Raw genomic sequence first — 60787 nt, 5'->3', positions numbered from 1 at the left:
AAATAAAAATAAAAATGTAGAAGAAAATAGAAAGTTATTTTCGATTAATCAAATAAAATCAATTACTATCATATTTGGTGTTTTTTGGTGAATATAATTTTTTTATATTTTTAGGTGAATATAATTAATTCTACAATGGAATGAAAATAAGGTTAGATTTATTTTTAGTTTTAATGCGGTTTATTTCAATTAATTAGGCGGTTAAAATAGTTACCTTTGTCAATTAGATTTTTACTTAAATTTATTTTGCTGGGTTAACACATGATAGAAAAAATATGTATTATTAAAGAATTCTTGACATAAACAGGAGGTGCTTTTTTATCATTTAATGTTAAGGGTATAAACAAAATTATTATTATACAAATATGATGAAATGTGAAATAATGATGACATAAATTGTCTTTTTTTTTTTTTACACATAATAATTTTATTGAGTTTTATTGAAAGTTTCTCGTCCCTTTGAAAATTATAAAAATATCCTCAACCGATGGATTTCTATACGATGTACCCAGTCTGAAGACAGGTACAAAACTACGCCGTTCTGAAGGCTAATAATTTAAAACATTAACGTATGATCGAAGCGTTAGGTTTTTTTTTTTTTTTTAGATTGTAAAGAATGAAACATTTAACGAATATTTTGCGAATAATTTTATTTATATTTATTTTATAAATAATTATTACAAATATTATTTAATAAATAAATAAATAATATATCGATATTATAATGAGCCTCTTTCGTAAATGAATCGGAAAAAATATAATCAGATAGTACATAGTCAGATTTTAGATGGAGAACCCAATTAACAACTGCCACGTATGTCTTTCATCATCGGATGGATTCGGCTAACATACAATGGAGCATGAACCCGTTCCCTTTATTTATTTTTATTCATTTAGTTATTTATTATTGTCGGCGAATAATAGGCTATTTTGAAATTTTTGCAACCTAGGTATCTCAAAAGTAAATTAGCCATTTTCTAGCACTTTTTTTTTTTTTATATCGAAAGGAAAAAAAAAGTGTGAAGTGTGAATACCAATTATCAACTATCAAGTTGTCGTTGGATGTAACTCTTTTTGGTGCAATCAAGGGTGTTGGTTTTGGTTATAAACTAGCTATCATACTATTGAGGGCATGCTATTTCTTCCACATTATTATGTATTATTACATACACAATTTGATATTACCATTATGCTTTTAAATTAAGGAGGATTTTGTCATTATATATTATCATTTGTCAGCATTTGATTAAATGATAAAATATATATACTTTTCTGTTCAAAATGTTGAATTTCAATCCCCTATCATTAAAAAATGACAAAGAATCAATATGAGAAAGAGAGGAACTAACAAAGAAGAGAAAACAAACTTTACATGCACATTTTTTCTGTCCGAGGAGAGAGTGTTGTCATTTTTTTTTCTCTGTTCAGTTTAGATTGGGGCATAGATGTTGTCATCTTGTTGATAAATGAGGTCATTGTTGAATTAGGAAATTAAGACAAAACAACGACGACGACAATAATAATAATAATAATAATAACTTTATTTTTTTTATATACTTATCAAATTTTTTCGAGTTTTTATCATCTATTATTTTATAAAACTAACAATAATTGAATGTATGAAAGTTGTTTTGCTTTATCGTTCAAATTTTAATATTTATAATTTTTTTATTTTAAATTATGAATTTTATTTTATAAAAATAAATAAATAAAGGGTCGACAGCTTAAAACTAGATGATGATGAGGTTAACAACAAAACAGGCCCTAAGAAATTTTACAAACTAAAAGGAAAAAGGGTAGTGCTTCACTTTTCTCTAATCCTTATCTAGCTTGAATCTCCAAGGAAAGAATATTGTCTTCAATTAAAAGTAAACACTTTAAGTAATGAGATAACAAAACATGAACAGAGAGTTACAACTAAGCCAACCTGGGTACTGCTTATTAGGTCAGAATATTGTCTTCAATATATATTATGCTTGAGAGTCTGCTCCTGCCGGTTTTGCATTAAGAAGAGGCTGAAGAGCTTTGACAACAATTGTCATGTTTGGCCGGAAATCTGCCTCATACTGTACACAAAGTGCTGCAACTGCTGCTAGCTGAGATCCCCAAATATATATATTACAAAACAATCGAGAAAAGTCTTACGAAAATAATGTAGCAGAAGAGACAACAACCTTGGCAATTGCCTTTGGTGGGTATTCATTGTTTAGCTTGGGATCCACACATTGCTTAACCTTGTCTTCACTTAACCTTGGAGTTGCCTTCATCATTGAAACCGAGTTAGAGACGCATACTAAATGGCAGTGAATAGGAAAAGGAATAGGAAAAGAAACACACCCAAGTAACAAGACTCTGTTGTCCTTTGGGCATTGTATGGTCTACTGGTTTTCTCCCTGTCAAGAGCTCAAGAAGAACAACTCCAAAACTGTATACATCACTTTTCTGCGTTATATGCCCTGTCATAGCATACCTACACAGAAAGAAAGTTTAAGCAAAATGTTCCCTTTCTAGTGGTAATATCCCGAATTATTTTATAGGTTCGGAACCATAACAGGCCCTTTTAGTACTTAATAATCATAAACAAAGCAAAAATGCTAAGAACCGAAGCATAGTTTAGTTGCTTCATTCAGTCATCTTTAAAAAGTGATATCTAATGAGTCTAGAGTTTGAATCCTAATACCTGAAACCCTTTTCCTTATCCCCGCTACGCCTCCTAAGTACCAAAAATGCTAAATTACAAGACTTACTCAGGGGCATGATAACCAAATGTACCCAAGACTCTAGTCGAATGCAGTCGAGCTGCGGTGTCAGAAGATTGATTTGCTAAGCTGAAATCGGCAATTTTGGCCAAGAAGTCATCAAAAAGAAGGACATTGCTTGATCTGACGTCGCGATGAACTATCGAAGGCTGAACTTTCTCATGCAAATATTCAAGACCTTTTGCAGCACCACAGGCAATTTTAGCTCTTTGGTTCCAGCTGAGAACTGGACCTGGTTCAGCTCTTTGTACACCTTTCCTCCCTGAACAAAAACCAAAACACTGAAAATGAATAAATATTCTAAAATGCAAAACAAAATAAAATCTCAAACCTAAAAGATGGAATTGAGCATACCATGTAAGACATCATGTAAAGAACCCATTGTAGCGTGCTCATATACCAAGATTCTGTTATTTGCCTCCAAACAATACCCTAACAACTCCACAAAATGTTCGTTTTTAAGTCTTGAAACTACTGATAACTGCAAAATCATTGTAGCAATAACATGGGATCAAACTTAAATTCTAGACAGATCACTTTAATAGGGGAAACAAAAAGGTTATCTAAGTCTCACCTGTGCTTCAAAGTCAGAATCTGGTTCTGGTGAAGAAGCGGTATCCAGCTTCTTTATTGCTGCAGGCTGACCATTACTTAACTTCCCATAGAAAACTCGGCCATAAGAACCTTCTCCGATCAAAGCTTTTGTACCAAAGTTATCAGTCATCCTGTTTAACTCATCTAATGGAATAGATGGAATTTCAATAGGTAGAACTTTTTGAGGAGCCCCACTTTTAACCACATTGGAAGTCCTTGGCTCTCCTCTTCCACTGCCTGTTTAGAACATGATGAGTACACATTGCATTTTAAGGATTCGAAAATCAATGTCATGACTATTGAGGCCTAAGAAGAAGGAAAAATAGAACAAATAAAGCTCAAAAGTTAAAGATAAGGGAAAAAGAAGAAAAAGAAAACAATTACCAGCGCCACCGAATTGATTCCCTCCTATTGGTGGGGCTGTATATTGGTTTGGAGGTGGACCGTCGGGCTCCTCCTCCACACCGCCGCAGCATAACATAGCTTAGGACGTTAATGTCTCAAAGACTCTCTTATCAATTCAATGCAAAATCAAACCTTTTCCTGCATGGGAAAAAAAATGAAACAATTTCATATTCAGGCAGCGGCGTCCAAGGTTCCAATCACCATCCCCTGGAAATTTTCCTCAAATGTAGTAAAAACTACTAAGACTTTAAAAGCAACTTGGGATTTTATTAAAATGATTGATCTTGAAAGAATCAATGTGATTAGAATGTATAGCAGCAACATCGTAAATACAAGTAAAAATCATAATCAATTGTCAATGCACATATGATTTGCAAGGTCACATGAGCCAATATCTCAAATGAAAAAGGGAAACAAAATAAGAAAATCATTAGAAACATACCTTAAAGCCTGTGATTTGATCAACTCAAAGTAGGGAAAAAAACAAGGAAAAAAGTTGTGAAAAGCTGGATTGACACAGAGAGAGGGGAAAGTTGATAACAGAGAAAATTGCGGGAAAAGAAACAAAATCTTTATAGGAAACAGAAAAGTGGAAGTTCTTTGTCTTCTTCTTTGCTGTTTGTTCCTCCTTGCTCTGTAATGGCTCTGCATTGGAACAGACAATTCCCCTGTTTTGCGAGAAAATCGGGTCTCTCTTATAGTTTAACCGTTAAAATTAACCTACTTCTAAGTGCATTCACGCTTGCACCCCTCTAAACTAAACCCATATTTTCTATTTTCTATTAATGTATTTCTTTTTCTTTTTCATGATAATCTAATGATAGGTTTGATATTTGACATGCTTGTCAATAAAGAAATCTTACTCCTACTGATAATTTTGATTTTTTAAAAATTAATCCATGCTATTGAACTGCAATATTTTTTTACATTATTAAACTCTTTTTTTTTTATAAAAGATTACATCATAATTAATTTTATATTTAAATTTATTAAATATTATTTTTAAAAATAATTATATGAATTACCCTTGTGCAGCTTGAAATTCAAAACCAGTTTTTATTTGCATGCATAATTTTTTATTTGCTCTTTTCAGTACTGAAAGCTTGTACTTATCATCATTGTACTTTGATTCAGAAAATTTTAGAATAGGGTCTCAGTTCTTTTCTCATAAAATTTTCAGGATCACAATCACCCCACGTCTAGTACGAAAAAAAGAATACAAAAGGCAAGGCGAAAAACAGAGCACATGATCAAAATAAAACTTGAAATATTGGAGAAGCGGTTTAATACAGGAAGCCAACAGCAATCACAGCCAAAAGATCGTTCCATACATGTTGCCGGAATAAACTTTGAGCAACCAAGTTGACTCGTACAAATCATCATTTCCTCCACTAAAGATTCAGCAGAAGGCGGCCGTCAGCAAAGGGATTAGACTGTAGAGGACATATCCCATGTAAATACAAAAAAAAGCCCTGATCGTAAAAATGAAAGCTTCAACTGTTTGTCGATTGAGACTCTGGAAATTTTCGAAACTGTACAAAACAAACTCAATTCTCCATGGTTTCCTATCTCATTCTTCCTCCCAGATACGGCCAGTTACCCTCAACTTCAGCTCTTGCCTATCGCCACCAGAAAAGTATAGAGCTAAGTTCCTTTGGATAATAAGTCCATCCTGACTGTCACGAACTTTCCGATGACTGTCCCGGATGCTCCTGGGAATCCCCTGCCATATTAGTTTACGGCCATTGCAACCAACTTCCAAACTATAACTAAACTTTTTTGCTTCATTATTGTCACCCATAAAACATAAAAAGGCCATATAGACAGGTGCCATGCCAACCTGGAAAGCCTCAAAATGCAAGCAGAACTGTCTTCCAAAACAATTGAACAGCTGCACAGGATGTTAGAGTTCAGAAGGTAGGTTAGGGCTTCATATCAAGACAATATTTATTTGACCAGAGGAGCAGCAGATGAAAACATTATGATAGATCGCATAGAAAGTTAAAAGTAAGTCTAGGACAAATTATTTAAGAAAACAGCAGTAGCTCATTATGCAATAATTTTGGATAACTTGTTGAAGGAGTCCTTTCAGAAGCATAAGATTTGCAGTTTAAAACCTATAACTTTAACAGTCCGAACAGAAACCACATAATCTCCTTCGTAACTGTAAATTACTCAAGTGACTTACATGGTTTTCAACTTCTTTTGACAAATATAGAAGAAATAACTATGAGCAAAACTTAACAACAACAATGTTTTATCACAATCCACAAATAACTATTATCAGAGAAGCATAGTAACACTAGAGTTGTCATGTAATGTAGCATAAACCAACTTACAGTAAGCATCCATGTGGCATTTTCAACTTCGTGTGGATTTGATTTGACATATCGGTGGTTGAAGGTACATCCATCATGCATGTCAACCTTATGATCGTCCGTGAGATGTGCAACAAGAGTTGGGATGTCACCTGTGATGGAGCACTCTGAACCAACATAAGGGCAATTGTAAGGACGAAACCAACAGCATTGCTCATGCTTAAGCTTGCTGTAATAGGGGAAGATATCATGGCACCCTAGGTTCTGGTATTTACAAGGGATTTCCAAGGATTCTGCAACTTTCTCCAAAGCTAAACACCTTATATTTCCAAGATCATAGCGGCACGTTGGGCAACAGTTGTGCACTCGAGTCTTGCAGTTTGAACACAAAGTGTGTCCATTTGGGCACTGTAATAGAAGATAGGATACAACATGTAAAAATTTTAGTAACTGAGTAATGTTTATAAATCTGAATAATAAAGAGGTTAAAAACAAATTTTCCATACCATAGTCAAAATCCCCATACAACCTAATTAGTAAAGGAAGCAGTAACCATACAACACCAAAAGCCAAAAAAGCCTATGTCTAGACAAAAATTTCCAAATCCCTTTCAAATCGCTTTCCAATCACAATGATGATTTTTCCATCTCCCTTCACGAGAATAACTCTCTTTGCAGGCTGCAGCAACCAAACTCCAAGATGATAAGTTATCCCATTTTATAGACAAAAATAGCCTTTTTCCCCTGTAACACTATGTCCATAGCCCTTCGTGCCTTGTGCCTGATTCCTTACACTTCACAAGGTACATAACAAAAAACCCAACTAAATAGGGCATCATAACCAGTTCTTCACCACCATTTTACCCCAGCATACAGATATCATCACTTAGTCCCATACAAGCATATGAAGGAACACATATAGCCTTCACAATGAAGTAATTAAGAAAATTCAGTAATAGGAAAAACAATGAAAAAGGGTAAAAAACAAAATACTACAACAAAACTATATTTTTATGGAAGAGCCAAAACAATTATACACAGGTGAACAAACCTGGTGAATTGGTGGGTACATCAAATTTGTGCATACAGGACACTTAAGGAGCTCATAAACACCATTGTCTGAATGAATTAAATGTTTTCCAACAAAACTAACAGCACTTTTCATCGTTGTAGTATTACTCTCGGACTTTGTTGTAGCAATGTCAGTATCTGCAACAGCAGAATGAGATTCAACAACTTCTTTGCACTCACTGCCTGCAGGAGCCATTGCTACTCCAAGTCTGGCAAAATCTCTGATCAACTACTTAAATTATTTATATTTATCCGCTTTTGAGAGGCTTCACTCTCTATTTCCCTATAATACAGGATAAAAATTAGATGTCATCAGAAAGAAAGATATTTTAAACAAAACATCCTGAAAGCAAATTACACAATCATAAGCAGTTGAACGTCCAGAAGAAAATGTGAACTATTTGAAGGAAATTGAACAGAATTGTTCTCATCCACAACATTAAATTTTGGCAGGAGATGGCAACCATGGCAGCCCACGGTATCTATGGTAACTAGATCAAACAAGATTAAACCCAAATTCTCATTTAAGCGGCTGAACTTAATGAAGAGTATCAATTTGCTAACACTATTCATCATATTGCAACAAAAACCAAATAATTCTGAGGTAGCATTTTCAGATGTATTCAACCTGTTGAAAGAAAAATCTAGCTACAGCAAACTTAAGATACATCATTATTATGTTCCAACAGGGCATTCAAATATCCATGGCTATTATTGTATATAAAAGTTCCACCTAGGACATCTTATAGTTCATATAAGAAGACTTCTTCCTTCTTAATTCTTTTTTTTCAAATTTCCAAAAGATGAAAAGAAAGTTTAAAGTGTAAGCACAAAACTTCTCCCATACACTTTGTGGTCAGTGAAACTAACATGCAAAACGCAAGAACCTATGAAACAGTGTTGAGTACTTTAAAAAGCAACATCCTAATGCGGAATAATGGTTTCCAATCTTTCCAAGAGAAAGATAAGCAATTCTAACAGCGGGAAGTTTGTTCTACAAAAATGAGATTAGCTGTTTCCACGTTGGAAATATTTACCAAGCAGAAAAACGCGAAGAAAGCAAAAGCATATTAAAAGGGGTCATTCTTCCACCTATCAAAAAAATTCTCCAGATTGCTATGCACAACAACAAGAGACGCTTTCAAGCTTCATGTCTAATTCCTTCCAAGAAAACTCATAACAAAATTTGCTACATCTTTAAGCAATTAAAAGGAAGGATTACCAATCGAATAGAACCCAGGTTTGCTCAAACTATCTTTCCTAATAACACGATCACGTGAGAAAGCAACCAACATTCCCAGATATTTAATGAAAATACTGTCAATTTCAATCAAATATAATGCTGAATAATGCAGAAAAGAACCATCCTTATCGTTGATGCAAAATAACCATAAAAAAAAAAAAAAAGCAGCCAAAATATGAGACAAGAACAGCATAAAAGCAAAACTTCCTCCCAAATTACAATCAAATCCACCATTTTTCTGTTTGATTTTACCCACCAAAAACATCAAAATCTTCAATTTTTTAAGCTTCTTACAAAACAACCAGACAATGAGAGAGAGAAAAGTGAAAGAAAACAACGGCCTCCCCACACCCAATGTCCAAATTCCAACAAAGTTCTCTTTTTCGATGCAATATCAAACTAAGTTTGTCCAAAACCAACTTCCCAATTTGGATTAATTAAAACAGAAAAAAAAAACAAAAGCACTTGTTTTTCAAGTTTCAAACCTTACCAATCAAAAGAAAAACAAAACAAAACAAAAAAAAAAAAAAAAAAAAACAAATCCAAAGAGGAAAAAAAACAAATGCCCAGTTGAGATTTCCAAGTTTGTGTCTTTACACACCATTAAAATCCACAAACAAAATTCTGCGTTGTTCTCCAAACATTAAAAAAAAAAAAAAAAAGGACAGAGTGCCAAAGGTGCAGCGAAACTTACGAGTTTTAAACCGAACACATGGGAAAATGAAGGAAAAACTTGTTTGGCATCAATCAAATGATGGCCATGCTTTTCTTTGCAAATGCAAACGCGTCTCTCTTTCTTCTTTTAAAAATATATATTTTCGATAATTTTGGTTTTTTTTTTAAATTTTTTTTTTAGTAAAATATTTTGGTTTTCTGTATGTCGTTTCCAGCAGTGATTTCTTGTTGTTCCCTCCTTCGGTGGACCGATGCCTCTGAGTCGCAACTCGCATGCAACGTTAGAAAATTCGATTGAATTATTTTTTAGCACTCCTAAATACGCCATAATTTTTTTCTCTTATACTCATTTTTTTAAATATTTTTTGTAAGTTATATAAATATTCTTTTCACAAGTGTTGTTCGAAAATCAATTTCCCAAAGTTTTAGAAATAAAAATTTATAAAAATTTTTATGAATTAATGTAATAAAATAATTATTATTAAAAATTTATGAAGTTTAAAATTAATAAAAAATTACTTTTATTATTTTGATATTAAAAAAATAAAATCCTATAAAACTCTAATTAAATTAAAAATAAAATAATAAATATAATTTTTTTATAATTATTTGAGTCCTTTGATAACAATGTTCTAAGTATCATAATGCAATGATTAATTCATGTCCTAAGCATGAAATCAATATATTCCCAACTTTCAACAAGAATATGAATGATCATACAACTTATCTTTTTCCTCATATAAAATGGCATTGGACAATACTGTAGTGTTTTTTTTTTTTTAAATCAATCCCATTTCATGCCAAAAATATATGTATTTTTATATAGATATTTTTAATAAAAATATTAATAAAACATTTATCATTAAATAAGTATCGATAAAATTTGAATTATAAATAATTTTTTTAATAATTTTTTTACACATTATTAATTTTCACATTTAATTTTATCAATCTATTGGTTTGAATTTTTTTTAAAATTTTTATTAAATTATTTAAAAAAAAAAACTTTTCAAATTTTACCTAAAAAATTTAATGTAAGGTTTTTCCCCTTTTCAATGACTTAAAACTTTAAATTCAAGATTTAATTTTTTTAAGAAAAAAGTGGAATCAGTCACAAAAGTCATTAACTTTTAAGGTTATTATTATTTTTTAAAAACAATTAAGAATATTTTTAAATTTTTTCTAAATTTGATTTGTTGATGATTTTAAATATATATTTTTTTACATCGATTTTATGTATTCAAAATTTTATTTTTAAAATACTTTTCACAAAATTTGAATTAAAAATACTAAGAAAATGAAACTCCTCTTTTATCAACCGAATTAATTTTTAAGGATACTTATGTATATTTTAAAGCTCATGACAAAGTTATTAAAAAAAAATCTCCAATTAATATGGTGGTTTTTGACCATCTCCACAAAGATGTTTGAGCTTTTATTTATGTACTCAAAAGATATCATGTGCATTTATTTGAACAATTGGAGGCACCTTGCCATTGTAACCCTCTCACTAAGGTGATATCAGAACATATCAATTTGGATATTTAATTTTTTTTTATTCAATCTATTCGGATATTTTATTTTTTGATTCGTATTTAATTCGCACAACAAAAATATTTGGATAAAATCAATCCATAAAAATTTAAATCGGTTCAAATCGGATATTTGAATCTACATATATTGAAGTTAACCTACAAAAAAACTAAAGATCAAATAACGGGGAGCCAAAATTCAAGGTAAAACAGATTAATATTGATATAAAAATCAACTAGTTTAGAAAATATTTTGAATTTCAATAAAACAAATATTACCCATTAATTTGCTATTAATATGCTACAACCACAAGCATATAAGCCCTTTCAATGCAATTCCAAAAGTATTGAGATCACTGAAATACTGAATGGCATGTCTACTCGGACAGCAACAGTATTTCCATCTCCGCTCTCGTATAATCTGCAAGCTCCATTTAACAAATGATTAATGACTATTACAGTACACAGCACATCCCCAAATCAAAGTGAGCAAAATGATTATTAAATGTAATCATTAGGTTCACCTAATATGTACCGCACATTATGATCAGTTGATTATGATGTTATAAAGAACACAATCAAGCGCATTTCCTGCTAAATCGGTTTCTATGTCAGGATAGATAACGCTGATAATATTAACAAATGATTTCAAAATATGACTATTACCATCTTAACTTATATCAGACTGAACATTTACAAGGAATGGACTAGATGAGATAATCTAGTCCATTGCTTATAAAAGTTCCATTTTTAACTAAAACAAGTTTAAATAATTACACTAATCAGCACCAACATGCAATCTGAACAAAGTTATCAAGCAGAAACTTAATTAGAATCAAGGAAAGATGCTCTGCCACTGGGTGGCTTTCAAACACAACTCCTTATCCAGAGATAAATTTCAAGTTCCTAGTCCCTACTGGTATCCTGAGTATTTCTTAAGGAAGATTGCACCATTTAGACTAGACATATTGTGGTCCTCAATTTCAAATCTGACAACATATAAAAATAGGAGATATCTAGAGACAACTTTGTAATTTCTGCTCTTTTGTCTGTCATTTCATATACAGAATAATGCAAGTCCACAAGCTTGTTCAAAGAATCTCAAGTATGAATGGAAACAGGCATAACGTGCATGGCCACATTGAACGTTATATGGAATTCATTAACCATGTGAGGCTTCCAATGACACTAGTTGAAGCGGCAAGAAACTCGAACAATTAGGTGTATATAATTTAATCTTACCTTCTCAATGCCACCACAAGATGTTATGGTTCGTTTACAATAATACTGAAACTGGTCATGCAAATTCATTCATTTCACAACAACATATCTTTGCAGTATTAAAGACTGCATTCCTGTAAGCAGGAAGGATGGTGATGGACCAATGAGGCAAGTTATAGTGCATGTTATTAAATAACACTCTTGCAGCGGATTTGGTATCATAGTTCGATCGGAAAGCTGCACAATCTCCTGATTCTGATGTGTATATATGAGCCTGGAAAATGCCAAACATTGACTAGAGTCAGTAAACAACTAAAGATCCTACATCTGCTGGAAGCAGGGGACTTTGAGAATACAAGCAGAAACCTGTTGGAAGCTTCCAACCAAGGATTGTTCCAACAATAAGTTAGGTGCCAACAACGTATTTAGATATTTTATATACTTTAATGTGAACAATTTTTGTATATACTTTTATGTGAACAATTTTTGTATATACTTTTATGTGAACAATGTTTTGTATCTTTTATTTTATATACTCCAGCAGGATTGCATGCTTTAACCTTCAATAACTTTTACAAGAGTCCTGCAACACATATTAATGTCTAAACTAGACTGCCAGAAACAATTTAGAATATATATGTATATTGTGGCTCAAAATATATATATATATATATATATAAATATATATCTCTGTGTGTGTGTCTGCATTCAATGTTATACTTGGAAGGATTCATTACTTACCCAAATGCCAAATGGCCTTTGTTTGATTGCTAGTAGCTCAACATCCAACTGCAAGTTAAAGAAGAAACAGAAACGAAGGGAGGATAATGTAGGAAATTATTCATGAGATTAAACAAAGATTATGGCAAGGGACAGAAATATGGCAAATAAAGATCTAGAATGGCTAGGAAAGCTTTCAAATGATCAACATACAACATCTACGTAAATTTTAGATGCATGATGATGGATACATTAACTCAGTTGTTGCATTTGGAGGAATTTCCTGGACTCCTTTTTTTTCCATATGCTAGCTCAGGTGGAACTATCAGCAGCCGCAAAAAATAAAACCATTGGTTACAAAACATTTTCGCTTTTCAAATTAAGGGCAAAGACGTTCAACCAAGTTCATAATCACAAATTATACATGAAAACAAAAGTAATTAGGCATCAACTCAAGTTGGCTCTACTTAAATGGAGGAAAAAGAACTTTTATGCCCATAAAGAACCTGAAATCTCAAAAGGTATAAATGTGAAGAAATTGTAATTTTCTTATATAATTTGTTTGTTTTACACTATTTCAGTTGATCAAAATAAAACTACAGAATTTTGAAAGCAAATAGATTATCTTTCTAAGTTCTAAGTTATGCTGTCTATAGTTTTTACACGAAACAGCAAGGAAATAGTATGCTGCAAACTGATCTCACCTGGCCTCATACACGCATTCCTTCAACACCAAGATCCAACCCCGTAAGCACATTTCCCCTTTCGGATTGGCCAATATCGAATCCATAAGGCTGCACCAATTGAAACATATCCACATTGCCTAAGTCTGAATCTCTATTTGATATCACCTGATTAGAAATGTTCAGTATATGAAATGCCAAGAGCTAATGGACAGTATAAAATCAACAGAATGGAGACCATAGAGCAGCCAGAGCAATTGAAGATAGCATTAATGTCATTGCTAAACAAATTTGTTCTGAATGATATCTGTGAAAACATGGAGAATCAGAATGAAGTTCATGTGATACAGAGTTTATGCTAGATGAAAATCTTAACCTCATTCAAACCAAGTATCTCTTAATATCAAGAAGTTTAATCTCAAACTCTTAGTGGATTTATAAATCTGAATGTCCAATTCATGCTTTTGGCTACCAATAAAAACATTTGGCTCATGCTGATTTAGCAGCCTACAAGTCTCTGATAGCCTACAAGGCTTTTACAGCTATGGACTATGGTGGTTACTAAAGGCATGAAAAGGACTATGGAATGTCTCTTTCTTTCCCTTTTGTTTCTGAATGAAGAATCAGTTCACAATGAATAGTTGCTTAAAAAGTGAGGGATAGAATATAAGTGTAGTGTTACCAGTAGATTTATAAGGTGTCAAAATAGTTTTGCTGTTCTTATTTCTAGAATATTAGATTATCCCTTTTCGTTTAAACAAAACACATAATCATTCAGTCTTACTGTCCCCCTCCAACACCAAGTCCTTGTCTACTCATCATAAACGTGATGCCTCTCCATTTGGTAACATAGTGAACCTACAGAAAAGGAACCATATTGCATTAGTTGTATTTGAATTTATGGGATGAACAAACAAAACAATACAACATTTTGGGATTTATCAGGGGTGAAAAAAAAACCAACTTCAAATGAGTATGGTCCTGATACTATGAATGGGGAACAGGCACAGTCTTTGATAAATGAAAGATCACTTACATTGTTACATTAAATTTCGGTTACTATCTTGTTTTTTCATGTTTAGGCTAGATTTTCAAATTTTTTTCTAACTGGGAAACATAAAGTTTTACTATTTATGTTGATTTTATTCAGCATGAAGTCCCAAATTAGACACATAAATGAAATAAGTGAACTGAATGACATTGCAGTTCATCATTTACCAGATTTTAATGAGCATTTCTCAATTCGGGAAATATGATTAGCTCCTAAGCCTCTCTCATAAAAACTACTCTATATGCAGGTTGGTAGAAAGTAAGATAAAACATGTCATAAAAGTATATAGCATAGAAATTTTTTATGAAATCTAATTCGGTCACCACCGTACTGCAACCTGAGATCCCTTAACAGCCTTAAGTCCACTGCCGACCTTCAAATCATAGTACCTGGAGAATATTGTGAGTGTTAAAATCTGTATAAGCAATTGCATATTAGAACAGACGCAGAAGAAATACAGCATGTTTTTTTTCAGTTTTTCTTCTAAGCCAAAGAAAATAGATGACATCCGACACCTAAATGTAAGATACAATAGGAGCAATAAGCTGCAGCCTGTTCATCATCAATCTGACCCGAAACTCTGAAAATCATGCATTCTCAGAATAGATTCTAATACACTACACATAATATAATAGCTTGAATATAACATTGTTTTCCAAGTTTAAGATAAAATAAAAAATACAAAAAATTGTTCACATAAAAGTATATAGAATTAATGAAGGATAGTGAAATTTTACTAACTTATTAGTGGGGGGAATCCTCTGGCTTTCTGAATGATTTCCATTGTCTTGATTGAACAGAAGTTTGAGTGCCACATTTACCTTTACTGAGATATTTTTCTCTTCTTCAGCCATGTCCTATAAGACATAAAACAGCATCGACCTAAGTAATTAGAATCGGATATCTCAAGGAAAAAAAAAAAAAAGAAATGACAACTTTTAGTACTGAAGAAGTCACATTTTGCAGTAGTGCCAGTTTTTCACTAAAGGTATTGAAACCTTCCTTCTTCTCAATAGATTCCTTAATCTGTGAAAAAGACACATACTCTATCAGTTTTCAACAGCTGACAAGCTCAAATATGACATCTTGATCTTGTATGCTTTTAAAGATTAAAAACATGGTAATGAAACAAGTTTCATTGTTCCAACACATGTAAACTTAAAAACTAACCTCTATAAGAAACCTGCTATACAGAAATGATTAATACCTTAACTGGTGTAACTTATAACAATTGGAGATGTTTGCATTGGAGAACTACCTGCACTGCCCCCAACTACTTGCACCTTATAGCATTCAAGAGTTGTTCTCCAACCAATAATATATTTTATTAAATATGCCATTATATACAAATAATGTAAGAAGCAATCCAACAATAAAAATCAACATCACAATAAACATTTAATCATCCACAATAAATATAAATTAAAAAGTTCCTAAATAAGATAGCAAAACACAATGTAATAGCCTACAAGTACTAACAATTACACTAGGTCACCAAATACACTCCATTCCACTTGAGTCAAACTATATCAACCTACTAGGATACTAGAAAGCAAATTTAAAATAAAATAACTATCCGAAAAATATAACTACAACATTCCATGTTCAGTAGAGTTGTTAAATCCCTTCCATCTTCAATTTCTTGAAAATAAAATAACAAAAATATCCATAATAAAATAGAAAAAAAATTAACTTATAATGAAATGAACTAAAAATGAAAATCAAAAGATTACCTTCCACTTTAAAGTCAATCATCAATGACCATCTTTATTTTATTAAGGATGAAGTCCTTAAAATCTATGAAAAAGTATATATAAAATTCATTAAATCACTAAAGAAATGAAAGATGATAAGCAAACAACATAAATATATCTAATTAAGTTATGAATAGTTAAATACTTACCAAGTTCATTATCTTCCCAAACATTTAATTTATCCTCATTTTCAACTAGCACAAGTGCAGATTTAGCCAATTATGTGTGCATATAACGGCCTCAACCATTTTTTGAGTTAAGGAACTATGAAATGGATCAAGAACATGCCTTCCAGTGCTAAAAGCAGATTCAGAGGCTATAGTAGACATAGGAATGGCTAATACATCTCACGCCATTGCAACAAGTATTGGATATTTGTAACCATTTACCTTCCACCAAAGTAAATGTCAAAATTCTTGTCATCTTACTCATATATATCCTCTAGGTACCTTTCCAATTCTGATTTCCCTTCTTTGCATTGTGACTCTGTCCTTCACCTTTTGTATTTTGACAAGGCATACGCCTCTACATCATCACCATCAATATTCTCTTTTAACTGCATTGGTGTTTGGGAACCAAAACTTGCTCCTCCATTATAGCCACCAATAATTGAAGCATAATGCTCCAAAAATGTATTTAAAGTGACCTCACCCAATTACCCAACTCTGCAGCCTTGTTTTCATCATAAACCTCATCAATGACAAACATTGCATAATCCATCTTGCATCTAGGATCTAAAATGACAATAATGAATAACAAAGGATTGAGGTTCTTTACATTTTCCCAATATTTCTCAAACTTTTGTTTCATTCGCAAAGCCATCAACTGAATATTTGGATTTGGATCATGCAATTTGTCATTAATTAGCATTCCAACACCAAACATCACATGAAAGTAATTATTACTAGTGACATACAAAGAACTAGAGACACGCAAAGCGAAATCATAAAAGCTTTTCAAAAAAAGCAATAATCCACGAACATAATTCCAATCATCTTTAGTAGGCAAGCACCTATTTTTTTCTACCTTAAGGTCAACTCTATATTTGTCATCTTGTTCCTCTAGCCTATCAAAAGCTTTCTAAAACTTCAAAACAGCTTTTAACATAAAAAAAATTGAACTCCACCTAATCTTAACATCTAAACAAACAAGACTTTTACTTGTTATTTTCTCTTGCTCCACACAAATTTTGAATCTTTGCAACCTTTCAGGGGATGACCTCACATGCCTCACAGTGAAGCGGATTTGAAAGATTGAGTTATCCAAATCCTTCAAACCTTATTTCATTGTAAGACTAAAAATTTGTGCACAACACCTCATATGCAAATACTCACTTTTTAAAATGCTTCTCTTCCAATTATTAAGTCTTCTTTTTACATATTGGATGCCAATACCATTAACACTTGCATTATCTATTGTGATAGTGAGAACTTTATCTATTCCCCATTCAAGCAAATGCTTATCAATGCATTTTCCAATAACATCACCGAAATGATTAGGAATTGGAATGAAACTGAAGATTCGTTTATGTAATTTTCACTCTTGATCAATGGAATGAATTGTAAGACACATGTAACTAAGATTTTGCCTAAAAGTCCAAATGTTAGTAGTAAGACAAACTCTTAGTTTTGATTCTTTTAAATACATCAAAAGCTTCTCTTTCTCATTTAAGAAAAAGTCATAGCAATCTTTTGTCATAATGAACCTTGAAGGAACTTGAAATCGAGGTTGCATAACATTGTAAAACTTACGAAATCCATCATGCTTAACAATTCTAAAAGGCAACTCATCTAAAATAATCATCCTAGCACAATATTTTTTACATGATCAAATTTTTATGTAACACGTGATAAACCACTATTATTCCCCTAGTCATCCCTAAAAAGATTTTTAATCATAAGGGTCTTTTAGTTCTCATCAAGTTTATTCAGAGGGTTTTCTAAGGCACCTATTTATGTGGTTATGCAAGACAGTAGTTTCATTTGCACTAGGACACTTGATGATTTTATCACAATAGTTGCAAAAGGCTTTTTGATTAGCTCTATCATTACCAGACAACTTGATAAAATATTCCTATACCTTGGACGTTAAGCATCCCAATTTACCACTATGTGATTTTTTAGCATTTGTTGGAACAAGGGTAGTGATATCTTTTAGAACATTTTTCGTTGTTGTTTCTCCAATAAGATGAGCTTTAAGCCCCAATGGCATGTTTTGAGTAACAAATGATTTACTTTGACTTAAAGTGTTATTAGGATTGCTTAATGTTGTCAAATCCATCCATGTATCTATACGGTATAAAATAAAATAAAAAATTAGAATCATGAAAAAAAAAAGAATTAAAAATCAAAACATCCAAGAAACACCGGAATCTCTACCAAATTCCCACAAACTAACATGAAAAAACATCACACAAAAATTCAATTTTTCACTTTCTTTTGATATATTACTACTAAAAATTACAATTTTTTTAAAACATCTTAAGTAAACTTGGACAAGTTGAACTTATCTTGAAGATCCGTGATGTTTTTTAAAACAAGACTATAAAAGTAAAAGATATCGTAACTTTGTGTGAGGCAAGAGGTAAGGCTGAAAGAGAGTGAGACCAAAAAAGATTGAAGGTGATGATATGCCCTGTGGCTGTATGGGAGCCTAGGAATGGAGCACCTAGGAGAAGATCATCAATTGTTGAGACTTGGAAGCGACCCCATTAACTGCTTTTAAATTGAATGGAGTTTTTTGGCCATTATTTACTTTTAAATTTTAAATTTTTAAGTTTTATTCAAATTAATCCAAAATTTTTAAAATTTAAATAAAAAATTTAAATCGATATGAATTTTTGATAATTTAATTATGTCATTTATTTAAATTCAAATTAAAATATTTAAAATTCAAATTGTTCTAATTCAAATATTCAAACTCGAATCGATCTTTTTGATATTTTTAATTTTTTCTCAACCCTACCTCTCACGCCAATAATGTAAGGTGAAAATTGACTCCTTTATTTTACCACAAATCTGAAACACTATTTTTCTATTCAGGACCACCCAATTTTTCACCAATTTATTATTTATCTCTTCGACAACGTTTTAAATAACTAAACAATAAATAACAAAAAACACTAGATAATAAATTAAAAAATGGTGGTTAAAAAAATATTACAATAAACTAGCATTTAAATAGTATTAGTTAGAAGTTATAATGATAATTAAATATTATATTTGTATAATAAATTATCAAATTAAATTATACAAACAAACCGATTAGCAAATTAACATATAATTAGACAAAATTTTATTAAGTATTTTGATATGTTATTGTTGATGTAATTCATAATTTGATTGAAGTAGTATTTACCACTTCTTCAATTTTTCTTTTGCTATTTTATCCTATTCCTTATCTGCTATTCGTGTCATAAATTTTTTTATATTTTAAGAAAATTTTAAGATAAATAATTTATTATGTATTTTAAATTAAACAAAATGTATGTAACAATGTAAAATAAATGATCTAAAGTTATATATTATAAATGATTTTAACAAATAATCATCAACTAAATTTATATTCAAAATCTTTATGTTAAAAAAATAATTTTTTATTAATTAAGTCACCCCTTGATTATTGGTGTCATAGATTTTGTCTTGACTAGGTATGGCAACCAAGCGGCAATCAATGTCTCACTTCCAAATTTCAAATGGCAGATAGTAGTAATTAATGACACGTTTGTTTTTGTATTTTGATATTTTTTAATATTTTTTTATTTTCAAATTACACTTTTTTATATAAAAAAAATTATAAAAACACAAGTAGGATACCATATTGGAGCATTCGATTTATATGTTTCAATTTGGAGTAAATGTTAATTTTTTTTTTTTTTTTTTTTGGGTTTCAAGAGAGATAAAGCTCTATAACAAGAGAATAGAAGGGAGATTAAGATCAAGCTTTAATTTTATGTTTTCTTAAGACGTTTTTATCATTAGATTAAGACGTTGAAGACATGTTATCGATATTTATGTTTTGATACATATAAAAATTTGTTGAATCTTGGATTTCATAAAATGAGATAATATTTTACCTTTATATCCCATGAAGCTTTTGTCTCTTGTATTAAAATCCAATTCGAATATGTTAAGTTGAGTTAAAGTTTCCGATCTTAAATTTTCAATAAGTTTGATTTGAGTTTATTTTATATTTTATTTATAATCAAGGTAAGGTATATTTTATTTTTTTATATTTAAAGTTATCAAAACTTTAAATTGGAAATTAAATTTAATTAATTAATTTAATTATTTTTAAAAATAATATTTAATAAATTTATTATTTACATTATGACTCCTACCATTTTTCTTAATTTTCAAAATATTATATTTTTTTATAAAAAAACCAAAATTTTTATTGTTAAAACTAAAATTTCATTACTCATATGATAACTGTTAGTAAGATAAACTTCATCGATATTAAATGAGAATTTAGATTTTATCATATTTTTTAATACAATATAATTGAATTTATTACACCATTAATTGAATTTAAATGCTAATTCATGATAAATTTATTTAATATAAATTTTTTTATTTCAATCACAATTACAATAATTTTTATTACTATTTTAAATTTTATAAAAATCAATTTTACTGTTCTTTCAAATTGACCCAAATTTGGATTATTGAAAAAGTTGTGAGAGTGAGCTTGAAAACACTACCCATTGGATATCAAAGAAAGGCCGGCACTCCTTTTGCTCCTCCGAAAGGCCCATTATAGAAAAAATAAATGGGCTTTATCACAAACAAAAAACCATTGAAATAATGCTTTTTACAAAAATTGAAGAAAGCTTTTATTATTATTATTATGTTTTTTAATTTGCCGCCCGTATATTAAATCAAACAAAACTCAAAAACCTTTTACGAAATTTCTCACTCTCAATTTCTCTATTTAAAAAAAAAAAAACCTCCCTTTCCCTTTCTCTCTTAGAAATGGAAGAAGAAGATCAACGCAAAGTCACAGATCTAGTAGTCGACCTAGTTCGTCGCTTACTACCCCAACAAAACCCTAACTCTCCTCATTTCTCCCAATCTCTTCGTTACGCTCTCCGCATTCTCTCCAGTTGTTTGAACCCTTCCATTTCCCCCGATGCCGACGCCATCGCCGAATCCATCAAGCGCCGTCTTGCCACTCTTGGTAACTCCTCTGATGCCCTTACTTTCGCTGATCTCTACACCAAATTCGCTTCCAAAAATGGCCCCGGTAGCGTTAATAACAAATGGGCCGTTCTTTATTTGCTTAAAATTATATCCGAGGATAGAAAAACCGCCAAAAACGGGATGGATTTTTCGTTTCTCTTGCCTAATTTAGGGTTAAATGATGATGAAATGGGAAATAATGTAAGGGTTTTGAATGGTAAAGATAACAGAGAAAAGGGTTGGAAAAATGGGGTTTTATTGGTTTCAAAAGACCCTGAAAATTTACGTGAAATTTCGTTTAGGGAGTTTGGGAATTTGGTTAAAGAAGAGAATGAGGTGACTGAAGAGGTTTTGGTTAGAGATGTACTGTATGCTTGTCAAGGGATTGATGGCAAGTATGTGAAATTTGATAGTAACTTGGGTGGTTATGCCTTATTGGATTCGGTTAAGGTACCTAGAGCAACTCGAATTATTGTTAGGAAGCTTTGTGAATTAGGGTGGTTGTTTAGGAAAGTTAAAGGATATATTTCCGAGAGTATGGATCGCTTTCCTGCTGAAGATGTGGGGGCTGTGGGGCAGGCATTTTGTGCTGCTTTGCTGGATGAGTTGTCAGAGTATTATAAGTTATTGGCTGTGCTAGAGGCTCAGTCGATGAATCCGATTCCATTAGTTTCGGAGAATGCAAGTTCCGGGAATTATTTGTCCTTGAGGAGATTGTCAGTTTGGCTTGCTGAGCCAATGGTGAAAATGAGATTAATGGCTGTTTTAGTTGATAAGTGTAAAGTTTTGAGGGGTGGTGCAATGGCTAGCTCTATTCATTTGCATGCACAGCATGGTGACCCTCTTGTTCATGACTTCATGAGGCAATTGCTTAGGAGGGTTTGTTCTCCTCTTTTCGAAATGGTGAGGAGTTGGGTTTTGGAAGGGGAATTGGAGGATATTTTTGCTGAGTTCTTTATTGTGGGGCAACCAGTGAAAGCTGAATCCCTTTGGAGAGAAGGTTACCGTCTGCATGCTGGAATGTTGCCTTCGTTCATTTCACAGTCTCTTGCTCAATGTATTCTGAGGACTGGAAAGTCTATTAATTTTCTTCGTGTCTGTTGTGATGACCGAGGTTGGGCTGCTGCTGCAACAGAGGCTGCAGCTGCTGCTGGAACTACAACCAGAAGAGGGGGTCTTGGATATGGAGAGACTGATGCACTTGAATCTCTGGTCATGGAAGCAGCTAAGAGAATTGATAAGCATTTGTTGGATGTTATATACAAGAGGTATAAGTTTAAAGAACACTGTCTTGCAATCAAGCGATATTTGCTGCTTGGACAGGGTGATTTTGTGCAGTACCTGATGGATATTGTTGGACCAGAGCTTTCTGAGCCTGCTAATACTATTAGTTCCTTCAAGCTAGCTGGATTACTGGAAAGTGCAATTCGGTCATCTAATGCTCAGTATGATGATCCTGACATACTAGATCGGTTGAGGGTTAAGATGATGCCTCATGGTTCTGGAGACCGTGGCTGGGATGTGTTCTCATTGGAATATGATGCTAGGGTTCCGCTAGATACAGTGTTTACTGAATCTGTCATGATGAGGTATTTAAGAATTTTTAATTTTCTATGGAAGCTTAGACGGGTAGAGCATGCACTCATTGGTGCTTGGAAGACAATGAAACCCAATTGTATTACTTCTCATGCATTCACAAAGCTGCAACGTGCAGTGAAATTGCAATTGCTATCAACATTGAGGCGATGCCAGGTTCTTTGGGATGAGATGAATCATTTTGTTACAAACTTGCAATACTATATCATGTTTGAAGTCTTGGAAGTGTCATGGTCCAATTTTTCCAATGAAATGGAAGTAGCCAAAGATCTTGATGATCTACTTGCAGCACATGAAAAGTACCTCCACTCAATTGTAGAAAAATCACTCCTAGGTGAACGATCACAAACCCTTTACAAGTCACTGTTTGTCCTGTTTGACCTTATACTACAATTTAGATACCATGCAGATCGATTATATGAAGGAATTCATGAGTTGCAAGCAAGGTATGTACTAATATTATATTAGTTGCACATATTTAGATATCTTAAGTCAACTGTCCTGTTTAGATGTTCCCTCACACTTGCTTTTTACTTTTTTTAGAACTGTGGAATCCTCTTTAAACTCTCGAGACAAAAACAAATCAAGGAAGCAAGAAAAGGATAAATCTTCAGAGCCAGGGTCTTGGATTAGTGAAGGCAGGAAAGCCCTAACACAACGTGCTAGTGAATTCCTTCAAAATATGGGACAAGATCTAGAAGCATTAGCTACAGAGTATACATCATTGCTTGAGAGTTTCTTAGCTCAGTTGCCTGTTCAGCAGCATATAGATTTGAAATTCCTCCTCTTTCGGTTAGATTTCACTGAATTTTATAGTCAGCAGCATCCTACAGTATAAAAGCTGTCAATACATATGGGTTTGAGGCTGACATTTTGAGACATGAATATAGTCTTTAATTCACTAACGTGATTTCTGCCATGTCACCACGCAATTGAACGATCAACCGATCACCTGGCGACCATATAGACTGACCAATTTGTATGACATTGCTTGATTTTAGGTATGACAGCTTGAGCTTCTCTTCATTTAAATCTTGTTCTGTATGTCTTTTCCAGGTATCTGACATTGTATCTTGCATATCAGATGGTGTGCTTTCTGAAGGCTTGTTTGGAACTTAGCAGTTGAGTTGAAGGTATTTTTTATACGACTTTGTTTGTGGTGTTCAATGTAGTAGTGTACACGTTTTTGGATCTGATAGTCCAATGATTCATTGGTGTTTTGTTAGAGTTCTTACAACTTGTATATCTGTACCATATTTCTCTATTTGTTAATTGATGAGCAATTCATGCTATGTGCTTGATTTTTATATCTCTTTTATTTATATGCTTGATTTTTATATCTCTCTTATTTAACTTAAACCATTTCTTTTGGCATACCCTTGGGTATTTTATTTTGGCATTAACTTGTGGTTTTTATCCTTTGTTTTGTTGCAATGCCTGGTTTTTGGTATTGCTGGTAAGTTTGGCCCTATGGATGTGCACTAGGGAGATTGATTATTTTTTATTAATTTCTACCATAAGGGATTGGTTTGTAATATAACATCTCCTGTTGCCGTATTGAGAGTGATTGGTTTGTAATTTTGACATCGAGTAGAGATTAGTAAGGGCTAGAATTTTTAAGTTTGAAGTATGACTAACTCTGTGTTCTGTTACTGCTTTGGAGCGTACTCCTTTGGCCTTCATGTCAGGTGTAGACTTTTTTATGTTTTTAATATTTTTCAAAAATATTGTCCAAAATTATTAGTATTTAAATGTTGCAGGCTACCTGATTTTATTATGGAATGCAGATGTTATCGACTTGACAGAGATGATATTATTTTGTTGTAGGAGTCAATCAGATCTCTTATGTTTCCAGTAAAGTTTTAGTTTATTCATCCAATGCTAATGCACACCTAATTCTAACCCATATTCTTAATTTTGGGTTTTTCATTTTTATGTTTTCCTTCTTTAGCATTCCACAGCAGTCATTGTATCTGTTATGTCTACAGTGAAGGTTGCTATCCACTGTTGATGAATGTGGAAAGTTGCCAAAGGATTTGGGCTTTTCTATCGCTTGGCACCTCATTTGCCACTTCTAGACCTGCTTTAGCTACCTTGTTGGTTAAGACAGCAGAAGAAACTCACGCTTTCCATTCGATTAGACAACACTGGATAAAATACTAATGGTTCTTTCATCCATTGGTATTTGATTCATTTATTCTGTCTGTTTTGGTGGTAGATACATGTATCAATTTTGCTTAGAGAAGGGTTTGAATTTCTTTGCCCTTAAATAAAAAAAAGAAGCATGGTTCGAATTGTCTTTTCCTTAAATCAAAGAAAATGCAAATGGTTCTTGAGTTTGAGATGAATAATACACGAGTGAAATAACTCTGAAATTTTTTTAAAAAAATTAGTATTAGTACTAATCTACCATTTTGATGGATAAGGTCAAGATCACCAGCCAATGTGTATTTCTTCCCAGTGCACGGTTAGAACTTTGTTTTATTCTTAGAAGTTTCGGCTTCCATCTCGCTTGCGAGCCCATATTTTTTCTTTGTTTTAAAGTGGCTCTTATCTGATCGGAAGGCTAATCCTTGTGGATTTCTCTTTGACATGGGTTTTGCTTCAACAGCCTCGCCTTTCGGAGTTGACGGTTGCTCGTTCGGCAAAGAAGCTGAATCTGATTATGTGGAACAAAGTTTTTCATCCAAGCGTCTGTCTAGCTAAAACTGTAAAAGTTTTGAACTTGGGTTTCTGATTTGCCTTCTCTTGTTCTTTCCCTGAACCATTTTTAGCTGCACACTTTTCTGGCCCTTTATAGTCCAAAGGAGGATCAAATGCAACAGAACACTTGGTTTCTACTGTCGATGTAACGATTCGTACTCTCATGGCTGATCATTATTGTATAATCCATTGTTAGGCAAGAGCACGTGCAGATTTTCTTCCAGCACAGATTTTGAATTTGAGATGACCAGGAAGCTTGAGATATATTCCCTTTTCCAGCTTTTTAGTTTTCATATACATGACATAGCCTTCTTGCAGTTGCATGTTCTTCATCATCCAATCTGGCAAGAAAACTGTACCCCCTTCCTCGCCAGTGTAATCGAGAACCCCTCGGTGGGAAACCTTCCCTATGGATTGCTTCTGAATGAATCTCAGACATTTGTTGAGGCATGGGGATTTGAGTTGCCATGAGAGGCATGAGTGCCTTGGCAGCAAGCATAATAATAATAATGATGATGATCTAATTACCAATCTCTAGATGTTCTTTTTCAACAAAAGAAAGTGGAAAACAACCATAAACACTTTCTTTTCCAGTTAACTGTGCATAGTAATAAAGGCATATGTAGTTAGCCTAACGAGTTATTATAAAAGCCTCTAATCGCCTTGGCCAAGCAATTAAAGCGTCTGCCTGCCAAGTACATAGAATTTGCTCAGGCGACGACTTATTTTCGTTTCAATCCTATTAGCAAAAGACCATTAAAAAAAATTCTATTATTAAAAAAAAAAAAAAAAACTTTCCAAAAACAAAAAAACCAAGAAAAAACTTAATTATCTAAATACATATAAAGCCAAATGAAAGATCAAATAAAAAATCAGCATTTAAAATTCAAAGAATTAGCAAGAAACTCACATTTAATGAGCTAAATTTCAAGTTACAACCATCACATTTCCTTAAATCAAAATATGGAAACCAAATATTTCAATCCACAGTAAATAATGAAAAAAAAAAAACAGAAATGAAAATTTTTAAAATTCCAGAGCAACTGAAATGGAAATCTAAAGATACCTAACAAAAAATAAAATAAAAAGTTTCAGATTCAAACTAATTTTCAATTACTCACATTTTTTAAAAATCCAAACTTTGCATGCATCAAAACCCATAATCAGATTTATGGGTAGAGGTAAATATTTTTATAAAAAGTAAAATTTTTAGTAAAGGATAAGAAAATAGAGGAAGGTAAAAAAAAAGTAAAGAAAGAAGGATAAAAAAACAACCACAGTCATAACCATCATTAACAGCCTTTATAACCAGCGTTAGCTGCATAAATTACCACTGAACTCAACATCCTAACTACCACTATTAATCTTTACCAAACACCGTAACTAATACCTAATTATCATAAAATCCTTCAGCATGTCAATAGTCAAAAGAAAAATGAAAAAAAAAAAAAAGAAAAAGAAATAAACATAATATATCATGATAACAAAAAAAATAACAAAAAGTAGAAGATAACAAAATCAGGAAAAAGCTAAGGTATAAATTTTGCGGTTTTGGGTTTAAGAGGAAGTTGGGCAAACAGAATGAGAAAAATGATAAATGAAGAAAAAGGAAAGAGCTTTAGGTTTTAGATTCTTGGATTCTAAAATTTTTTAGAGTTTTCTTTTTTTTTTTTTTAAGAATAATCTATAAAAAGCTAAATAGAGATGAAAGGTAATTATGCAATATAGTTCTTACCTACTACTCTGGTTATTTCTCTCGGTTCTATTCCCTTTCGATGATGATATGAAAGCGATCTTAGTCGTCGAGTTTTGGAGAAGGAAGATCTCAACCATTGATTTTTTGAGAGTAAAGTATAGTAATAGATTTTCCCTACTGAAACCTCCTTCATAAGATGTTTTACTAGCTTTGGGTTTTGAACAAACTTGAAAACTTCGCCCAGAGGTCACTATAGGTGATTGTCTTTGGTTTTGTATGAAAATCTAATTTTATGATATTGTTTCAGAATTGAATTTTTAAAGATTCAATAATAAAATGTATTTTTTATATTATTTCAATGGAATTGATGTGATTTTTCTTTAATGCTAAAAATCGAGTGAAACAGGAGCTAATATACTAGTTATTTTAAAACGAATAGCAATGAACCAACCATGCATGTTCTTTTAATTTGAGATTTTCTATTATTTTATCAACAAATCATGTGTTTGTTGATAAATATGTCTCTATATGATTCTTGTTTCTGCCAAACTTATACGTCATTTCATTTGTAATGTGATGCAAAAATAAGAAAAAAAAAAAACGCTCCCAGTTTCTATCAGTTTACCATTTTCTTCCTCACTACTTTCTGTTATGACTGTCATTTTAAACTGGCTAATTGATGAAGAAACTTTGAACTCATAATACATAAAATGTGTTTCTTTGTCAGTGTTTGACATGGTGGCCCAAAGTCCCAATGGCTTTCCTTCTTGCTTTCACCACTGGTTTTATTTTTCTCACTTTATAATTAGATAGAGCCAATTTTATCGTTCTTAAGAAAACCCAGCCCACTGATAAGTAGCAAATTAGCAAGAGCAAACGAAAGGCCTTAAATGAGCAACACAGTCCAATGTTTGCAAATCTATATCTGCCGATTGCCAAAAGGGGGCAATTGTTTGAGCCTTGTGGTCAGGGTGAGAGCCTTCTTCGGCCCCCGGTGGTTAAAGTGCTGGCAACTGTTACAATTGGTTTAAGCCCATTAGGAAGTGAAAAAATGGACCAAATGTGAAAGTAACTCTTGCTTGCCCCTACACTCTCTTGGCTCTAACCCAATGACATTGAACCATCTGAAATTATTGTTTAACAATGTCCATGGAACCGCAGCCGCGGAATGCCTGGGGCAAACCAAAGACGCGTTGTAGGCCTTGTATTCTGAATGATATATATTATTATATCATATATATATATAAACACTTGATAAGATTTATCACATTAATATTTATGTGCATAATTTCTTTAGATAATATGTAAGATATTTTTTTAAAAAAAGTATATCTTCTTTTAATTACAAATTAAATAATCTTAAATTTATTCAAATATCAAAATTATTTTAAATTATAATTGTAAATCAAATTAATCTAGAGATACTCCTTTTATTCCAAATTGTTTGGGTGGTATTAATTTTCATATAATTTAAGAAACAAGCTTTGACTTTAATTTATTTAATATTAAAATTAAATTGTTTTTATAAAATTAAAGTTCTATGACTTTCAATGTGAAAAAGTAAAAAAAAAAGTCATAAAAATAATTTTAAAATATAAAAAAAAAGAGTTTTAGATGTTAAAAGAAAAAACATAATTTTGAGACATCCTAAAAAGAAAAGATGGACAAAAAATTGGGACATGTAAAGTATATTTTTTTTAAAATTAAAATTTTGAAATATAAATTTTATCCAAATAATTTTAATTTTTTTCTATATAACCTTATTTTATAAATTATTTAATAATGAAAATCTTTCAACATATTTTAAAACTATAAAAATTAAAATCTTTTTAAAACTTACTATATTCTTTTATCTTTATTTTTATCAAACAAAAATTATCTTTTTAAAAAATGACATAAAATGTTGAAAATTCAAATAATTTTTTATATTAAATCTCTAAATACTATGACTTACATCCATCTCATCTTTAACTATAAATTTTATATTTAAGAAATAGGTAAGAAATTTGATTTAACTTTTATCACTTATTATATCCTTTTAATTTTTTTAAATATCAATTTGAAAATTATTTTTTCAATTTTAAATGTCATCCAAGAATTATTCAACAAATTAAAAACTATAAATGTAATGTGTTATATTATTTTTTATTTTTTGATTAGTAGCTTTTTGAAGTTCTATTGTTATTACAATTTATTTTTTCACTTTATATCTTTCTTTTTCCAAAGTGTATTCTATTAGTGTTACAAGTTTGTTCTTATGAAAATTAATATTTTTTTCACTAATTTTCTAACATTATTTTTATATTTTGTACAGTAATTTGAATAAGATTATAAAAGTAAAAGCATGTTTATATTTTTTTATTATTTAATTTATCATTCGATAATATATATGTTTTTATTCTTTTAAAAAACTTTTGAAATTTATTTTTATTTGATAAAAATTTTAAATGTATAAATATTATTGCAAATAAAGATGGTGCAAAGTAAAAACATGTCATTTTCTTCTTTTTTTTATTTTATTTTTTATGACAAGTTAGTTAGATATAAATTTTATTATATGTTATAAATTTTGAAAAATTAAATATAATTTTAAAAAGAATACTAATTTATATGTGTATATATATAAATATATATAAAATAAGTAAAATTATTTTATATATTGTACGGGTTACAATCTAATTGAAAGTATAAACCAATATATCATCAATAGAAAATCTTAAAAAAAAACAATGTTGACAAAATATATGATTCAGACATTTGTGGATCGGATAATTAGAATTGGTTAAATTTATAAAGGACATTATTAATAAACAAAAAAACAATGTTGATTTGTTAATTGTAAACTTTGTATTACTATTTATTTTGAATGATGCATCATTTGAACATACATATGATATGCACTTTAGTTAAAAAAAAAAGTTATAAAAAAATAAAAAAATTTATTTATCTACTATCATTTCTTATTTTCACGCTACAATAATTTTTATAAAAAATAAAAAAATATGCATTTGCAGCAAAAGTGAGGCAAATTAACAAAAACATAAAAGCAAAAGTGCGAAAAAAATCCATTTAATTTTATTTTAACCAAAAAGTCAAAGTGTTTGTGTATGGTTCCTCTTCTCCAAACCATGGACAAATCTTCTAACCAAGTCTACTCTAAATTAGAGTACCAAGGAAAGTTGGTGGGTTTTTTTTTGTTTTTTCTCCTACTGCTCTAGCGTTATTATGACCTGCATGCAAAGAAACCCAAATAAAGGAGTGTTCAATTGATTGGAAAATGAATAGGTAGTTTTAGGTCATGAAGAAAAGGGGGCCGTTGATTACAGTTGAAAATTTAGTTGGCCATTTGGTTATCAGGGGCGTAAGTTTCAATGCAGTCAAATTTTGAGCTCATTCATTGAGTAAAGATGTTATCATAGTTTAGAGAAGCAAAAGCAAAAGCTCATTCAATGAGAGCTTCCCATGATAAACGACGCATGGATCTGTCCATCATGTCATAAGATTGATATATGTTATCAACGCTTAGAGGTTCGAATAATAAAAAGTTTAATTTTTTAAAGTAAAATTTTAATTTTGATTGTTGTAAATGAAAAAAATAGATTTGAGAGAATTTTTAATTTTTTTAAATAAAGTTTTAATTTTAAGTTTTGAAAAAAAAAAGATTTGAGAAAGCTTTTGATTTTTTTTTTAAATAAAGTTTTAATTTTGAGTTTTGTAAATAAAAAAAAACACTTAAAAAAGCTTATTGTTTTTATAAAATTTAATTTAATTTAATTTAATTATAAATTAATTAAATTTTAAAATAATTATCGAATATCAAAAAATTTGATATTAAAATATATATATATATATATATATATTAGTGCTATTGTCAGTTAGGATAACATCCTTTCTCTTTAGAAGCCTGAAAAGATAACTAGATATAAGTGAGCCTAGCTTCTTTTTTTCTTCTTAAAGTAAGTTGGCAACTTCTTTTATTTAGTCCTAGTCCTAGAGCGAAGTTTAGCTCTATAGATCACGGATGGCTCATGCGCCATCGTCATAGAGTAGGGAGTCAAGGGGACTCTAATCACTTAATAAGTCAAGCCATTTGCTTTATCCGTAGTTAATTAATTTGTCCCTTCTTTGCTAATCTAATAATTAAATTTTGATAAAGTACGACATACATGGCTATTTCTTTAAACTGTCACGTGTTGCATTTAGGTTTTTGTATTTTTTTAAAAAATATTTTAATTAATATTTTTTAAATTATAAAAAAATATATTTTATATCAAAGTTTTTTAACTTTTTTTCAAATTTCCCTTTTTAAATAAAAGATTTAATAAAGTTTTTATTGAAATTTATTTTTTAAAACCCTACAGTCAACGATATCGTTTTTTTAGATTATCGCGTGTTATTTTTAGTAGTTTTTTAATTTTCTTTTTTATTTTTAAACTTTTCCTTTAAATTATTTAATAAAAAAATTTTAAATTATATAAAAAAAATTTCATAGATTTTGTTTTTTATGTTTGGGATATACTTATATCTTTTTTTTTCTTTCCATTATTTTTATCCTCTTTAACTTTTTTCCTTTTTAAATTTTAAAAGTATTTAATAAAATTTTTTAAAATTTTATTTTTTTAGGATCCACTTCATTCAGCTATTTTTTTTTAATTATAAAAAATATATTTTTAAAAGAATTTTTTTTTTGTATGGGACTTATTTATACTAAATTTTCTTTTTACTTCTTTTAATCTTTTTTAACTTTTTTCAAAACAATATTTAATAAAAAAATTTTAAAATTTTTTTGTTGGACCCAATTGAACAATGTATGGACAATAGTACCGTTCCCTTGAGCTATCGCATGTTATTTTTAGTTTAGTTTTTTTTTTTTTGCTTTTTTTTAAACTTTTTTTTAAAATTATTTAATAAATATTTTTTATGCTTTAGACCCACTAATACCAAACCCTTTTTAACTTTTTTTTTACCTTTTTAACTTTTTTTTTATTTAAAATTAAAAAAAGATTTATCGAAGAATTTTTTAGATTTTTTTTGTTGGACTTACTTTGTACCAATAATATGTCACATGTTTTTTTTACTTTTTCTTTCCTTTATTTTTTTTTTATATATTTTTAAGATCCAATTGATATAAAAAGTATATAAGGATGTTACGTATTAAATCATTTGACTTATTTTTTTGCCTTTCCTTTTTTTTTTTTTGGCTATTCCTTTTTAGTTTTTTTGCTATTTACTTTTTTTCTTTTTTAAAAATATTTAGTATTTAAAAAAATTTTGCTTATTTTTTTGTATTTTGTATTTGTTTAATTAGATTAATTTTATAATAAAATAAGTCGATTAATAAAAATTACAAAATAATCAATATCAAATAAATTTTTATTCATCTCAATTCAATTTTATAATAAAATGAGTCAATTAATATAAATCACAAAACAATCAATATTAAATAAGTTTTTGTTCATCTCAATTGATATTTTGTAAAAAGTCATTATTAAATCAATTCGGGATATGAGATCGATTTAGGTATTTATGTGTCACCTTTATTTGGTTTTTTGTACCCTGTCATTTTTTCTTTTTTCTTTTAACTATGTAAATTATTCTAAAAAACCTATACATATGAATGATAAAACAAAAAAACTTTGACCCACTATAATGCACAGACACTCACTTAGTGAATTTTAAAAAGATAAAAAAAAAAATACTTACTCACTCCAAACATCGGAAATATTGTTAGATCATGCGATAAGGGTTTCAATTTTTTGGTTTGGAAGCCCGAACTTCCACACCATTAAAAGATGCATTTTATAGTTAGATTTCTATCAAAAGAAACCATAATCTTTAAAAACAATTCAAATTTTCAAATCCTGATCATAATCATTCTTTTCTTTTTTTTTGAAAGGCAAAGTTGAAGCTATGGCAAAGGAGCGTCTGTATTTGGAAAGGGAAAAGAGCTCGGTCTGTGTGGTAGTAGAATGAGCCTGGGATCAATGGATCTTGACTTTTGCTTTTTCTCCATTCCTCCAAGTATGGTATGGGCTTTGGGGTTTAAATAAGTATATATTAATAGTTTGTAGTTGCTTTGGAAGCTACTCTGTAATCTGTATAAATTCTTACAGTCATATAAGCCATATATGAAACCAAAATTAAACAAAAATCATTGAAAAGTTCACACTAACATTTTCTTAGTGGATGGGTAGAATGGCCCAAAATGGGGTCTGTTCCTTTAGTACAAGTTAATTCAGTATAAAAGTTGGAGAAGTTCCTCTGAGATTTGCTTTCCGAAAATTTTAAAACTAGTGAATCACAGTTTCATGCACACAAACATATAAATATATTTGCTAAACGAAATCTTAGCCTATTATTTTAGTGCTAGCTAGGGTATGTATTTTGAAGAATCAAAAGAAACCGTCAAGATTCATATCTTTCTTTCTTAAAAATAAATTAACAAATAACAAAGGTATTGCAGATTTTTAATTATAATGTGAATAAATTTTTGTAAATATATTGATTCAATTGATAAGATCGCCTATCTCAATGATAAGTGAATTTGAACTTAGTCTTAATGGTATGAAAATTGATAATAATAATAATAAAAACCTTACCTGTCGGGGATTTTATTTACTAAGGGGAGGCTTCTTTCAATTCTAGTTGGATATCTGCTTGGAGTGCACTCCTAATTGGCTTGGAGTCCACCCCTAGTTGCCATGGCATCAAGGCGATCTCTCGTCTCTGCCTCGTAAACTTATTCGAAACACATAGCGTGTACGTGAATTCCTCAGTTATATCTTTAACGTCATTAAAACCATACTTCTGTTTTAACTTCTGGAAATTAAAGCTATAAAGAATTAAAGACCAATCCCACGATGACAGTTGAATCTTCTACGAGGATTTAATTGAATTCCATATTTTCCTTTTCCTCGTAGCTTCGTTTGTCATCAAAATACATGTGAGGAATAAAATACTAAAGACTAAAGATAGTTCTTGTCAACACATGCATTTAGTCGAAAGTTTGAATCTTATATAAATATATAAACTTTGAAAAAAAAGAAAAAAAAGAAAATTTTCAATGTGGATGGTCTTTATTAGTGACATGTGAACAATCTTTAAAATTTATCGTGTATTTTATAATTTATTTTATTTAAATTATTCTTAAAAAATTAAATTAATTATATTTATTTTCTATTATTATTTACCTTAAATCCCTTTCAATTAAATTCATATTAAAATTATTAAAATTTTAATTGCCATCATTATAAGATAATTTGGTGTTCTCTTTTTTCAATTATAATATTAACTCTTAAATTACATTTGTGTAAAAAAAAATCCACTTTATAATTTTGAAAACAATGAGCTATTTATTTACTCTATCTTTTAAGCTATATATACAAGTTTAATATATATATATATATATGTATATTAATTTTAAAATAATTAATAGATGATCAAATCAATTAAAATTAATTTTGAAATATATCAAATAAAATGAAAGTCATTACCATTATTACACTAATGTCAAAATCTTTATTTTTTCATTTCTCCCAAACCAGTTAAATATATAATATGTTTGATCATTCTAATTGTCAAGCATAAATTACTCTTAGTGTAAAATATTATGATTAATCTTGACTTGATTCTTAAATTCATTTTAATCAATTAGATATTCAAAAGTTACAAATCATCCCATACTTATTTTCAAAACCATCCTATAAATAAGAGTGTTTTTTTCCATTGTCGTGATATTCTTTCAGCATGCAATAAACCTAGCTTAGGTCTTAGTATCTCTTTCTTTTTGTTTGTGATGTTATATATAAATGGATTAAATACTCAAATTATTTTATGTTTAGTTTTTTATTATTTTGGTTACTGCTTTATTTTTTTTTCTTTTGTGTTAAGATCTTTTAGATTAATTTTTCATCATAATTGTTTTATCTGTTGAAAAAAAAAATTATTTTGAAAAAATTTAAAAATTAAGCAAAATTTCTTGAAAATTTAATGTTTTGGATTTCTTTTTAAGTTATGGCTATTGCTATTAGTTCTATTATAATTTAAACTATACTTATATTGTATATATCTTTATTTTTTTTTGTTATGATATCGATTTATACCTCAAATTCTCATTATACTTTATTATGAAAAAAAAAAAAGCAAATTCGATGATAAATTAAAGAAAAGCGATCACTTATCACCTATCTCATAATATGTATCAAGTATGCAGTTTATTTTTTATTTTTTATATGAAGTAAATTGATTTATTTCCTCTTTTAGTGATGTGACTTTCTTTTTATCATTCTGATATTATGTTTGTTGTTTTGATATTATCACTTTCATGATTTTATTTGAAATGGAGCTAATTACTATCCAAATAAATGAAATTTGATAGAAATAGCTTTTTAGTTTCAATTTTTTGATACATATAGCAAGTATTATAAGGTTTATGGTAAATTATAGTTATTTTCACCAAATAATTCAAAAAGGTTATTTTTTATTCAACATTTTACTATGCTATTATTTTTTTTACAAAATTTTTAGGGGTGTGAAATTTTTTTTTAAACATTTAGAATAAGTTGAATTTCATATAATTTAAAAAATATATACTATCATTTGGATTTAAGAAAAACTAAATCCAAATGTGAACTTTTATTATCTTTAATATATTGGAATATAAAATCGACAAAAAAGAGTTAAGTGTGCATAATAAATTATTAGTCTTATATATATTAAGGTTGATAGGTTTAAAAATATATAAGAATACTAACAACGTATTTTATCATTAAAAAATAATTTTTTTTAAAATTATAAATATAACATTTCTTAAAATAAAACAAACTGATGTTTTTCTAATAATTAATACTTTAATTTTAAATAGTAGAATATAGATAATAAAAAATTATCTAATTTTGTGATTGATTTATCTTTTTTATATGTGATAGTCGAATTTAGTATCACATATCTTTTAATTATTACATGTCCAAATTGATTTACTTAATATCATTTGATTTTCAATGATATTACAAATTTCAGCTTAAATTTGGTAAAAATTTATAATTATTAGCAAAATTCAATTATAAATTCAAATAAAAAAGAAATTTACTACTATTATATTCAAATATTTGTATGTAGAATCACTTCTCATTCAAAATTTTCATTGGTTCCATTTTTTATTATCTTTTATTTTAAGGTGTTTATAGATTAAATGAACATTATTATTAATTCAAAATTTTTTGGTGTAACTACTTTTAATCTATAGTTGTTATTAGTCAATTATTAATATTTAAAAATTTATTTTATTTATTTAAAAATTATTATCCGTGCATCACATGAACTTAAATTTTGATATTCATAAAACTTGTGAACATTTTTCTTTTTTTATCTTTATATTATGTTGGTGATTGAAATGACTGATTACTCTCCTTCTAGAATATTATACTATTATTTTATATCTATTAATAATTATATGACATTGCATGTAATTTTTAATTAAGTATTTTTTAAAATAAAAAAGAAAATACTACATGTCACAAATTTTTCCAAGCAAAGTGTGTTTTTTTTTTTACCCATTTTAACTAATAATTCTATCAAGTATTTGATTGTAGTATAGTTCATTATGTTCAGACTGTTTTAAGAATGATGCATGCTATTTACTTTTCATACTTTTACAAAGAGAGGAGGAAAGTTCCAAACCCTTGAAAATGAAAAAGAATGATTAAATCCTAAATCAAGACAGAACAGCCCGACAGACATCGTGCCTAGCTAGATTTCAGGAGTTGACGCGTCCACCGAAGTCTACCTTGGGAATATACGGCTTCTCAAGCTGTGATTTTTTTTTTATTAAGCAAGTACTTTAAGTAGAAATGATTTATCATCTGTTAGAATAATACATGACAAAACTAAAGTCATCTACATAATGCTTAATATAATATCCTGTTGGATTAATCAAATGGGTTAGTTGTTGTCTGATTCATCGACAATCATTGCTGTGTATACTAAAAAAAATATCTGCGTCGTCATCCCAAGATACCCTTCAAAATTATTTTTGTCCAAATTTTAACCTTCCGTACGTATGGTCCCCAAGAGGAAACCACACTTGTATTTTTAGTATGTTTCTCACATTTCAATATTTCAGTTGTCAATATTTTATTTATTAATTATTTGAAAAAAAATTCGGACCTCACATTTTTTTATAAGAAAATACATAACATTTATCATTAAATCAAATATTCAATGCATTAACTCGTAATTATTGTTTCTTAAAAAATAAAAAAAAACTCTTAACTATTGTTTTATGCTAATAAAAAAATAGTATTATTTTATATATAAGCTCGTTTGTCAAGTTTTATCACATGTGATAAGTGTGGATCCAATGGTCAAAACTTCCAACTTTTTATCTTCATATATATATATATATATATTTGTATGTGGTTTATTTAACGTTTAATATTCAAATAAATTATTGAATTTTACTTAAAAATGTAAATAAGCTGTCAGATATTTTATTTTATTATAATCATACTCATTAAATTGTATAATTGGATGAATAATGTCCAATTGATAAATTTTTAAAATAGTATTTAATTCATTTAAATAAATCTAAATAAGTATTTTTTTATAAATTAAATCTTTTAGTTAAATAATTTTTATAAAAAATTAAATGTTTTATATCATCAAAATTTTAATTCAAATAAAAGAAAATTATATAAACTTACTTTTAGAAAATAAAAGATTGATAAACGGTCTATTTTTAGTTTAAAATAAGTTTTGAAGTTTATTTAAGTATTACACCTTTATTTAATTGTTTCATTTGCTTCCAAAATAAGAAGAAAGATTAATGGATTAATTATTAATTTATTGATAATATACAAGGTGAAAAAAAATCTTTCTTTAAAGCTTATTGATTCTGAATTATTTTCCTTTTGTCTCTCATGGGCAGTCAGATATCAATGGTTTACTTTGCATTTACAAAAGGGTTTGTTTGTTGGAGTAGTTTAAGTGGAATACTTTTTGAATGGTCAATGATTTTTCACTAACAAACACGAATTTTATTATTATTATCGCTATATAGTTTGAGATTTAAGATTTACATTCCCTTCCATATCTTAGAGTTCATTTTTTTTAAGAAACAAAATCTATATTTTATGAATTGATTAATGCTCTTTTATGATAAAAATTGTTTTTCTTTTTTAATGAAGCGCTATTGTGTTTCAAGGAGGACAAAACCTGCCTAAAGCCAAAAACTCGGATAGATCATTGATCCAACCACCTAGACCTTATCCAAGTCGGCCAAACATTTGGCTATTACAATTCCTTGAAACCCAAAACGACAAATGGCTCGTTTGGATTTTATTATAGCGCAAAATACTAAGTTTTTTTTTCTTTTTTTTTTTTTTGTCTCTAGCTGTATTGAAAATACATTTGGGTAGTAGTTGGAGACAAAAAATTTCATTGCCCTTTCAATCTTTAATTGGAGGGAAATTTTATCATCTTAAATGATTTAATGAATGTAAAGTAGTTGATTGATTTAATGTCAAATTAAAAATTTAAGATATTCTTTAATTATGATAATGTATTGTATTTAGTCAAGCTAACATATTTTATTATTATTATTATTATTATTATTATTATATTTTGTATTTAAATATATATTGACATTAATATTAATTTCATAATTATATTATTTAATTATATTATTATAATAATTATTTTATTTTAATTTTTCAAAGTTAATATTATACATTCAAATTAGATCTGATAATTTATATACTCATGTAGTATAAAATATTAAAATTTATATTTTTATATTACATTTTATATAAAAATTATATATTATAATTCGTATCGTTGTAAAAATATAAAATATTTTTTTAGTTTTCTTAAATTAATATATAATTATTATTAAAATTTTAAGTTATATTATTTTTATGTTTTATTTTTGTTTTATATTTATATCATATTATCATATCATATTTTAAATTATCAAATTTAATCCAATCAAATTAGTAAGTATAGTTACCATTTGTCACAAATAATTTTAGACCAGATAATTTAAAATATAATATAGTAATATGATATAAAAATTATACAATAAAAAATATAGAGATAACATGGTTTAAAATTAAAAAAATCATAAATAAATTTATTTATTAAATTAAAATAAAAAGATATGTAAATTTCATATTAAACTTTATATAATTTTAATAATTATAATACAATAATAATAGTTTGTATCCTCCCCTTGCTCTCCCCTAAACCTTTTTTGTCTGTACGACGGGCCCCTCTCCAATGAAAATGCGTCACAGCCACTATTCTCACCGTCGGATGACGCTTCGCTGCGGGAGTTGATCCTCCTTTCAATCTCAACCGTACGTTTTTACTAATGTTTCTGGTCAAAAGACCGTACATGTTCGACACGTACGTTTAAAAACAAGACGATAACAGTTAAAATGAAAAAAAGGAAACAGTCAAAATGGGTCCCACACGGCAGGCATTTATAAACGTCAATTAAATTGAAAAAAAATAAAACAGGTAAAAGGTGGAAATCTCATGAATACTAATTTTCAAAATGTAAAATCTAAAGGGTACGTTCATTTTGGGGATTTTGATCAATATTACGGTTTCTGCCATTTTTTTTCTCCATTTATTTCCTTTAAAAATGATAGGAAATTTTTATTATTCAATTACGAGTAAAAAATTTATCTAATAAAAAAAACATTTATAACTGAGTATATATATATATGTACTTTAGAGTTTATTTTTTATACATTAATAATAAAATTTTTAATTTTATAAGCAAATTTAAAAGACTAATACATGTTTTAGTTTCTTAATACATCTTAAAAGAGTATGTTAATTTACTAATTTTACTTTAATTACAACTTAATGTCTATAAATTAATATTATACACCTATTTGTCGAAAATAAAAAATCTATTTACTATTTATAAAATAATTATCCTTTATATAAAAAATATTGTTCTCACAAAATATTATTTTTATTTAAAATAAAGGGATTTAAATCTTATTGCCATTATTTGATAAGATAAGTCAGCCGTTTTTTGTACTAATTTTTATTTTAAAAAGAGATTTATATCTAAATCACAAGTAAAAACTTTTAAAAATTGAAAATCCCATCTCTCCAAAGGCGCCCAAATTTAATTCGATTTGAACATAAAAAATTAAAATAGCTTATTGAATGGCAGAACTGTTAATAAGTTGGAAACCATCCCTTTTTCTTAAAGCCATTTATTCTTCCATTTTTTTTTAGGTTTCTCTTAAACGTACATGACTTTCTTTTCTGTACAGTCACATCACTCTAGGATTATCCCCACTTCCACTTTCTCTCTCCCCAAACACTGTTTTCTCAGCATTTTCCCATCTGCTATCCTTCCATTTCTGATTATTGAGAGATAGACAGTCAAAGGAATAGGGTTTGCCTTTGCATGGCGGATAGCACAAAGTACATGTCCATCAATGGAGGAACAACTATAACAGCAGAATTTAAGAATCTGCTTTCAATAATCAAAACAAGAAGAACAGTGGCTTTCTTCATGTTTGGCTTTGTTGGATTCACTGTTTTTTTAGCTTTTATACCTTCTTCAAACTCTTCCTCTCCTTGGGCCACCAACATCTTTTCAGCAAGTTCCACCACTTCTGCTACTACATCTGGTGACTCTTACAGATCTCAATTCTCTTCCATCTTTAATTACTTCTTTTCCAACACTTCTTCTTCTTCACAACAACAACAACAACAACAGCAAGGCCCTCGATCAGCCAACCAAAGAGAGGAGCTAGTTTCTGAAAAAAACACCAACAAAACCCAATCTTTCAACAAAAATAAAGAACTTTCCAGTTCAAAAAATACAACTTTTCGGTCCCCCAACACAGGTATAAACAACAACCAAAGTTCGGTTTTGCATGCAAATCAGACGGCAGTTTCTCGTCCCAGTGTGGATAAAAATCGGCCTAGTACAAGCACCCAGGGCGAAAAGAAAGAGAATTCTGATAAAGCTCAAGTTTTGAAGGCTAATCAGACTGCAATTATAACTGATAAAGCTCCCGTGATAGCTAATCAGAGCACAAATTCGCCAGGTAAGTCTGATTCTTCCAACAAGGTAAGTTCTGGGAAGGAAGAGAAAAGTGTAGCCCCAAAAGGAGTGGCATCAAACCACACTGCTTCCCTGACGAAGAAACAGGGGAACGGGAAAAACAAGGGCAACGGGAGTGGTTCAGGGGTATCAGTTAAACAGAGGATTGAGAATTTGGTTGAGTCTTTGATAAATTGCGATTTGTTTGATGGAGGATGGGTGAAGGATAATTCGTATCCGCTTTATAAGCCGGGGTCTTGTTCGTTTATTGATCTGCAGTTTAGTTGTATTACCAATGGAAGGCCTGATAAAGATTATCAGAAATTGAAATGGAAGCCTAAAGGCTGCACCTTGCCAAGGTAGTACTCTTTTTTTTTTTTAGGCTTTGTTCATTGTTTTAAACCGATTTATCAACCAAGTAATATTTTTAGCATATTCGATCAGCCAAATTTGAGTAGTTTTTTTCTTTAATGGAAATTCAAACAAATTTAGCAAATTTTATGTTTTATCGTTTTTATCATATAATTGTGTCCTGTTAAAAATTGTCGGTCTAGATTTTTCTTTAGTGCAATGGATTTAGTTTTCTTTTTTTCTTTAAGTTAAGATTAATTGATTTTTTGACTAAGGCTCGTTTGACAGAGTCGTGGGATTGACTATTATAAGATTAAAAATAATAATAAAATTTATTGTAATTGTGGTTGGAAAAAATTTTAATAAAAAGTTTATATTAATTTAATTTTATTAAAATTAATATTTAAATTTAATTAAATGTACGATGAATTTAATTGTATCTTAAATCCAAACGGCTTACTAAAAAAGATTGAAAGATTCTTCTTCGGTGCAATCGATGTAGTTCTCTTTTTTATTAAGCTAAGATTTTTTTGGCCAATAAAGCTCAGACTAATTGACATTATCTGATTTTTTTTTTCCTAAAAGATTGAATGGTGGTCACATGTTGGAGTTGTTGAGGGGAAAGCGGCTTGTTTTTGTGGGCGACTCCTTAAACAGGAATATGTGGGAATCTCTAGTTTGCATCCTGAGAGGTGCTGCAAAAAATCCAAAAAATGTATATGAAGCCCATGGAAGACACTATTTTCGAGGGGAAGCTTCCTACTCTTTCATATTCAAAGTAGGTTATTGACATAAAATTGTTCATCTTTGTTAAATATTGTCATATATTTACTTCAAATTTGATGAGGCTTATTTGCTTATCCTTTTGGGGTTGGCTTGGATGATGATGGATAGGATTATAACTGCACTTTAGAGTTCTTCGTATCTCCGTTCTTGGTCCGAGAATGGAAAATGCCTGACAAAAATGGAGCGAAGAAGGAGACACTTCGGCTTGATCTTGTTGGAAAATCATCTGATCTATATAAATCGGCAGATATCCTCATCTTCAACACGGGGCATTGGTGGACTCATGAGAAAACTTCCAAAGGGTTGGTTGATTATATATATTTCCATTGAACTTATTATTATTATTTTTAAAAATTTTGTCCCTGTTATTCTGTGATCGATTGAGATATATTATTGATTGTTTCTATGTTCAACTATGGAAAACTACAGGATGGATTATTACCAAGAAGGTAGTCATGTTTACTATGAACTGCATGTTCTTGAGGCCTTTCGAAAAGCCTTGACGACATGGGCTAGATGGGTTGATGCCAATGTAAATCCTATGAAATCTATGGTGTTCTTCAGGGGTTATTCTGCTACCCATTTCAGGTGAAGAGAAATTTTGTTTTGAACGCACAATACTATTTCTTCCTTCATAATTGTTTCCGGATTGTGTGCTTATTGATGCTTGAATCTTTCTCCAGTGGCGGGCATTGGAATTCAGGCGGAGCATGTGATAGCCAAACTGAGCCGATCAGGAATGAGACATATCTGACGCCATATCCACCAAAGATGTTGGTGTTAGAATCAGTGCTTAAGGGGATGAAAACGCATGTCACCTACCTAAATATTACCAGATTGACTGATTTCCGAAAGGATGGTCACCCATCAATCTACCGGAAGCACCAGAAGCAACATATGTCGGAGGAGGAAAGAAGAGAACCTTTAAAATACCAGGACTGCAGCCATTGGTGCCTTCCTGGTGTGCCCGATTCGTGGAACGAGCTTTTGTATGTTGAGCTCCTTGTAAAAGAAACCAAGATGCGGCAACATCAAAGGAGAAGCTAGGTAAAATAAATAAATCCAAACTTAGTTTTTTCGGGTCGAATCACATATAGGTAGTACAGATTTTACTTACAATTTGAAATTGTAGAAACAAAATAAAGAAAAAAAGATAAGATAAATTAGTGTTTCTACTTGTACAAATTATGGAGTAAGATCATAGAAAAGATAAGCTGAGAATTCTTGGAGAGATCACTCTGTACATGTGCTGTAATATTTTTTTCTGTCTGTGTATTTTTTGTCCATATTTGCATATTTATCTAGTAACATATTTTGTAATATATATATATATATATATATGATTGTTAAGAAAAATGTTTTAAGAGATAATATATCATTACATTTGAAAATTTTAAATTTAAAAATATATCTAGATTATTATGAAATTTATTTTAAAAAAATATATTTAAATTAAATTTTGTTATCAACAATTTAAAAATGATTTACATAGAGATATAAAAATAAACAAATTTATTGAATAATTTTTTAAGTAAAAAAAAAAAGATAATGTATTATCACATTCGAAAATCTTAAAATTAAAAAATCTCTTTCTAGATTATTAAAAAATTCATTTAATTTAAAAAATAATATATCTAAATTAGATTTTATTGTCAACATTTAAAAGTTTTTCAACGTAAATATTTACGTAAGTAAATTTTTTGTGTAATTTCTTATGTGTCAAATAATAAAACTATTCACATAAATGTTTATATAAGTAACACTTAATTGGTGCTTTTATATTTTGTAATATAATATTATATATAATTTATATTTATCATGAAATATAATTTTTTTATATAAAAGAAATTGAAATATGAAATAGGCTCATTTTTTTTATTGTGAAACAAAAGTATTAAAGTTCAAATTCAAAATATAGCATTTGTATTTTGTATGGATAAGTGTATGTATCTTTTTATTTAATTTAAAGAGTTAAATTCATATCTTTCTGCTTAATTCTTAAAGAATTAGATTCATATTTTTCCTTAGATAAAAAAAAAAATTCAAATTCAAATTTAAAATTTTTTTATTTTTTATTTTTATTATTTCATTTTTTTATCTTGATAAAATGTGAGCATTCAAATTTGAAATTTAAATTTAAAATTTCTGTCATTTAAGCTGATCTTAATATCTTAATTTCGTTTAAAGCTGCATATCTTTCCCTTTTATCACATAAAACTATTTTTTTTTATAAAAAAAAAAACTATTGAATACAATATTTGGATCGATTAAAAATAAGTAAATATTGTTATTTTGGGAATATTTCACTCATAATAGAATTAACTAATAATAATTTAGAATTATATATGATCCATAAAAAATTTATGTAGAACTTACACTTATAAATGATATATTTTTACATAATTTTTTTTATCATGATTAGATAATTATAATAAAAAAATTATAAATAATATGCTCATGTTAGAGATTTGGTTAAAACAATTGTATTTTAGAAAATTTCATAGAATATCTCAATCATAAAATAAAATTTTAAATTCAATTGGTATGATATGTGGTAAAAGTACCACATAAATTTAAAAAAAAAGAAAATAAATAGTAAAAAAAGTATCTATAAAAAAAAGAACCTAAATTTCTATAGATAGTTACTTTCCATTTATATGAAACAATTATATTATTATGTAATCAAATATGAGTTTTCTTTTTGCAAATTTACATTTGCTTTATAGCAATTTTTGAAAAAAGACAATTCGGAAATAATTAAAAAAAAAATGCATCCAATCATTGAGGTGAAAATCGAAAGGCTTCTTTCGACATTTTGGGTTTGGTTGGAAAAAAATAGCCCACGATTTTGCGGACTCTCATCGTAAATGACTGGTTGGGCTTCTTCAATCCTCCCATTATAAGCTGAGGGACGCAGCCTCCTATCTTTTTATTATAGTAAGACTTTGGACTAAACCCCCACATTTCTATTGGATCCCAGCCTCTTCTCCATCATGCTGAGTTTGCCGAGCGATCTTGATGTGCAACAGTCATTCTCCCCTTATTTAATTTCATCTCCTTAAATCACTACCAAGCCCAAGAGTGACCCAATCTTATAAGCCGAAAACTTATGTAAGAAAATAATCCACAGATTAAATCCAAAAAATAAAAAATAAAAACCCAATATCCATTCTCCAAAAAGCCCAAAAAAAAATCCATTCTCTTCGAAAATTTATCCAATTTTCAAGTGTCAAAGTGATTAGTGAAGCCGAGTGTCCTCAACATATAGAACAATCTTTTGAGTCTACTGATTCAAGTCATAAGTAATAAGGAGCTCGATTTTTTTTAATTAAGATTTTAATTTTGAATTTCGTAAATAAAAAAAATAAATTTGAGAGAGTTTGACTTTCTTAAGAATCCGACCCAGCTTGATTTCGGATTAACTGGATCCAAAGTGATTTTTGAGCATTGAAAATTCTCAAAACGAAAAGAAAGTTTGGACCCCATTTTCACTTCTTAAGTGTTGATCAATTATTTTCCCAACAAATATGCCATGTGGTTCCCCACTTGTTTCGTCGAGAGGTTACATTTTGGATGGCGCCAACAAGGGATCAGCTATGCTCAAATCTCATACTTTTTTACATTGTTCTAATTTAATACCTTTTTACTGTCGAGATATTCGAATTAATCTGATTAAATTGATTCTTGGTCGCTGATGCTGATTGAAAATTTTTAACCTAACAAATTAAAGTTTTAGTTGTTGCTCGTTAGTGCCAGATGGCCCAACTTAAGGATCCTTCACCTGGTCCACCAACACTTGCGATCATCCAACAGGGGGCATAAATGGCGAATATCTCAGTGATTTGAGCTTGGTGAGATCCCTGAAATGATCAGAGAGTCCAAACTTCTTTCCCTTCCTCTCCCACTTTCTCTTTAATCATAAAATCAAACTGCGCGAAGTTCAAATGTAACAATCTAGATTCTAGATTCTCTAAGCACTTTATTCCCATGAACGGCCAAAATTTTCAATGCATTTAGTCCTATAATTTGGAATTTTATTCAAAATAAATTAATTACATGTTGTAGTTGACTATTTCTTTTTTTATAAAAGATATTGTAATTTTACAATAAAAAAAAAGATTGCATGAGTTGATATTCAAATTTTAAATTTATTAATTATTATTTTTAAAAAAAAATTATATAAATTAATTGAATTAAATTCTGAATTATTTTTTTTTTGAAAAGAAATGTGTGTATGGTCTCTAAATATATGAAATACACTTACTATTATATTTTGAGCTACACGAGAGTATTTTTTGTTGGATAAAATGTTTATTTGTATGAAAATTAGTACAAGTTACTAATTCATAACAACTTTGGTTTTGATTTGGAGCATAATCTTGTGAATTACTTGTATATAAATGCATAGTTTGAATTTAAAATCGACAGCTAGACATGCTAATTGGTTTCAATTAGTCAATTGTTTCTTCAAAATGGATCTTGGGTTGGCTTAATCAAACCCTAGATACTTACCGGCCAGTTACAACGCATAAATTAAGGCATTTGAGATCATTACTGTTTAAATTTTTTATGATCTAATTGATAGTTACATGCCGCCATCGTCCCTCGCAAATATTAATTCATATGCCTAACTTCTACAAGGTAGCAGCCTGTTCTGGCAGATTTGTTGTTTCTGGCCTTGTCATAATCAGGGTTGAAGCACAAAACATTTTGCCTTTTTTTTAAATTTTTATGCAGACTTGTCTAGATATCATCTGCCATCAAGTTTGAACAGATCTCTATTCTCTACCTTCTAGAGAATTATAGCTGTGGGATTTCAACCATGGCCCTTTGGTATGAAAAAAGTTTTACTTCACAACCAATGAGTACAATTGTTTTTTGAGATTAAAGTAAGGCAAATTCAAACTTGACTAATTTAAAGGTTAGTTTTATTATTTTATGTAATAATTTTTAAGATGCGATATTAAATTAAATAAATTTAAAATTTAAAATTTAACATTTATTATCTTTTTATTAAAAAAAAAAACTCCAACTCTTCTGTTCATCATTAAAAAAAAAAAAAACATGCAATATAATTTGTATCATAAAACAAGTGCAAAAGCATTACGGTAAATAACTTATTTACTTTTTTTTTTCATTTTAATTTTCAAATTCCAAATCTCACGTTATTATACATATAATTTACTAATTACTACATAAAGATTTTCAAGAACTTTCTTTCAAAACAATATGCATTTGGTCTTTGTGTCTGCATTCTTTTGAATAAATAAAAGAATATTCATGGCAAACACGTGAAATAACAACTGAAAAAAAAAAAAAATAAATAAAAGTCTTCCAGAAGGAGGGCTGCTTTTATGCTATTAATGGTTAGGAAAAATGATTTTGGGTCATTTTTTTTTTCCCATTCTATAGCTATCACAAGGCTAACACTAAAATAGTTATACTTTTATTTTAGCAAGATAATAAAAACTTGCTTAAGGATTTTCCTTTTAAATTATTTTCATGAAAAGGGCCAATAAAATAGAAATTGAACATGAAAAAATCTCTTTTTAAAACTCATGTACTAGTACATAGTATCATAAAGTTTGCTAATAATAAGTCGGTCCCACCAATTTGGTCCTTCTTTTAAAATTATTAAATGAATTTGACTAACCTTATAGAAGTATTAATTATAAAAAAAAAAATAGCTTAATAAATTTTTTTTCTTTTCACTATTTCCTCTTAATTATAAACGAAACCCTAAATCCAAAAATCCATTAAAGTACTATCGATTGCACTTGAGATTTTTTAAAAAAGTGTTTTTAACTCACTCGTTAAGAAAACTCATTAAACTGCTATTCAATTGCATCGAAGCATCTGATTCAATGAGATAAGTGCCTGTATAACTTTTGCATAAATACTACTGGTTCCATTCTCAATGAAATGAAATAAAAAATGAAATTACTATGCACACTCTCTTTGTCCATTATCTCTATAATTGCACTGTAGTCAATTGTATTCGTTCTATATTAATTACTTTCACTTAAGTGGACAATTAATATTTGCAATAAAGGGTAATTAATATTTTTTGTCCATGAGAACACTGATTGTTTTTTCTAGTAAGAGTTCAGGGAGCAGTAATTCAAATAATGCCAATCGAGATTGATGAGTTGTTAAAGTTTAAATAATTGATTGTAATATTTAGATTCAAATTGCTTTATTAACAGTCTTATTTGCTGAGTGATATCTAATTTAATGAAATTTTTTTTTTTAAGTTTGTGGTATGTCTTAATCTTGTATCGAAACTTCTATTGATCTTAAATTTTTTTTTTTAGTTCCAAAAAAATTCTAACAATTTAATTGGTTATTTTATTTATTCTATTTCTTCTATTCTTTTATTATAAAAGCTCTCTCTCTCTCTCTCTCTCTCTCTCTCTCTCTTTATATACATATATATATATATATATGTTGTTTCTTCTATTGATTAAACTAACTTAACAAAAAGGAAAACTATATGAAATTGACTAATAGTCCAAGCATAAATCAACAGTTACAGTCTCCTAAAAATATTTTCAATAATTTTTAAATTCGAATTTTATCAATGATTATTTATTGAAATATAATCATTGAAATTATTTCAAATATATGATTTATAATCATTTATTTTAAACTATTAAATACGACACATCTTATCATAATCTGAAAGACTAAACAATCTATTTATCTCAAATTTTTTTCTTACAAAAAAAATAATATGATATTTCAATTTGAAGTTCTCGAATATAAATGCGTCGGAAAATGTCGAAATAAATGAATGGTGATATTATAGTACTAATAAATAAATAAATAAATAAACCTTTAGGATTGTAATTCAATTTCAATACACAAACCATTTTGATTACATTAGGGCAGTAACTATATATATTAATTAATTTCTTTCATTCTCGTCAAACAAAACAGCCAGCTTTCTAACAAAATTTCTTGCACTTCTCCACCCCAGTCAAAACAAAATCTATCAAAAACTCAAATCTCTGTTTTTCCCCTTCCCATCAACATGAAATCTGCTGCAGACAAATTAAAAAATTCAGGAAATTAAAAAATATTCCTCCAAGCCAAAAATATTTACAGGAATTGAAAAAAAAAAAAAAAAAGAGAGATGGTCACATCTTTTGACTGGTCACATCCAATGATTTCATGAAGCAGCCTGGTGGGCTTGGGGCTGGGGCTGGCTTTGGGTCACATGTGTTTGCAGAGCAGAAAAAGGGTAGCCTTTAGTCTTGGTCAGTGGTAAGATTCCAGTTTTGGTATCGGTGTTGCTGCCAGCGGCGGCCGACGTGTTGGGTGTGGCAGCAGCGGTGGTGGAAGTGGTGGCTACACGCTCACATGAAGGACACATAGTGAGAGTAGTGGCAGGTAGCTGCATGTAAAATGGTTGAGAAGTTTTCAAGGCTCTTAATTCTTGCAGTTCTTTTTGTAACCTTCTATTTTCTTCCGTCAGTGTCTCGCAGCATCTCTTTAAATACTCACAATCTACCTCCGTCTGCTTCAATTTTGTCCTGTTTTGTACAATTTTATTCAATCAAAAAAAAAAAAAAAACCAAAAAATAAAATACAACCATGAACTAAAAAAAAAAAAAAAAAAAAAGATATACCTTGCTCTTCTATTCTGAAACCAAACTTCAACTTGGCGAGGACGAAGGTTTAATTGCTTGGCCAAGGCAAGTTTTTGCTTCTGAACCAATATTTTAAAGGGAAAAAAAATCAAGAACAAAATGTTAAACCAGAACCCTAAAAAAAGGAGAGAAATAAAAAAAAAATGATTTTGTTTTGACTTACAGGATTGAGAGTGTTGTGTTCTTTGAAACTTTCTTCAAGAAAAGCAGATTGATCTTTAGATAGCCTGAGTTTCTTCCGAGTTGAACCGTTCTCATCATCATCGCTGGCTCTTGAGCTAGCCCTTTCAGTTTCAACTTCCAGATCTCTCTTGCCTCTACTGCTTCCGTTTCTAATCCCAAAATCCATCTGAAAGGATGACACCGCGCTGTTGGGAGACGAGAGTGCCGCTCCTTCCTCAACTTCATCCGCCACCGCTACCACCGGTAACCGGTTCACATCTAACCCTCTTCCCGGTATTTCCGATGAACCCGTTTCTATCAGCAATGTAACAATGCAGAAGTTTATATTTGCCTCATGTCAGATAATAAAAAAATATAAAAATAATCAAAATCCAAAAATACCCAGATCTTAATATCCCATAAAATATCTTTTTTGCAGAGAAAACTAAAAGAAGAAAAAAAGAGGACAGTTTTTTCATTTTCTTCATTAGGAAAAAAGGAAATTTCTGCATTGACTAGATCAAGCACGAAATTAATAAATATTAGAAATATTTTTTATTAGCAGGAAATGCAAACTTCAAATTTCTTTCTTCCATTTCTTAGAAAAAATAAAACAGAAAGATGAACATGAAAGAAAGCATGAAGCTAAAGCATGAAGCTTTGGAGTAAAGAGGCAAATAAAAAAAAAAACTTACGATTATCGGTGAGCCAAGGAAAGCGAAGCTGAGAAGAAGGTCGGGTACGATGAACAGGAGAGAAAGGAAGAAGGTCAAGCTGAAGAGGTGGATCTGAAGAAACCCTTTTGTCATCACCATCTCTACTAGCTTCTCCTCTATTTTCAGCTTCAAAACCATCCCTTTCCTCTTGTGATCCGAGCCCCATGCAAAACCCTAGATTCTTGCTTGATAACTTTGGGGTTTTATGAAGAAAAGTAAATGGCTTCGAGGGATCACCCAAGCTCAAAGCTAACTCCATCAGACTTTTCTTGCAAAGAGATCCCCCAAAATCAAACCAACTGCAAAGACGGCTTTGAATAACTTGTTTGTTTTTTTTTTTTTTTTTTTGATTTGATGAAGAGAGATATACCCTGAAAAGAGAGTTAAAAAAAAAAACCCTATCCAATCTTCTTTAATGTATACACACACCCCACCACCCCCTCCCTCTATGACACTCCTTTTTATTTGCTTTGCCTTGTGCGAGTAAAGATTGACCGACAAATCCAGTTGACAAACGCACGTGAATCAATATAAATATACAACAGTTCATGCACGAGAGAGAAGGTAATTAAAGAGCGAGAAAGACAATGAGAAAGAGGGATTTATTCTAAGGTTAGAGCAAAATCTTCGGTTTTAGTATTAACAAATGGAATTTGAATAAATTTGACTTTTTAAAGAATGAAAAAGGGAACGGGAGGGGTGGGGGGACTGATGACTGATGAGAACATGAGGCTTACCGGGTACAAGGCAACGACAATGGCAGCACCACTTTTCACAGCACAATCCATTATTAAATACTTGATGGGAAGATTTTGTGAATTAATGCCACTATAACTTCACAATGTTAGTGAATTATTGTGTTCTCACCAAACAAGGGCCAGAAACCATCATAACCCCAGCATGAGATTATGATTTTTCATCCGATGGCAGGGATCATCAAACTTCTACACTTTGGACCCAACTTTTTTTTTAAAATTTTTTGACTAAATCTTAGCTAATAGAATGTTTACAAGTACTAGTATTAAATATTTATTGCACTAATCATCATGATGATATGAGGAAATAATGATTAAAATGTGTTGTGCACCAAACACAATTATTTAGCGTTGCACTGTTTGTTATTTTGTTTGCTTACAAATGATAGCCAATTTAATCCATGATTTACAGTTACCGAGTAGTCAATTGACATTTCTTCCAATAGCGTAATTGAAATGAAGTGACCCACCCCCCGGGACTGGGGCTGGAAGCCTGGGAACGCTGACTAACCAACCAAAACAATGCACCTTTACCAGTTTCTTCCTAGGTGACATCAACCATAGGCTAAAATGATCCAAAACCCCTTCCTTTTGAGCTAAGCCTGATGTCTTAAAGTATGGACAGAGAAAAACATTGGGAAGAAAAGAAAAATAAAGTAATTTCCTATTTAGATTGGAAAATAGCATGGGATTTTGACCAAAAAACTTCTTTTGATTATGTTCAATCCAAGCAGACAAAGAGACCATCTTTTACTATTCCAAAGAAAGTATGTATATTTGTATAATAATAAAAATTAAAGGGCAGAGTTCTTTTGTGTCTTTTAAGCAGAAAAAAAAAATAAATAAAGAACCCACAATTGGGTATCCAATGGAGTGTAAAATTGGGTTGAAATTTTGAAGGGGAATGGGGGTTTAGGGGAGGGATCGGTGGTCCCACGCGCGTGGGGTGGCTTTTGAACAAAGGAGGCAATTAAAATATACATATAGAGGATGTGACCAGGTCAGATATGTCATGCTTTTGGGATCATTGCAATAATTGAAGTCATGCAGGCTTTAATGATAAGTTGGAGAGAAAGATGAGTGAATTATTGATTGGGTGGGCACATAAAAGGTACCATGGGTTAAAGTGACCCATAGATAAAGCCTTAACCCCAACTACTCCTTTGTTACTAGCATATGCCTGCTTCCCACTAACATTCCCCTAATTTAATCACCTTTTTGACAATGGTAAGCTTTAGAGTTTTGGAGGTAGCACATGTTATTTAATTGATTTTAACAATCAAGTTTTCTTTTTTAATAAAAGAAATTTGGAACATAAATTTCGTTCAAATTCCATGTTAGGAACATTCATGTAAAATTGATAACACTAAACAAATCTACTGCACCATTCGCTTCAAGACATATAAATATAAGATTAAATGATTTCTTCAATCGAAGCAATTTATCTTTGACAGTAAGGATGTTTTAATTGAGTTAATTTATCATTGCTAATAAACAAATTATAACCATTGTGTATTATTCAATGCCAATGCACATTATATTTTTAAAATACTCTTAATTGTTATTTTTTTATATCATAATTGTTAAAATTTAAATTTTGGCTATTAAAATTAAAAATTTTACGTAACATATTACATGACCGTGTATATGTGTATAATCCATGATTAATTTCTACACTTACCTTTGTATATGAATGGTTATTTAGTATATATTAAAATGTAATTGAACATAAAGGTAATAGATGGATTTCGACCTATTAATTATATGAAAAGATAAGTTTATTTTAAGTTTAATAATTAGTAAAAATTTTGGCATGTTAGTGCTGGTTTTGCATAAGCTATTGGAAATAATCAAAATGGGAAATAATTAATATTCAATCCCAAGATTACAATTAGCTCAATTTCGGTTCAAATCCAAGGTATTGCCGGGTAGGTTTACAATTATTTTCTTGTTCTTTTTTTTTTTTTTTTTTAAAGTATTGACATTATTAAAATTGAATGTTGATCCGGGTAGTTTTGAACACTAGTCCACCCAATGAGGATTGTGAGATCAACCCGTTGGATATGTCCTAATATATAATTAGGCCCATTTTAGAGATGTTATGTTGATAAAGTATTGAATTTTTAATTTAGATGATAAAAATTTAATACAATTTCAAATATAAAAAATATTTTATTTTATTTTTATAGTCTTACTTACATTTTTTTATCAATGATTTTGTTGAATTATTAATTCTAAATATTTGGAATTTTTTTTGTTGATTTAAAATTTGACTATCAATATGCAATACAATAACTCATTTGGAAATTTATAGTAAAATAAAATTATTAAAATTTCAGAATTAAATAAATAAAAAGTAAGAAAATGAAACAAAGAAAAGAGAGAATTAGCACATAAAAAAGAGGAGAAATCAAAAATTTGGACAGCTCTTGTTCAATTTGGAAAGGTTATTCAAGAGTGATTGAGCAGACGGAGGGAGGGAAGGAGGGAGGCAGAAGAACGAAAAAAGAAGGTTTAAGGTGAAAAAAAGGAAGGAAAAACTATACGTACCTCACTTGAGATTATCAACACCTATCATACCCTCTAATTGCAGCATTAATAACCAAAAAAAAAAAAATCAACGTGGTTTATTGTCTGTCTACGATATTCTTATCGAAGATGGAAATGATAAATAAAAGGCAGTCCCATGCATGTTTAGCCATATCAAGTAAGCAATGCATTCTCAGTATGTTAAACCTTCATGGGAAATTAAAGTCTATTCAGCCTTTTCCCTGTTATTGATGTTAGTTAGGGGACAATGGTCAATGGAGACTGAAATAATCCCCACCAGCTCGTTTACATCACAGCATACGAACATTGAAATATAAACATAAAGAAATTATCCGATATATTATTAGTGAAATTTTTTAATTTTATAAATCAAATAAAAAATTGATAAATATCTTATTTTTTATTAAAATTTTTTATTTTTAAGTATACTTTAATAATTACTCTGCTAATTCTGCTTATAAAATATAAAAACTTTATTAATGATAATTTCTTATAAATGTAATATCATCCATTATTTCCCTATGCAAAATAATTAAGGTAAATGGGGGCCTTAGTTTTGGAAAATCAAAGAACCAATAATTTCACCCAAAAGATTGTGTACTATGTGGCAACCCATACTTTCTCTTTCCAACATAATTTCAAAGCTCTTCCGTAAGGGACCCCTTGCCCAGGAAGAGGCATCAACATAAATGATAAATCCAAGGGGGCTTCTTCTACTTTATTTAATGACCACTAATAATGTGGGCTATGTCTTCATCGATCTAAGAATGTAATTAAGCGTTGGAAAGTGCAGGGTTCCTGCTTCCAACTTGTCTTTATTTCTTCCACAAACTTGTAATAAAAATTCAAATAATTCTTATCTTTGTGCAGGAAATACATTCGACTTTTCAACTGGTAGAGCAGAGGATCTAAAAGGATTTTGACTTTGGAGTCTAGTAAGTGTCATTTTGTTATAAAGAGTGCTACTGGAGTTTTGAAAAGATGTTACTTGTTTGGAGTGTTTTTTTCATTACATACTTTGATTTTTTTTTTTTGTGGAAATTAACATCTTTTCTTATTTGTACTTCACCAATAAACTAAAAATAAATTTTAAAAAAGCTTGATTAGAGTTACAAATTTTTTTAATTATATTGAAAATTAAAATGCACAAACTCAGATTTCATCAATCAATTAATTAGAAGTTTGGCTTAATTTGAATAATCTACCTGCGTATACAACCGGCATCGTTGATCAATCAAATATAAAAGGTTTAAAAAATATGAGAAAGGAAGGGATTTAATTTAACCCAAAGAAAGAAAAAAAAAAAAAAGAGTTCATATAATTCTATTTTCATGGCCCTCCAAAATTTTTTTTGTGGGAAACATTTAAAACAATCAAGGCAGAAGAAGAAAGAATGAAATGTGAAAGTTGCAGAGAGGCGTGAATTGTAAAGACTGTAACAAAACCCAATCGCAGTTTTGTTTGGCTGTCCTGAGCCTCGAGCCTGACCCCCCCTCCCCCCAATTTTCGTTTTTCTTTTTGACGTGTAGTAGTAGGAATTATAAAAGGCAATCCTTTTCTGCAATAAATGGAATTTTAAATACTGTACATTTCGTACAGTACGTACCACAGGGATGTAACAGGACGTAGGTTTTGTCATGAACGAAAAATAATGAAAAAAAAAAAGTCACGTGAAATAGGCGTGAGGGAGAAAATGACGATGGGGTTACGGTCGTCAGGGTTTCAGAAATAACGTGGGAGAAAGAAGAAAAATCAGAAACCTACTAGATGAAGAAGAAAATGGGGGATGGGGGGGGGGGGGGGGTCGAAGATTGTATGATGGGGACATGATGCAGTGACTTAAGGAGACAGTGGCTACAGCAGCAATCATTTGTATTAGTAATAGTAGCAGCAGAGGGATTTTTTTTTTCTCTTCTCTTCTCTTCTCTTCTCTACAAGCATACATGTATGGATTGGTCCCCTTTCTTTCTCTGTATTACGAGAGAGAAAGCCCCAAAAAAACATCAAATAATTGTGAGGTGATTGAAAATTGAAATGAAGTGTCCTGTCTCTTTCTTTCCTTCCTTCCCCTACCAGGGTTTTGTCCTTTTGTTTTTCTTCTTCTTCCTTTTCTACTGTTTGTCCTCAATGTCAGTATCCTTTCAACCTTTTGTTTTTTTTTAAAGATTAATGTCACAAATAATTCATATATTATAATAAAATATTTAATATATATTTAAATTTTAAAAAATTATAATATATTATTTAAATTATTAATTAATATTATATTTAAAGTTAAAAAATTATTTGTCTATTATTATTTGAAATTAATAATATTAATAATAAATATTATATTAATTAACAAATTTATAATTTAAATATTATATTAAAAATTTTTTAAATTCAATTAATATATTAAATATTTTATTATAATTCAATGATATTTATAACATTAACTAATTTTCAAAAGGTGTAATATAGAATTTATTTATTTTTTTGTAAAAAAGGTGAAAACTAAAAATCGAGGGAAACAAAATTGTAAGTATAAAAAATTAAACTTTAATCTCAAAAAGTGAATCATTTGGATTATATATAATTTTTTATTGCATTAAATTTTCTTAATTAAAAAAAAGAGAGGATAGAAATAATGATAATATACATTAGTAATACATGATTTAATAATAATCAAACTGTTAATTGATATAACACTATTTTTTATTAAAAGATATTACAATATGAATAAATTCGTCATAAATTATTTTGTTACCTGCATTATAAATATGTTGAAACACTTTCAAACATTAATAGGGAGCCACAATTAAGTTTTACACCAATTTTCTTTTCAGATGAAAATTAAACTCTTACAACCAACAAGATTGAATGAGCAACCCTACCATTCTTAATGTCATTTGACCATATGAATTATACCTGCCTGCTCCTATTAAACTTCTCTCTTTAATTCTTACCATTTCTTGAAAAACATTGGAGCTTCATCAAATTCTAGACTACTTTAGTTCTTGAGTCAAGCATTGATGTTGCAACATTACTTTTCCATACTAACACTTTCATGATTCAACTGTAACTTCCTTCATTTACACTTACTTTTGAACTACCCCATTCCAAATATCATTCCTGGCGTGCAGTTAGCTTGTTGCTCACATTCACTCAAGGGAACAGATTTCAAAAACAAGTTTATAATTAATGATTTTCCTACGGCCAAGAAAAGAAGTCCTTGGATTTGGAAACAGAACTTTTATTATTTTGTTATTTATTAATTTTTTTACTGTGTAAAAGATTCTGGTAATGGTGGTGGAGATTTTGATATTTGGAGGAGCTGACTGCCATGATCTGAGGGGCAGCCCAAAAAGAGTGACCTAAGAGATGGTGGTACCAACGGGAGTAGCTAACCCACTAATGGAAGCTAATGAGAGAAATATTGAAGCTATTCATGATATCAGTCATCCGCTGTTTTATTGCCTCAAGGCCAACAAGGACAGCCAATTTTTGTAATGATGATCTATTTCTTCTGCTCTCTGCTGCATGGAGGAGGTGTCAGCTTACAGAATGTGCTGTGAGGTTTTGCGTCTTTGCCTCTCAAATCTCAATCCTTTTTACTGAAGAGCAAGACACAGCATTCCTCTCTAACCCTTAGAAATCAATATTCAAAGTCATTTCTATTAAAATATTTTAAATTTGTGACAGAAAAAATTAAGCAAGGAAAATCTGGTTAGCTTATTTGAAATCGACGGATGACAGATTTATCTTTTGATCTGAGTGCAGCTTTTGAATAAGGATTTAGATGGGGATATCATTTATTACCATCATTCATCCTCCAAGATTTTTTTTTATGAATCTTATAATGTTTTGTCTCTTTTTTCCTCTTATTTCACATTTCACTAACCACTATTTGATTCAACGGCTCTTTTTTTATGGCGTAAAAAATCAATATATACACATATAATATACAAGTTAAGTTATTTTATTCTACTTTTGGATTATCCAATTATTTATAATAAATTATATAAAAATGATAAATAAAGATTTTATTAATATTTATTATTATAAATAACAAAACGATCTTACTATCACTAGTTATATATATATATATATATATATCAATAGTAGCAATTTTTGTTTTAAACGAAAATTGAGCCACATTAGGACTTATTTTTATTATTTGTGCAAATAAAAGATTTAAAAATTAATAATATTTATTTAACTCAAACATATGTAATTTAACTACATAGCACTTCATCAGAAAGTTATGATCTCTTAAACTAAGTTTTATAAAAATTATTATGATATTTTGAAGTAATTTAAACAATTAAGAGATCAAAATTCTTTAATTGAAAGACAAAGGTCTGATTAAATTTTATAATTGGATCATTGATAGTCAGTGTCGATAGAGTCAAAACCTGCCTGGCCCGTATAGAGCATAAAACTAGATAGGAAGATAAATAAAAATAACTAACAGTAAAAAGTTAAATATTTCAAAAGCAACGCAAAAAAAAAAGAAAAAGAATTTCTTGTCATTTTGCTATTAAAAGAGTTGCTTATTGGGTGATAAAAAGGAATCAACGAGAATCTTGAAATAAGGAGGAATAATTATGGAGTAAGTTATTAATTAGATACATAACATAATGATTTCTTGCTCATTGTTGCTCATTATATAACAAAATGTCGTGAATTTGGCAAAATTATCTTTGGACTAAGGAGCTGATTAGTTATGCAACAAAACAACCCTACTTAATTTAGATTTCGAAATATTGTAACTAATACATAATAAGATCACCCACTTTTAAAATAAAAGTCAAACACTACTAAAAATATAACTTTTATTGGTAGAATTTTTTATTAGAAAAAGTTAATTTTCTTTGGTAATATTTTTAACGACAAAATTATTGATGAAAAAATTTCATTAGTATTGAGTAAGTCAGTAATGTCTTTCCCTTAGTAAAATTGATATTCTATCAATAATATCCGTTCGAAAAAAAATCTACCAATAAAATCCATCAATAATTTGTAGGTAAAAATTTCGTTGAAAAAATTCATTGATAATTTGTCAATAATTCGTCAGTAATAATAAAATTTTATCAGTATTAACCAAATTTCATTGGTAAAATCTATCAGTAAAATTATAATTTCATCCATAATTTAATTAATTATATCTATAATTTTTAAAAAACTTGTAAATTAATATTAAAACATATGTAATTATTTAAAAAGCTTATTATTTCTATAAGTATTAATAAAAATAAAAAATCCACAAAACATTATTAACATTTCTAACATCCACAAAATATAATACTAAAAAATATTATTTAAATCATCTATAAAAATATCAATAACATCCACAAAAGTCCTAAAAAAGAGCTCACTATGCTGCTACATCTCTTTATCCAGAATTGGTGTTGTTGTCATCAAGTCTAGAAATTTGTGTTGGTGAAAATTGTCTGGACCATAATAACTGCATCATCTGATCTATGAAAGACCTAAGCTCAGTCCTCAACTCGATCTTTAACCCGTCAATCTTTTTTTGTATTTGAGGCTGATGAGGCATTAATGATATACCACAAATAGAGTGAGATGTTGCTGTTGTAGCAATGGATTGACTTAAATAAAATAGGTTCTTAGATCTGTCTACAGTTCGAAAGGTATAAACATGAGTGTGTGCAGCTTCAATCCCTCTAATAGCTTCAGTTCATACCTGTTGATCAAAATCTGGATGATTGAAAGAGTCTTCACCATATTTATGAGATAATGCAGCAGCATAGTTTTTTTAGAAAAAGTTTAAGACAATTATTATTCCAACATAAGTACACTATCATTCTAAGGATAGTTCAAAACCATTCATCCCACAATGTTTAGACTTTCAATTACTACACTATAAAGATAGTTCATCAACAATCATAATACACAACTAGAATCATAAAGCAAAATACACAATAGTTTTCACCTTTACAAAGTCATTGCATCTCAATAAGCGCAAAACACTATATAGTTCAATACCATTCATCTTGCAATGTTTAGTTTTTCAATTACTACACTATCTATTTCATCAACAAATATAATACATAACTAGAATCACAAAACAAAATAAGCAATATTTTCACCTTTTACAAATGTGATCTCATTGCAATATACTATAAAGATATTTCATCAACAATCACAATACACAACTATAATCATAAAACAAAATATGCAATAATTTTCACATTTACAAAGTTATTGCATCTCAATAAGCACAAAACACTATATAGTTCAATACCATTTGCCTTGCAATGTTTAGTATTTCAATTGCTACACTATTTACTTTACCAACAATCATAATATGCAACCACAATCACAAAGCAAAATACGTAATTGTTTTCACCTTCACAAAGTTATTGCATCTCAATAATTATAAAACACTATATAGTTTAATTCCATTTGTCTTACAATGTTTAGTCTTTCAATTACTACACTATCTACTTCATCAACAATCACAATACATAACCAGAATCATAAAATAAAATAAGCAATATTTTTACATTTCACAAATGTGATTTCATCATAATATACT

The 60787-nt window shown here is 29.5% G+C and overlaps 6 protein-coding genes across 9 annotated transcripts; 2 read left to right on the top strand and 4 right to left on the bottom strand.

Moving 5' to 3' along the window:
• Positions 1 to 1721: 1721 nt before the first annotated feature.
• On the bottom strand, positions 1722 to 4590 carry LOC111296732 (protein CYTOSOLIC ABA RECEPTOR KINASE 4-like). The gene is made up of 7 exons (XM_022891172.2): positions 3738 to 4590; positions 3334 to 3590; positions 3114 to 3240; positions 2748 to 3021; positions 2338 to 2470; positions 2175 to 2261; positions 1722 to 2096 (listed from the first exon to the last, which is right to left on the bottom strand). Exons 1-7 carry the CDS (start codon positions 3832 to 3834, stop codon positions 1971 to 1973), a joined length of 1101 nt encoding a protein of 366 aa, XP_022746907.1. The 5' UTR covers positions 3835 to 4590; the 3' UTR covers positions 1722 to 1970.
• Positions 4591 to 4896: 306 nt separating this feature from the next.
• On the bottom strand, positions 4897 to 9354 carry LOC111296735 (E3 ubiquitin-protein ligase SINAT2-like). The gene is made up of 4 exons (XM_022891176.2): positions 9084 to 9354; positions 7127 to 7429; positions 6098 to 6484; positions 4897 to 5649 (listed from the first exon to the last, which is right to left on the bottom strand). The coding sequence occupies exons 2-4, from the start codon at positions 7340 to 7342 to the stop codon at positions 5329 to 5331; spliced, it is 924 nt and encodes a 307-aa protein (XP_022746911.2). The 5' UTR covers positions 7343 to 7429; positions 9084 to 9354; the 3' UTR covers positions 4897 to 5328.
• A 2599-nt stretch (positions 9355 to 11953) lies between these two features.
• LOC149515897 (uncharacterized) lies at positions 11954 to 15302 on the bottom strand. Its single transcript, XM_089741693.1, has 7 exons — positions 15229 to 15302; positions 15013 to 15128; positions 14609 to 14660; positions 14005 to 14078; positions 13242 to 13331; positions 12559 to 12606; positions 11954 to 12091 (listed from the first exon to the last, which is right to left on the bottom strand). The coding sequence occupies exons 2-6, from the start codon at positions 15123 to 15125 to the stop codon at positions 12588 to 12590; spliced, it is 348 nt and encodes a 115-aa protein (XP_089597819.1). The 5' UTR covers positions 15126 to 15128; positions 15229 to 15302; the 3' UTR covers positions 11954 to 12091; positions 12559 to 12587.
• Positions 15303 to 20887: 5585 nt separating this feature from the next.
• Positions 20888 to 27447, top strand: LOC111297112 (gamma-tubulin complex component 3-like). Of its 4 annotated transcripts, none has more exons than XM_089741250.1 (4): positions 20888 to 23247; positions 23345 to 23802; positions 23886 to 23934; positions 24790 to 27447. In XM_089741250.1, exons 1-2 carry the CDS (start codon positions 20999 to 21001, stop codon positions 23637 to 23639), a joined length of 2544 nt encoding a protein of 847 aa, XP_089597376.1. In that variant the 5' UTR covers positions 20888 to 20998; the 3' UTR covers positions 23640 to 23802; positions 23886 to 23934; positions 24790 to 27447. The 4 variants fall into 4 exon arrangements, with proteins under 4 accessions (XP_089597376.1, XP_089597377.1, XP_089597378.1 ...); XM_089741251.1 differs by having other exon boundaries at positions 24753 to 27447; XM_089741252.1 differs by having other exon boundaries at positions 25413 to 26404.
• A 13043-nt stretch (positions 27448 to 40490) lies between these two features.
• LOC111296325 (protein trichome birefringence-like) lies at positions 40491 to 43683 on the top strand. Its single transcript, XM_022890570.2, has 5 exons — positions 40491 to 41633; positions 42211 to 42403; positions 42520 to 42713; positions 42841 to 42999; positions 43095 to 43683. Exons 1-5 carry the CDS (start codon positions 40630 to 40632, stop codon positions 43456 to 43458), a joined length of 1914 nt encoding a protein of 637 aa, XP_022746305.2. The 5' UTR covers positions 40491 to 40629; the 3' UTR covers positions 43459 to 43683.
• Positions 43684 to 49232: 5549 nt separating this feature from the next.
• On the bottom strand, positions 49233 to 51542 carry LOC111296686 (homeobox-leucine zipper protein HAT14-like). The gene is made up of 5 exons (XM_022891113.2): positions 50921 to 51542; positions 50227 to 50540; positions 50043 to 50122; positions 49555 to 49946; positions 49233 to 49451 (listed from the first exon to the last, which is right to left on the bottom strand). The coding sequence occupies exons 1-4, from the start codon at positions 51198 to 51200 to the stop codon at positions 49583 to 49585; spliced, it is 1038 nt and encodes a 345-aa protein (XP_022746848.2). The 5' UTR covers positions 51201 to 51542; the 3' UTR covers positions 49233 to 49451; positions 49555 to 49582.
• Between the last annotated feature and the right edge of the window lie 9245 nt (positions 51543 to 60787).

Source organism: Durio zibethinus, chromosome 12 (genome assembly GCF_047325235.1).
Source record: "Durio zibethinus cultivar Kanyao isolate XHJ-2024 chromosome 12, ASM4732523v1, whole genome shotgun sequence".
NCBI classification, from domain to species: Eukaryota; Viridiplantae; Streptophyta; class Magnoliopsida; order Malvales; family Malvaceae; genus Durio; species Durio zibethinus.
Note: the sequence above shows the minus strand (reverse complement) of the source record. Positions and strands in the feature narration are given on the sequence as shown.

Excerpts from the sequence above, each read along its gene's own strand:
- LOC111296732 (XM_022891172.2), bottom strand. The coding sequence starts at position 3,834 with ATGTTATGCTGCGGCGGTGTGGAGGAGGAGCCCGACGGTCCACCTCCA. Across the intron at positions 3,241-3,333 it reads ATTCTGACTTTGAAGCACAG|TTATCAGTAGTTTCAAGACT; the intron begins GTGAGACTTAGA and ends ATGATTTTGCAG. Across the intron at positions 2,262-2,337 it reads AACAGAGTCTTGTTACTTGG|GCAACTCCAAGGTTAAGTGA; the intron begins GTGTGTTTCTTT and ends TCAATGATGAAG.
- LOC111296735 (XM_022891176.2), bottom strand. The coding sequence starts at position 7,342 with ATGGCTCCTGCAGGCAGTGAGTGCAAAGAAGTTGTTGAATCTCATTCT. Across the intron at positions 6,485-7,126 it reads TGTACCCACCAATTCACCAG|TGCCCAAATGGACACACTTT; the intron begins GTTTGTTCACCT and ends CTTCTATTACAG. Across the intron at positions 5,650-6,097 it reads ATGCCACATGGATGCTTACT|CTGTTCAATTGTTTTGGAAG; the intron begins GTAAGTTGGTTT and ends CATCCTGTGCAG.
- LOC149515897 (XM_089741693.1), bottom strand. The coding sequence starts at position 15,125 with ATGGCTGAAGAAGAGAAAAATATCTCAGTAAAGGTAAATGTGGCACTC. Across the intron at positions 14,661-15,012 it reads AGGATTCCCCCCACTAATAA|GTACTATGATTTGAAGGTCG; the intron begins GTTAGTAAAATT and ends AATATTCTCCAG. Across the intron at positions 13,332-14,004 it reads CTTGGTGTTGGAGGGGGACA|CCTTATGGATTCGATATTGG; the intron begins GTAAGACTGAAT and ends CAATTGGTGCAG.
- LOC111297112 (XM_089741250.1), top strand. The coding sequence starts at position 20,999 with ATGGAAGAAGAAGATCAACGCAAAGTCACAGATCTAGTAGTCGACCTA. Across the intron at positions 23,248-23,344 it reads ATTCATGAGTTGCAAGCAAG|AACTGTGGAATCCTCTTTAA; the intron begins GTATGTACTAAT and ends TACTTTTTTTAG.
- LOC111296325 (XM_022890570.2), top strand. The coding sequence starts at position 40,630 with ATGGCGGATAGCACAAAGTACATGTCCATCAATGGAGGAACAACTATA. Across the intron at positions 41,634-42,210 it reads AAAGGCTGCACCTTGCCAAG|ATTGAATGGTGGTCACATGT; the intron begins GTAGTACTCTTT and ends TTTTCCTAAAAG. Across the intron at positions 42,714-42,840 it reads CATGAGAAAACTTCCAAAGG|GATGGATTATTACCAAGAAG; the intron begins GTTGGTTGATTA and ends GGAAAACTACAG.
- LOC111296686 (XM_022891113.2), bottom strand. The coding sequence starts at position 51,200 with ATGGAGTTAGCTTTGAGCTTGGGTGATCCCTCGAAGCCATTTACTTTT. Across the intron at positions 50,123-50,226 it reads AACACAACACTCTCAATCCT|AAGCAAAAACTTGCCTTGGC; the intron begins GTAAGTCAAAAC and ends ATATTGGTTCAG. Across the intron at positions 49,947-50,042 it reads TTTCAGAATAGAAGAGCAAG|GACAAAATTGAAGCAGACGG; the intron begins GTATATCTTTTT and ends TGTACAAAACAG.